The sequence below is a fragment of the Melitaea cinxia genome, chromosome 29 (assembly GCF_905220565.1).
Source record: "Melitaea cinxia chromosome 29, ilMelCinx1.1, whole genome shotgun sequence".
In the NCBI taxonomy this organism is placed as follows: domain Eukaryota; kingdom Metazoa; phylum Arthropoda; class Insecta; order Lepidoptera; family Nymphalidae; genus Melitaea; species Melitaea cinxia.
This window is the reverse complement of record NC_059422.1, coordinates 126983-199071: the sequence shown is the minus strand read 5'-3', so window position 1 is coordinate 199071 and position 72089 is coordinate 126983. Positions and strand designations below refer to the sequence as shown.

Sequence of the window (72089 nt, the reverse complement as noted above, 5' to 3'; positions counted from 1 at the left end):
CCACAATATTATCGAGATATATATTTATTATTAATTTAGTTATTTAAGTATCAATTGAACACAATATATACAAATGCATGATTACAAGCAGCAAAAGAAAACCATAAATGTTTGTACAATGCTACAAGGAATTCGTAAAGCTTACATTTGATCTATATATTAATACGTGAAGCAAAAGCTTTGGATTCCTTTTTACTAAAATTGCGCAGACGGAGGAGTATGATAATTTCGTGCACTTATAGTTTCCATAGAGAAGGCGTGTAGAATGCTAATATTTTTTTATTTATGCATAAAAATGTGTTAAATAAATAGTAAAATCATTACACACACCCATGTATTTAACACACACACACATGCATATTATATTCTTTTATTGATTGTCAAAGTCTGTAGTCAAATTAAAAAATTAAAAAAAGGTTCTTTATTTTCATTATTTTTTTTGTTTTCTTTAATTTAAATTTTTAATTAAGGTCGAATTTCGATCTCTGGACGATAAGTATAATAATTAAATTAAATCAAAAGAGAACTCGTTTGTACAAACAAATAGATTTTGTACTAAATAGTATTTTTATATAGACACGCAATAAAATCAAATGAAAATCTCTAAATAGTATTTTTATATAGACACGCAATACGAACACAAATTTTCACACACACAAACCTTAATTATATTTTAATTTTAGATCCAATTACTTTGAACGGAAATAAACTGTAAATGTGTGGAAATTAAATGTTCTAATCCTTTGTGTGGCAGTAAATGCTTTTCAGGTTCATTTCGTCTTTATCACGTAGGTGTTAGAGCTTAAATTTCATTGTACGGATTTAGGTGAGGCTAGATATCAGTGGGTCAAGTACGATGGTGACGCAAACGGGAATCAGGATACACAGTGATGTGAATTATATCGACGTTTTGGAATATCGATGATTTACAAAAAATAACTTATTTATAAACAAACTAAAGAAATTAATAGTCACTAAATGTTACTATAATATAAATGAATACTTTAATGATAAACTATAAGACCAAATATTTATTTTGATGAAAATATATAGATATATTACTAAAATATTATATTGGACGAGAACAGATAGTTTATATTACAATATATGTATATTACTCTAAGCGATTCCTCCTTTCTACCCAATTATTTCGTGCCCCAGCGGGGTCCATAATAATGCCCTGTATCTTTGAAAATAAGTACACTGTAGATTATGGTTATGAAATAAATAATAGTAGTAAATTCAGAATTTTTGCGCTAGCAATTAAATTCCCAACACATATAATTAAATAAATGCACTTAAAAACCTACCCGGTAGTATAGATGGTACAAAAACATACAAGCTGGATGAGGATTACGCAAAACCGGGATAGCTGGCGCGAACTTGGGAGGCCTATCTCGAGTAGTGGACTGCAATATACTGAACTGACTGACTGACAAAAACATACATAACACAAACACGATTAACCAGATCACACAAAATTTGTTTGACCGACACAAATGTATGTTACTAGCTGACCCATCAAACTTCGTACCGTAGTTTTTCGGGAATGTATCGACATTTTTTTTAATTTTTTTCATTAACTTATACAAACCTTGTCTTGATCATAATGAAAACAAAAGAAACATCCAATTCGGTGCAGTAATTCGAAAATAGTGCGCGTGGAACATTTTGGCAATTCATTTTTATGTAATTATGTAAGTAACTTTGCATCATTATTTACAATTTTATTGTTCACTTAGGATATACATATTATATTTAAACATCACTAAATGAAATTAGGTCGTTTTGTAAAGATACAGCGAGGATGAGGCTGGCGCGTTGGTGGGCGTTATCGACGTTTCGGCACAGCCCTGGGGCAGGAACAGCGCAATTGCAACGTTGCACCGGTCGATCGAGCCCCAGGTGGCATTTACATAACGCGGGTCACTGTACATATACACGAGGTTACTGGATTTCTAGTATTAAAAGGAGATTGGTGTTTTATGTCCCATAAATAGATGATAATAATTTTTTTACATTCGAAAAGAATAACTTTTTATTTGCGGTTGTTGGTTTTTTTTTTGACAAGCCCGTTGGCGTAGTTTGTAGTGCCCTGCTTTGCTCTGCGGGTTGTAGGCCTGAGTCGGAGTGTGATATTTGTATTTATTTTTATATGTACTATTTCTATGCATAACCTTAAACCAAGCATTAATTTGCTTTTTTTTAATTATCAGTCGGAGATTTAGGCTCGATCCCCACTGGAACGGTCGATTTTTGATATGATACGAGTGATAAAAATTTTAGAATTCCTTAATGTGTGGGTGGGTAACACAAAAATAAAAATTGTACAAATTAATTTGCTTACCATAGGAACAGACGATTGTATATATATATTATGAGATATTTATTTCTTTATTATGTTTGTAAAATAATTATAAATGAATGTTAATTAGTGTTTTTTGAACGAATGCGGTATATCTTAAATAGTTAACTATACTTACAAAACTTTCGTAAATAATACAAACTGTCAACATAAAAATGTTCAATTTTTGTTATTCAATGATAAGGAAAGGTGTTATTATTAAGGAAACTGAAGCTAAATGTGTTGTAATATCGTTTTAGAACTTGTTTTACTTAATAAGATTTACTTTATTATCAATCCATTATTTGTTTATGACTTTATGTAGACGAGAAGAAGTTTTAATTAAATACAAGTAATATTTTGTGTAATACTGTAAAGCACTCATTTATCACTATTGAATGTTTATGACGACATCAGATGTATCATCTCAGAACAAAACTCCAAAAAATGTATAATAAAATAGGAATGAGAGAAGTATATATATTGAATTTTAATATGTAAGTAAAAACTGTAATCATATGTATACAATATAACAACAGTTTCCATTGTTTCTGTTTTCAGTCTCCTACTGACGGAGTTCTCCATCATTTTGATATTTTGCCAAAAAAGTTTTAATTACAGTTGTTTCTGGCTCGTTCTCAATGATCTTAAAATTATATTTAACTTGAATTAAACAAAAATAAGCTTTTTATTTTTATTCCACTTTCTTTTTGATTATGTTTTGTTGAAGCATCAAGCTTGTATTAAGTATTATTGCGCCTTTTTTATGTAATTACGTAGCTGTAACTAATTGCTAAAATATTTTATCAGGAACTTCAGACCAAAGTATTAACTATTTGTGTTAATACTAGCTTTTAACCGCGGCTTATCTCGCATTGATTTTTTTTAAATAAAAAGTATCCTATGTGTTTTCTAATACCAACCTGAGTAGGATATATCCTGTTGTGTACAACCTCAGTTTTTAGATGTCATGATGCATCTGATGGCGTGAAACCTGACAACTATTGGTGCAAAGAGTTTATAAAATGTCTATCTATTATTTCACTTAAGGTTTTTAAGTGTAAAAAGATAGAATTCAATGAAATTCTAAGGTTATATATATATATATATATATATATATATATATTATTGGTTTAAATTATGTATATTTATGTTATAATTAAGTATGTAGTATATGTAGCTATACCAGTCGGCTGTTACCTGTAACACAAGCATTAAGTTGCTTACTTCAGGAACAGACGACCGTGTGTGTATTGTGTAAATATTTATTTATTTAAGTATATAACAACTACGTTAAGCAAATATTTGTAGTCTACCAGCTTACTTCTCACAATAAAAGCAAAGTGAGATGTTAGATTATATGTTAAGTTATAATAGTGTAATAATAATATTGAGAATGAACAAATATACTATCCGGGTTTTCAAAGAAAAGTTTGAACTTATGTTCCAATAGCGGGCGTCGATTGTGACAGCTGAACCGCGGATTTATATTTGATTATTCACTTCTTTAAGAGTTGAAGATACAGATATAGAACCAAAACACTCCGATATAATTATTTTAGTACTTCTTACAATTTTGATACTATATTTTATTTATTAGTTGTTTTAGAGTGTAGTAGTTATAATATATAAGATTTTGATCAGGATATTTCATACTTCGCTCTACCTTTTTTTTTTTTTTTTTTTTTTATGTCACGAGGTCGGCAAACAAGCGTACGGCTTACCTGATGGTAAGCGATTACCGCAGCTTATAGACACCTGCAACACCAGAAGCATCGCAAGCGCGTTGCCGACCCAATCCCCAATCCCCCCAGGAGCTCTGGTCACCTTACTCACCAACAGGAACACAATACTGCTTGAAAACAGTATTATTTAGCTGTGGTCTTCTGTAAGGTCGAGGTACTACCCCAGTCGGGCTGCTCCATATTTTGAGCAGGAAATTCCTGCTGTGCCCTACCTCATTTCTTTTAATTATAATTTCAAAATCAGTAACGTGTTTAATTGTAATAATTATACTTCATAAGTAAACATCAATAAAAGTATTTTTCTGTCGACGTACATATGGTTACATCAAATGGTTGGTCACAGGTTGACTTTGAATTCAGCTTTATCACAATAACAATATGCGCTATGTTTGCAGCGCAAATATTTTAACCCATGTATGTGCAGCTGTATCCAGACGTAATTCAATAAATTAATCAATAAAGAAATCTCCTAGCTAATGAAAAATACCGTTGAGCCAAAAACAAAATGTCCGCCTTAATTATAGTAGGTATATTACTCAGTGCAGGATTACATAGTTGATAAAGATGTGTGGACTTAGTGACGCTGTATTTCATGCAACATGTTACTAATTTTGTACTAAAACACAGTTTATATACTATTTTCAAAAGAGTAACTGCGGAGTTTCTTGCCGATTCTTCTCTGCAGAATCTACATTCCGAATCGATGGTAGCTTTACTTTTACAAAAATAATAATCACTTTAAAGTTTTAATTTGTAAAATGTCGATTCGAAAGTGCTCTTGGGGCCTATTTGAATAAAGCTGTTTCTGATTTTGATTTTGATTTTTATATATTAGTGAATTTAAATTAAATAAAAATAAAAATCTTAAGATCTACAGAATGACGCGTATTAGTCCCTTCTCTCTCTTTTTTGTACACTAAAATCATTTTACAAAATTTTATCAAGCATTATTATTATTATATAGACTTATATAGATATTGACTAGCCCGTTGGCGCAGTTTGTAGTGACCCTGCTTTCTGCTCCGAGGGTTGTGGGTTCGATTCCCACCCCGAGTCTGGGTGTAATATACATATTTATTTATATATTTATATATGTATTATTTATAAGTATGTATATCGAAAAAAAAATATGTAGCTATATACCAGTCGGCTGTTACTTATAACACAAGCATTAAGTTGCTTACTTTAGGAACAGACGACCGTGTGTGTATTGTGTAAATATTTATTTATTTATTTATATTATTAATAATTCATTTAAGCTTTAAATAATTAAACAAATTTTAAAAACTAACAAAAGGAAAACTTAACAAACGTACAAACAAATCCAGTTAAGCAATTAAATCAATACCTTTTTTTGGTATCGCAGGGGAACCCATTTACGGGTGATATCCAGGACGCCCGGGTAGGCAGTCCTAGATCGTATGTCGGCTTCAGCACTTGGGGGTGCACTACCGACCAAACCTCTGCGGAAGCCTTCAGCCGCTTTAATTGGAGGGACCCGGATCTGCAGACAACAGGATCCCTCCAGCGACAGGCTGACCTCGGCGAAAAGGCCAGACTTCTCCTCCATGGGAATTAAATCAATACCTACTTTTATGATGAATTTTCTTAATCAGATTATTTGATCTTTAACTTAAGGCGTACATACAGACAAAAATACGCCTCTGCTCTGTAATATGTTTTTTAAATGTTATTAGTATAGATTAGAAATATTAATAATAATAATATGCTGAGTAAGGCATGCGATAATTACAAAACAAACGGACATCGTTGTCGCAATATTTCCACAAACGTCATCAATATTAAACAATATCGTTCTGTGAGTCATAAAGATATTATTTTTGTACGATATTGATTTTAATAAGGTTTATTTTAACCTTTACTTTATCCCAAAAATATATATTACACTAGTTTTTATCTACGACTTCGTTCGCGTGGATGTATACAGTTTTGGGATTTGGGGATTATTGGGGATCTCGACCTTGCAGAAGGTCGGCAGCGCAGTTACGATTATTCTTGTGCTTCCGGTGTCTACAAGCTACTATGGCAAGAACGAAGAAACTAAAAATATTTTGTTATATGTACTGATTGAAAGCCAGTCTCGCTGAACATCTTTGTAACTGATGTAATCTGATACTGATACTCATTGATACTGTCTTAGTATACTCAATTTTCTTTGTCCATTAATCCCATGCTGAATAAATTGCTTTAGCCATTGAAGTTGTAACAAACTCTTAAAATATTCAATACTAGCTGTGCCCACGACTTCGTCCGCGTAGAATTACAAAAAATGGTTCAGTTCTCAGAGTTACACAATAAATAAATTTCAAAAATAAAAGTAGCCTAAGTTACTCCTTATTATATTAGCTATCTGCCAGTGAAAGTCGTGTCAAAATCGCTCCAGCCGTTTTAGAGACGACGCCGCGTTGGCGCAACGGTCACAGATATGGATTGTACCTGTTGCGCTGGCGGTTGCGGGTTCGATCCCCGCACATGACAAACATTTGTATTGGCCATACAAGTGTTTGCTGTGGTTTGGGTGTTTGTGCAGAACCTCGTGGGTCTCTCCACCGTGCCTCGGAGAGCACATTAAGCCGTGGTCCCGGTTATTATCATGTACACTTGATAGCGACCGTTACTCATAGTAGGGAATATATCCGCCACCCCGCATTGGAGCAGCGTGGTGGATTAAGCTCTGATCCTTCTCCTACATGGGGAAAGAGGCCTATTCCCGGTAGTGGGATATTACAGGCTGAAGCGTTTCAGAGATTAGCCGGAACAGACAGACAGATAGACAAACAGACAAACATTGTAAAAAATGTTATTTTGATATATGTACCGTGTATACATCCATATGCGTTTAGTAAAAACGAAAACGAAAGAAGCCGACCGATGGCGGGATAACCAACCAACTGCTGGCTTTGAAATACACAGGCCGAAGACGGGCAGCAGCGTCTTCGGTGCGACGAAGCCAGTCCTGCGGTCACAAACCCGCCTGCCCAACGTGGTGACTATGGGCAAAACACATGAGTTCACGTTATTTTTGGCGTGAACTTGTGGAGGCCTATGTCCAGCAGTGGACTGTATAGGCTGTAATGATGATGATGAAGCGTTTAGTAAAAACGGTTATTTTAATGTTACAAACAGACAATCTAATTTTATTTATTTGTATAGATGAGTATAAAAGTTAATTCAAACCCACGCTCATTCCTCCTACAGTACATATTTGTGCGAGTATCTTTTATCCCAAATAGCATTGTTTTCGTAAACATTGTTCATTCTTCGCTGAAGAACCGCGGACGATGTCCTAATTATATTAAGATAAGTTTAGTAATATTTTTTCGTTACATTTTTTTTCCATTTCTCCTAATTGATTGTTAAATCTTTCAATACAAAGTCTAAAGTAGGCTTAGGTTGGGAACCTTCTGCGAATGCCCCAGAAGGAGAATGACGAGCGGATGAGAGAGAAGGCCGTCGACGATAAAGTTCCTCATTCACCATCGCAAAGGGGATCCTCCGACCAGACGGGTTTTGTGTTTGAAACATTCCTCATTGGTGGTCCACTTCTATTGGTCTTAGTGTGATGATATATAGCCTATAGCCTTCCTGGATAAATGGGCTATCTAACACTGAGAGAATTTTTCAAATCGGACCAGTAGTTCCTGAGATTAGCGCGTTCAAACAAACAAACAAACTCTCCAGCTTAATAATATTAGTACAGATTTACATAGTATTATTTTAAATTAAAGCCTGATCCGAAATTTTCGAGTTACATCTAATAATGCGTATTTACGCATAATATGCGTCATCAAAGATTACTCGAAAACTCTTTCATATACTACTCATTATATCTCGTTCATATTTAAATGTATCTTTTATGTAAAGTAATGTATATCTTTATGTTATTACAAGTATTAGAATGTAGACATTTGTATGTAAGTTTAATACATCTACACCACCTACCCAGTTTAGATAATAAGTTTCCTTTTTATGTCTGGGTTGTCTGGAAGAAATGGCTAATTAGCCATAAGTCCGCCCATTGTACTTCACTGTCTGTAACTATCTTTATGCTTTGTTTGTAATATATTTGTGGTGTACAATAAAGTATAAAATAAAAATAAAATAAAGTAAATGGGATCATATGTTAGGTATTAGCTATTGATTTATACAACAAACAGCAAAATCGATGCATCCCGTAAAAAGTTATAAGGTATAATAACGTAGGGTGACGATAAGACAGTCAAGTAAATACATTACTAGATATAACTCAATAAGTACTTGTCAAACCTCGATTAAATTTAAATGGGACCACATCACAAGCACCATATTTCTATTAAAAGTAGAATCATCGAATTCGGTCCACCCAGTAAAAAGTTCTGGAGTAACATACACAATAAAATAATTTTTAACAAAAAAAACCGACTTTAAAAAGGAAACTAAAAAGTGAAAAATAAATTTAATTAGTACAAAGTAATATATATATATATATATAGTAATATATGTATAGTATATATATATATATATACGGTCGAATTGAGTAACCTCCTCCTTTTTTTGAAGTCGGTTAAAAAAAATTCAAAGTCTTTTGATAGTGTTGATTATGGAATATTTTATGCAACCTTACTTTACAGAATTTATGGAAAAACCCTTAACGTCACCGCTATGTTTCTCACTAATAGAATTGTCTATATTTCTGTAAATAGAACAAAGCCTTGAAATTGTTTTAAAATTAGGCATTCGACAGCGGTCAATGTTAAACACAAGGACATCCATAGTTCACAATCTACATATTAATACGTGAAGCATAAACTTTTTACCCCTTTTTACGAAAATTACGCGGACGGAGTAGTATGAAATTTCGCACACTTTTAGTTTATATAGAGGAGTGCGGAATGCTAATATATTTTGAAAATTATGCATAAAAATATATTAAATCAATGAAAAAAACATTACACACACTACCATGTATTTGACACACAGGCGCATATATACTCTTTGTTGATTGTCAAGTCAGTAGACAAATTGAAAATATTTAAAAAAAGGTTCGTTATTTTCATAATTTTTTGGTTATCTTTAATTTAGTTTTTTAAAGGTTTAGTTTCGACCTCTGGGCGACTGCTTGTAAAGATTTATTGTGGAATTAAAACTATTTATTGCGTGAAAGATAGTATTCAATAAAGAAATTTCAAGCTTGATCTACATTCCAAGTCAGTGATAGCTTCACTTTAAAATTTATATATAAACTAGCTGACCCCGCAAACCTTGTTTTGCCATATATGTTATTAACCTCCATAATTCCCATCCATCCCTTTGTAACTTAAGGGTATGAAAAATAGATGTTGGCCGATTCTCAGACCTACCCGATATGCACAAAAAAATTCATAAAAATCGGTCCAGCCGTTTCGGGGGAGTATGGTAATTACCGTTGTGACACGAGAATCTATACAAATAAATAAAATTGGAGTGTCTGTTCGTAATATTAAAATAACCGCTTTTTACTAAATTCATATGGATGTGTACGGTACGTATATCAAAATAACATTTTTTACCATTTTTGTCTGTTTGTCTGTCTGCCTGTCTGTTTTCTTGTTTCGGTGAATCTTTGAAACGGCTGAACCGATTTTAATGGCACTTTCACTGGCAGAGATAGCTGATGTAATAAGGAATAACTTAAGCTTAGGTTACTTTTAACTTTTTTTATTTTAGATTTTTATTTTATTTTTATAATATAACTGTGCGAACTGAACAATAACTTTTTTGTTAAATTTTACGCGGACGAAGTTGCGGGCAGTAATATATATATATACTAGCTGACCCGGCGAACTTCGTATCGCCTAACACAAACTTTATCGTATGGTATTAAAGTTCAAATTGACTTTTAAGTATTATCACAAACCTTTTGTATGGGAGTAGAGAAAAGTGTTGTTTTTAGACTTTTTCAGGAAAATTAAATTTTTTTTTTTTAGAATTTTTCTCTCCGTAAGAACCATCCTCGTACTTCAAGGAATATTTTAAAAAAAGAATTAGCGAAATCGGTCCAACCGTTCTCGAGTTTTGCGCTTAGCAACACATTCAGCGACTCATTTTTATATTATATATATATATATATATATATATACGTATACATATTATAAAATAAACGTCAAAGTTTATATATATATATATAAACTTTGACGTTTATTTTGATTTAAAGACATATTTAGATAAAAAAAGAGATAAATCTTTCCTTTCTTTGCAATAATATTTAATCAGAGGTTATTGGATTGTGGTCATTTATCACCTAGGCGCTAAAACAAACACAGAAAACCCAGTACAAAACCCCTAGAATGATCCTAATAACATTAGACCTTATCTTCTTGTAATAAGAATGTACGCAGAAAATTTTTATGTAAATAATTAATATATATTTGTAAATATGAACATAAAATAAGAAGACACTGCGACGTCATTATGGATATTTTCTTATAAATATTGGAACAGAATAGACGTGTTACAATTTTTTGGAATTGAAGTTGAAATAATCCAAGTAATATTATCAAAATGGGATCAGTGAAAACTTTGTTTGTGTTATTTGTTATTGTTATTTTCGTTCAGGTATGTTTGATTTTTTTGTGTCTATTCGGTTTAAATTTGACATATAGCTTAAAGACAACCGTTAACCGCAACCTGTTAACCGAAATGTGCTATAAAAATACAGACATATATACGCTTCAGCCTGTAATATCCTACCACTGGGCATAGGCCTCTTTCCCCATGTAGGAGAAGGATCAGAGCTTAATCCACCACGCTGCTGCAATGCGGGTGGTGGATATATTCCCTACTATGAGTATTGGTCGCTATTAGGTGTACATGATATGATCGGTACAGACGGCTTAACGTGCTCTCCGAGGCACGACAGGGAGGCCCACAAGGACTGCACAAACACCCAGACCCACGGAAAACATCTGTATGGCCAATACAAATGTTTGTCATGTGCGGGGATCGAAGCCGCAACCGCCAGCGCAACAGGTACAATCCATGGCTGTGACCGTTGCGCCAACGTGGCGTCATATAAAAATATAATGCGCCACTAAGTTTTACACGGTCGTAAGAGACGCCATGGACAGAGACCGGTGGAGGCAAATCATCCGCTCCAGATGCAACCATGATGCTGACCACGATCCCCAGACATGAGGAACCGACAAGAGAGAGAGAATGCTCATAAAATATACATTTTTGAAGTCAAACTTCACTGAAGGAGGGTAATGTGTTTCGAGTGTATTTATGTATAGAAAATTCTACGTTTTCCACTACAGCCTAAACGGCTTAAAGAATTTTGCCGTTGAGGTGTACTGATTGATAATGGGTACATAATATGGAAATATAATTCAAAATGGCGGATTTTAGATGTCATAATTCAAAAATTAAAATTAAAAAAACTAAACATATCAAATGGAGTATTATATTAAGGGACTTGCTTGGATTAGCATTAGCTGATTTCAAATCTATATATTGTAACCCCTAAATCCAGTGTGGCGCTCGCTAGGGATAAAAATAGACGGTGCGCTGAATACATTGTACGCTAAACTGTAAAACTTGTTTTTTTCTTTTTTAGTGGTTATTTATCGCAGTTGTTTTTTGTTTGTTTTGTTTTTTAAATATATATTTACTCTTCCATTCGGTAAAAGAGATAACAGCACAGGAAGTAATAGTTTATTAATATTTTATTTCAGGTAGTGGCGTCTCACTGGATTGGTGGGTTCGGCTACCCCGCACCCATTTACGGCGGATACGGATTCAGTAAATTTGGCGGATTTGGCGGATTTGGCAGATTTGGCGGATTTGGCGGATTTGGCGGATATGGCGGATTTGGCGGATATGGCTACCGCAGATTTGGAGGATATTACAGACCCCATCCGCCCATCATCGTCGCACCTGCACCGTATCCGTTCTTCGGTTAATTGGTGATATCAGAAAAACTTTAATAATAAGATTATTATAGATTTTTATTAATATTATTATTGTTGAAGTTAAACTTCTTTAAGCACGCTTTACTTGAGTAAGCTGGTGAATGAGGTGAACGGAAGTTGGGAGAGAGATGTAACTTAGATGAAGCTTAAGAAGTTTTACTTCAGTCGAGTGGTCTGAAGCACACTCGTTTTTTATTAATTATTTATTTTTAACAAAGTGATATTGTTGTTATATTGATTAGCTGTTCGTTTCTTTAAGTATATACTTGTTATATTAAAATGTCTTTTATTTATTTATCACAATATGGAATATATTATCATTAGTTCTGATCAATTTCGAGATGGTGATCTCTATTGGAAATAAAATCAATAGTTGGGTCTATCGATATAATAAATATTCATTTATATTTTTATTAACTTTAGTTTATTTATAGAGATGAATGACTAAACATAGCAAAAAATTTGATGAATCTTACGTTGAACTCCTTCAACAAGATCTCAATTATCCTATCTAGACCTGGGGGAATTGGGGATGGGGTAGGCAACGCGCTTGCGATGCTTCTGGTGTTGCAGCCGTCTAAAGCTACGGTAATCTCTTACCATCAGGTGAGCCGTACGCTTGTTTGCCGACCTAGTTATGTAAGAAAAAAAGAATAATGTTAAGGTACAAAATAAAAATCCAAACAGCTGATATGATTTGTATATTTATGACACATATTATACGAAACACACAAAAATTACACAACATTCGAATTTAGCAACGACATAGATAGTATTAAACCTTAAACTCCGACTCGTCAACTATGAAGCGTTAGGCCTTTCCGAGCGTAAAAACAACCAAAATAAGATATCTCATATCTTTAACTGTATTTGGCAGAAAAATATTTTAATATTTAATAATATATCAATATTCCGCTATACATTATAAGAAAATACTTATCAGACTTACGCTATTTATTAATAATATTTTTTTTTCTAGTAATAGGAATATATACTTAAAAAACGTTACACCAATGATATGTCTCCTAGGCACCTATCGAGTATAATATTTAATCAAGAGTAAAAGCGAAGTCTTACATCTAGTTACATATTTAACATCAATATTTAATTCTAAATGCCTCAGCCAGTACGATATGTTTTGTTTCATTAATGAAGACTTTAATAATATCCTAATTATTATAATAGGGTTAAACATTTTAAAACTTTACTATTAATAACACATTAATAACATTCATAATGTAACATTTAATAGTTATAACTATTCTAGACACTCGTGCCGATCTGATTAGAACTTAATGTTTTTTTTTCATATACTACGTTATTTTTTTTTTATAATTTTTAATATCATTCAAGTAGTTTCTATTTGAAAATTATATTTCGTATCGGTGGCCGTTTTTCGAAGCGATTTTTTTCAGTTTTTTTTTTCCAATCATCGATTTGAAATATTGCCATTGATAAATTATTCAAATAACGTAATATTGCAAATTAGTAAAAAAGTCAATTCCTTAAATTCCCAAAAAATATTAAAATTTTCACCAATGACAATATTTCCTATAAATATTATATTTGAGAAAAATCTGTAAATTATTTTATTATGTTGGTAATTCCATCTCTTACACATCTCCTGTAATATTGAATCAATTTACAGATGTCTCTCAAAACTCAAATAAATTTATAATACGAGTAATAAAAAACAAACAATTCCATTGATATTATGTCAATTAACCAATACTCTGTTTAGAAATAATAATAAAAAAAAAAAAACAAAAAAAAATAAGCTAAAAAAATTCAGGTTAACAAAAAAAATATAGAAAAAAAAGCATGCAAATGATAGTATAACAAACCACGCAGCTTTGATTGAAGTTGTAAAATAATATAATTTAATGCATTCTGTAGAGCCCAAGCCTCTTTTCGCCGGCCGTGTGCTGGACTATTTCACGTATTTGATCTGTGGCGACCGGTCCGATGCAAACCAGCGGCTCCTTGAAGTAACCACAGCTCTGTGAAGAAATTATATTCATTAGAAACTTATAATCATTACAGCCTATTACAGTCCACTGCTGGACATAGGCCTCCACAAGTTTACGCCAAAAACAACTTGAACTCATGTGTTATTGTTAGATGTGTTGTTATTAGAAACTTATAATTTTATTGTAATTGTGTGATATTATTATAAAAAAAAGTGTGTGTACTTATGTACGCACGTAAGAACTTATACTTAATTGGCTATCTAACTTCAATTAATTAATTTAACAGAACATTCGAATTTCGAAGTCAGACTTATCGCACGCTTGACTTGGGAGTAAGCTGGTGAATGCGTGACGAGAGCGTTACGAAAAATATCGAGTGAGTAAGATCGGGCGAGGCGAACGGAATTTAAGAGGGAGATATAAGTTAGTGAAGATAGAAAGAGAGAGAGTTACGTACGATTTATTTTTGTGTTACCCACACATTAGGAAATTCTAAACAATTTTTAATATCATATCAAAAATCGACCGTTCCGGCTAGAGCACCGACACGGTCAGTCGGAGATGCGAATCGATCGCCCCCGCCGAAACGGTCGATTTTTGATATGATATTAAAAATTGTTTAGAGAGAGCTTCATTTCGTAAACTACTGTAGGGGCAAGAGAAAGGTGCTAGTGCATATTTTCGTTCTCTCTATATTCCTCTGATACATAAAATTCGATTGTTGCCATCTCTCTCTATCTCTATCGAAACGACTAGACCGATTTTTATGAAATTTTGTGTGCATGTCGGGTAGGTATAAGAATCGGCCAACATCTATTTTAAATATAACGGTAATTGTTTTTAAGAAGTGAACTTTAACCTCGTGGAGCCGACACATGGACTTTTCGAATCAAAATCAAATATTAGGTTCATTCACGTAAGCTTCAAAAGCTTTTTTCACTTATCCTTCACAATTTAAAATTTTATTTGCTTTAATTAATTAATCATAATTAATGTGAAGGTACCATGGATTCGGAATATAAATGCTGCAGAGAAGAATCAAAAAAGGAGGAAGTTACTCAATTCGACCGTATATATTCATATATGTATATATTTTTTTATGTATCTTCGGCGATAACTTCGTCGTTTATGAACCAATTTTGATAATTATTTTATTATTGGAAAGGAGATATCCTAAGTGTGATACCATGATAAGAAAACCACGATCTGATGATGAAATCCCAGAGAAATCGACGGAAACTCTCGAAAATCCGCATAACTTTTTACTGGGTGTACCGATTTTGATGATTTTTAATTTAATCGAAAGCCGCTATTTATCATGTGGTCACATTTAAATTTCATCGAGATCTGATTACAACTTTTGGAGTAACCTTTGATAATGCGTATTTAGTTGACTATTTTTTCGTCTACCTACGTTGTATTACTTGTCGATGTAATTGAAGTCGGTTTTTTTTTCGTTTGTTGTCTATTTAATCAAATCTTGCATGAAATACAGCGCCACGAATCCCACACATCTTTTTCATAAATTAAAATCTCGAAGAAAAAATAAATCGAAGACAATGCTATAGCTATTACATTATTTTTAATATAAATTTTAAATATAATCATTACAACCTATACAGTCCACTGCTGGACATAGGCCTCCACCAAGTTTACACCAAAAATAACGTGAACTCATGTATTTTGCCCATAGTCACCACGCTGGGCAGGCGGGTTGGTGACCGCAAGGCTGGCTTTGTCGCATCGAAGACGCTTTAAACGCCGAGAAACTTTAAATATATATTGTGGCAAATGTAAAATCGGATATGATTAAACTATTGAAGACATTTTGAAACCTCAATCTAACAAGAAACCCAAAAGAAGAAGATACTTCAAAATGTAATCAGTAATCTGATTATTATTTCAAATCCATCCGACAGAGTAATATCAAAGGCTTTATCTAGTTATTAAAAAGTCGGATACAAGACAGCCCAAGATATAAATTGATAGTATAATTACTTAATCATCTTTATAAAACGTACGAAATTGAATTTTCTTTCTAAGAAAAGTAATCTAAAAAGTTCTAAATTATTCTGTTCGAATTAATTGAAAATCATCTTCCCAAGAATTTTATACGGAAAAAAAGTTGGATTATAATTTATTGAGAAATATTTGTGTTTGTTGAGTGTGTTGTTTTATTGGTGACAACAAATCTTTGTTTTTTAACCCCCGACGCAAAAAGAGGGGTGTTATAAGTTTGACGTGTCTGTCTGTGGCTCCGTAGCTTGCGAACGGATGAAGCGATTTTAATTTAATTTTTTTTTGTATGAAAGGTGAGTTCAAAGATTTGTGGAGGGTGAAAGTGCCGTAACCGAATGTAATCTAGTGGCGTCTCAAATGAAAGCGCATCGCGTATACATTACAAAATAATGTGTTCAATAAAAATCGGTTAAGCCCTAATAAATCTCTGGGGGTGGGCAGAAATTGAAGATGGAAATCCGAATGTCAGTAAAATTACCCAAGTACCAAATGACATAGCATCACATGCACTTTACAAAATTAATAATAAAGAAAATGAAAAAAAAAATCGGTTGAGCCGTTTGAAGTTAATTGGGCTAAAAGTGGGGATGGAAAACAGAATGCTCGTGAATGTATCCTAATGTTGTATCAACAACTTAAAAAAATCTACATTATAATAAGTGTACCTATAAAAAATATAAAATAAAAATAAAATTAAAATTAAAAAAAAAAACTCTGTCACAATAACCAGAGGTGCCTTTAAAAAGTAAAAAATAATTAAAGAAACATATATAAACATATAATCACGCCTCTTTCCGGTAGGGGTAGGCAGAGACCACTTCTTTCCACTTGCTACGATCCTTACATACTTCTTCCGCTTCGTCCACTTTCATTATTCCCTTCATACATGCTCTTCGGTTTAAGGTACTCTTGACCTGGCCTTTTTTCAAGACGTCCCTTATTTGGTCTCGGAACGTCCGCCTAGGTCTACCCCTTCCAACCCTTCCATCCACACTCGCCTTATACACTTTTTTCGTCAATCGTTCTTCACTCATTCTCTCGACATGACCAAACCATCTGAGCATACCTTTCTCAATTTTTGTCACTACATCTTCTTTCAGACCACAACGTTTCCGTATCTCACTATTTCTTATTCTGTCTCTCAGTTTAACTCCTTATAATTAAATATCCTTAATAATTAAAGAAACTCAATCTTTAAGTATCTGAGTATGTACGAGTATTAATAATTCTAAAAAAATACATCGCGTTACGGGACCGCTCCGCTTAAAGTAATTAATTATGATTGATTGTTCGATCTTCTACTACTGTACTATAAACTCTTGTAAGTAAAAATTATTGTCTACTTTTTAGTTCGATTAGCTATATAAGCGTGGTTTTTTTAGTTTTTTTTAACTATAATTTATGTTCGTTATTATCAAGACAAGGTTTGAATCATTCTTTGTACCAGTATTAGCCAGAAGGCAACATTACAATTTACTCCCCCATTAGCCCATTACACTTTCTGCCTTTGGCAATTTTTCTTCTATAACGTAAATATTAATTTATAAAAAATTATGTGGTGTCATGGGACTCCAGGTAGGAACGAAGTTTCTTCGGATAGTATAGAAGCAACACAATTTGTAGAAAAAAAAATGTTAAATTTTATATACAGTTTCTGGTTCTTGATTTTTTTTTAATTTTGTTGATTGGTTTTTAATTAAGTACATAAAACTATTTAGGAAATTTAGTATTTTAGAAAATAATAAATACCGTAAAATAAAATAAATCAAACAAAATAATAATAATAATAATAACTCAAACTATTAAGTTAAATAAAAAACATATGTCTTAACTGAGTATGTTTTAACTGAGGTAGGGCACAGCAGGAATTTCTTGTTCAAAATATGGAGCAGCCCGACTGGGGTAGTACCTCGACCTTACAGAAGATCACAGCTAAATAATACTGCTTTCAAGCAGTATTGTGTTCCTGTTGGTGAGTAAGGTGACCAGAGCTCTTGGGGGGGGCATTGGGGATTGGGTCGGCAAGGCGTTTGCTTGTAGTGTTGCAGGCGTATATTAGGCTACGGTTATCGCTTACCATCAGGCGATTCGTACGCTTGTTTGCCGACCTAGGTGCCTAAAAAATATACATTAAATTTCCTACCATACGAATAGACGGCCGTGCGTGTATGTATAGTTCTATAAATTTTGACTCACATATTAATAGAGTCAACAATTGTATTCACGAGCTAAATTACTATTAGATCTTTGCGAAGTCATGACTATCCCACCTTTTCCTTTTTTATTATTTATATTTGTTTGCAGGATAATTAGAATTCTTTTTTTTTTCTTCTTTTCCTTATCTAAGACGTAGTTTACTTTTTTGAATATCGTAACGTAACGTAGTTTACTTTCTATTTCTTCTTTATTACACTTATTTGCGAACATAAGTTAATTTTATATTAAAAAATATATTGTAACGTTAAACATGTTGGCTTTCTATTTAAAAAAAAGTGTATGTCAGTTACGATGCACAGCTGGAGTTTACTCCTTCAGATCAACTGTCTAAATAGGCACAAAAAAGGCTTACTAGTCTTAGAAAAAGAATACCATTGGTAAATAAATTAATCAAATAACGCCATCTATCTATCTAAGGTGGCGTTATTAGAAAACGACGCTACACAATCAATCAGAACCCTATTGGTTTTCGATAGATGGCGATACGAGCAACGTATCGAAGTTATACCTCTTATTTTTTTTTATACCGGGGTCCTGATATGAAAATCGATTCTTAAGGAGTTAAGCTCCAAAAAGAACCAATTTCAATTACATCTACGAGTAATACAACTTAAGTGGACGAAAAAATAGTCAAGTACATATGCGTTATCGAAAATTACTTAAAAGTAGTCATCAGGTCTCAATCAAATTTAAATGAGACCTAATACAAGAATCAGCTATCGATTAAAAAAAATCATCAAAATCGGTCCACGCAGTCAAAAGTCCTGATGTATCATAAAAAAATACAATTGAATTGAGAACCTCCCCCTCTTTTGGGAGTCCGTTTAAAATAAAAAACCTTCCTACGAAAGTGTTACGCAGTCTAGATCATCAACCTACCTTCCTAGGCTTCTGGCGGTGACGACGCTGCATGATGCAGCACAGTCCACGGCTGATATCGCACTCACTGGAGGTGGTGCAGTCCTCGTTGTACTGCTTGTGACCGGCAGAGGGGGGGCGGCAGACGTGCATCTCACCTACAGTATATAGTTAATTGATTCAATTTGTAACATTCCACTCCTAGACCTCTTTTTCCATGTATATGTATATGGGTCACAATATACTATAATTACTAAAAGAAAGAAAAGAAAAAAACAATATGAAAAATAGTCTTGATCAGTGGACTCACGTCAATTTTTTTTTTTAGATATTCTAAGGCTAGCTTTTAAGTTATCTAAAGTTGCAGTGAAGTACCGGTGCATGTTTAAATAAAAAGTATGCAATGACAACAAGCACGGGCATTATAAGCCTGTGGATATATAACTTATATAAAAAATAAATAGTTACTAGAATAATTTCCGTTCAGTGGAGATACCGAATCTTAGGTGTTTAATATGACTATGGTGTGAATGTGAAACAAGCCTGTCCACCTGATGGTAAATAGATACCGTAGCCTATGGATCCTTGCTCCAAAAGGAGCATTGTGCGTTACTGACTTAAGCCACTCACCTGCCCCGGAAGTTTTGGTTATCTTACTCAAAAGAAGTGTGATCTTCATATGTGAAATAATTTTTGAACTTGATCCAATTAGTTTTTCAGCCTATCTATTACAAAATTTCAAAAGATTCAAAGTATCCCTCTTTATAATATTAGTACAGATCAAACACGCAAACAGGAATAACGGTATATCTTCAGCATATCTTCAATCACATATGTATCGGTATATAAACGTTATGTATCATATCTAAGATTTTATTTTTGTGTTACCCACATTAGGAATTCTAAACATTTTTGAATATCATATCAAAAATTGACCGCTCCAGCGGGGTTCGAACCCGCGTCTCCGACGTACCGTGTCGGCGCTCTAGCCAATTAAGCTATGGAACGATACACCCGCTCGAGCGAAATTTTCGATATGATAATTTTAAATTACGGTTTAAGCGAACCGTGGCGCCGTCTATAGTGAGCTCTTTACAGAAACCCGTAACTATTCAAAGTTACATATTACAATGAAAATCTTTGACAGGAGACGACACCGTGCTATTTTTAATATCTAAGATTTTATTTTTGTGTTACCCACATTAGGAATTCTAAACATTTTTGAATATCATATCAAAAATTGACCGCTCCAGCGGGGTTCGGTATCTTAGATATTAAAAATAGCACGGTGTCGTCTCCTGTCAAAGATTTTCATTGTAATATGAAACTTTGAATAGTTACGGGTTTCTGTAAAGAGCTCACTATAGACGGCGCCACGGTTCGCTTAAACCGTAATTTAAAATTATCATATCGAAAATTTCGCTCGAGCGGGTGTATCGTTCCATAGCTTAATTGGCTAGAGCGCCGACACGGTACGTCGGAGACGCGGGTTCGAACCCCGCTGGAGCGGTCAATTTTTGATATGATATTCAAAAAAAACGTTATGTAGCATGTTAATAAAAACGAGAGCGATTTTTACGAGCGACGGAATGTTCTCGAAGCTTGTTATTAAATCGCTTCAGGGAGCATCCCGCATCGATACGATATTGGACACCTTTTAAAACCTATTTCCATTGGGAATTGCGTATATTGAAATAAAATAAAAGCCACCTGTTCACAGAGCCCGTATTCTACAGACATCAGTATTCAATAATAATATTTACAGCCTGATGTTGTAAAAATCAAAATAAAAACCAAGAGTGTCTTTATTCAAGTAGGCACAGGCACAGGCAAATAGGCAAAAAGCGCTATTGAATCGACGAATTTATTTCTTCCAAACTAGTAACTTATGCTACTTCTACAATAAGATATTTTTAAGTTATATGTGGTGGTGGGGGTTGGGATCATATGTAATATATTGATTGAGATAGGCTACAACAGGAAATAGCCAAAAAAATAAAACAGTCAAAATCTTTAGTAGCCTGAATGGAAAAGTACCTTTATTTTGCAGCCTATTTATTACACTGCCTTTAAGTAAAAAAAAAAAAAAAAAAAAGTACGTAGGAATGTAGGAACGTACGTAGGAAGATTAAGCAGAGATGAATCGGCAAGAAACTCCGCTGTTACACTTTGAGAAAGACCGTCAATAGTTATTAATTCAGTTGTGTTGTATGAAACAGCGACACTAAACCAAGCGTTGGCGCAACGGTTGCAGCACTGGTTTGTGGATCATGTGTCTGTGTTCGATCCCCGCACATGACATACATTTGTATCGGCCATGCAGATGTTTGCCGTGGTCTGGGTGTTTGTGCAGAGCCTCGTGGGTCTCCCCGCCGTGCCTCGGAGAGTACGTTCGCCTCGGTCCCGGTTGTTATCATGTCGACCTAATAGCGATCGTTACTCATAGTAGGGAATATATCCGCTACCCTGTATTGGAGCAGAGTGGTGGATTAAGGTCTGATCCTTCTCCTACATGGAAAAAGAGGCCTATACCCAGCAGTGAGATATTACAGGCTGAAGTGTAAGTGTAAACCACATATCTTTGTCATTAATATAATCAGGATTCGAATGCTATGCTACAGGTACAGTGGTGACAAAAATCCCATTAAAAATAAAAATGGATGAAAAATACTGCGCTGTGTTTGGTACACCCTGATGTTGCAGACATCCATACCAATGAACGAACAGTTGTTTATCCCCTTTACTTCAGCATATTACTATTCAGCCTATAAAATATGTGTTTAGTCACAAACCTGGCACAACTTCCTCGCAGACTAATCCCGCATCGCACTGGTTCTCTCTGTTGCACATCTCTCCCAGTTTCCGGCCCGCGAAGGCCGGCAGACAGCGCCCTCCGTCGTCTGGAACAAGGGTTACTTTAGTAAGTTGAAATATAATTTCATCATCATCATTCCAGCCTATTGCAGTCCACTACTGGACATAGGCTTCCACAAGTTCGCGCCAAAAATGCGTGAACTCATGTGTGTTGCCCATAGTCACCACGCTGGGCAGGCGGGTTTGTGACCGCAGGACTGGCTTCGTCGCACCGAAGTGTGGTTCAAAGCCAGCGATTAGGTGGTTATCCCGCCATCGGTCGGCTTCTTAAGTTCCAAGGTGTTTACAGTTATTTAAACAAAAACAATGAATTTATGCTTACATTGCTTAGGAGCGAAACAATAAATGGCCTGTTATTTTTTATTAAAGCATCTATTTTTCAGTTGTTAAACATTAGTTATATTGTTTGTTAAAAAACCATGTGAAAACGTTAAATTAACGTGTGAAATGTTAAAATCATGTGCGAAATGTGAAAATAACATGTGAAAACTACGGAACGGAGCATGAGTAATGTAAGTTGTATCGTTTGTTGATCTTGGAGTCGAGATCGTTTTTATTTTGAAAATAACTTATAAAACGTGAAAATAACGTGTGAAATGTGAAAATAGCGTGTGAAATGTGAGAAAAACGCGTGTAAAATGTGAAAATAACATGTGAAAGCTGCGAAATTATTCTTCTAACCTCAAAACTTTAACCATGGATATCTCAATAACCATGGGGTTTCGAAGTGTGATAGTGGTACCAGGGGTAGCGTTCCCCACCCTCCCCCTCTTCCACCCACGTTCCGGAAATTCGGTTTTACCTAATCTAAAGCTTCACCTAAATATATAATTACGCCCAGACTCAGGGTGGGAATTGAACCCACAACCCCTGGAGCAAAAAACGAGGTCACTACAAACTGCGCCAATGGGCTAGTCATAGATATATCGTGTCCACATAAAATATATAAATTTACTAGCTGACCCCGCAAACGTTGTTTTTCCGTATATTTTATAAATCCCCTTAATTCCCCCCCCCCTCCCCCATAACTTAGGGGTATGAAAAATAGATGTTGTTCGATTCTCAGACCTATCCAATATGCATACAAAATTTCATGAGAATCGGTCAAGCCGTTTCGGAGGAGTTTATCTACAAACACCGCGACACGAGAATTTTATATATTAGTTCTCAGGTTAATAAAAAATATTAGATGATATATTGTTTTCTAATGTTTACGCGAATTTTACTCATTTAATAAAACACTGGACTGCCTGGAGGAGTCCTCCCGTGACCATGGTTGCTGTAAAGTATCTGAAACGTCGGGAATCAAAAGTTAACAATAAACCGCGATAAAATCCGAAAAAAGTGTTTTATTAAATTAGATGATATAATTAGATTTTGATGTTGACGATATTTTGTTTAAAAACAAGTGAACGGAACTTTTTAACAAAAATCAATTAACACAAATTTAATTAAAAATACTAGCGGCTACATTTTGACAGGCAACCTAATCGATATATATTCTCCTAATCATAAAAAATAAAAACATAACTTAACTTTCTTTTATTATTATTGTTTTTTTTTTTTTGTAAATGATATTATTTTTGACTTTCGTTAAGTGTATCACCTTAATTATGTCGAAATAAATGTTTTCGTTTCATTTCATTTCAATAATAATAAAATAAAAAAACTACGTAATCCGTTTCGGTAAAAATCGTGAGTCAGCAGTCAGAGTGTTTGTTACTTGTAATAACACCAGTAATATCGAAAGTGACATTTTATGAAATACATGTATCAGACAAAACATTAATTACTTAATAATATTTTGTTTACAACATTCATGTGTATGTGTATTTGTGTGTGCGTGTGTGTGTGTGTGTGTGTGTGTGTGTGTGTGTGTGTGTGCGTATTCTGTTTCGTCAGTTCATCGTTCAGGCTCCGTTCTTTTTTCCTAATGATGACGAAAGAACAATACATTTTTTTCATTTTACCCAGCGAAGTTATGCGGTACAATACCACGTAGGTCAACGAAAAAATAGTCAAGTAAATGTGCGTTATTCATTTATTTATATTGTCATTCCTGGCATTGGCGCCATGTATTGTGTAGTATTAATAGTAATGATGTTCCGGATACCCGTATCCGTATCCGCGGATATAGGTACGCGGGAAAAATAAGGACTGAATCCGTATCCGCCTCTTTTCTCGTGGATCTTTTCGTCGTTGTATTATTATCCATATAATTGAAGTCTTTTTCATTAGTGAGCAACCATATTTATTCTGGTGTACAGTACAGAATATAATATTATTATAAAATATTAATTACAACTGTATGTACTACCATACCGTGCTCTAACCGTATGTTTCGATGAGATATGGCCACAATACGAAATATCCTGTTCAAAATCTGGAGCAGCCCGACTGGGGTTGTACCTCAACCTTACAAACGATCACAGCTAAATAATACTGCTATCAAGCAGTGTTGTGTTCCTGTTGGTAAGTAAGGTGACCATAGCTTGTGGCAACAAGATTGCGATGCTTCTGGTATCTATGTATATAGCTGCGGTAATCGCTTACCATCAGATGAGTCGTACTAACACTTCTTGTGTGTAGAATTCTAATTATGAATGTCGAGATATTTGCAAAAAAATGGGCAAGTATTATTTATATTATAGTAATATTAGTACCACATATATCTTACACATTAGCCTTAAAACAATCACTCAGGTAGGTCGAGCGTATTAATCAAATAAATTGTCAGATCTAATCAAATGGATTGCTTCATCGCTCCACTATCTGGCGCACCTTTACTAAGTAATTACATCAAAACATCGTGTCGACGACCTTGCTGAAAAATTTGAACTATCAAATAAGTATTTGTCATGGTCATTTTGTGCAAGAATTTTCTTGTTCATAAAAGTTATAAACTCATCGTTATTTTGTCCAGAGAGTTGGACCGTAAACCACCATTGATTGAAATCTTAATTAGTGCCTGGAGTCTTTAATATGTAGAATATATCCATTAGAGTTTCGGTTTTGTAATCGAATGCCAAGGTATGAATCTTTGATTACTGCAGTTCAAGCTATTGCAGCCCACTGCTGGATATCGGCCTCCCCAAGTTCATGTTTGTTTCAAGACATCCCAGTTGTCCGCAATATATCATTCTAACCCTTTAATTTCTAATCATATCTTTGAGAGACACCTCAACCACACTGCGTTTGCCAATGTCTCGCCTCTGTCCAACGCGGTCCCCACTCCAAGACCCGTCTACTCCAACGCCCATCGGTCTTGCGACACAGATGACTAGCCCACTGCCACTTCAACTTGCTAATTCTGTGGGCTATCATCATCACCATCATTTCAGCCGATTACAGTCCACTGTTGGACATAGGCCTCCATAAGTTCACTCCAGAAATGGCGTAAACTCATATGTTTTGCCCATAGTCACCACCCTGGGCAGCCGGATTGGTGACCGCAGGGCTGGCTTTGTCACACCGAAAACGCTGCTGTCCGTCTTCGGCCTGTGTATTTCAAAGCCAGCAGTTGGATGGTTATCCCGCCATCGGTCGGCTTTGTAAGTTCCAAGGTGGTAGTGGAACTGTGTTATCGCTTAGTCGCCTCTTACGACCTCTCTGTGGGCTATGTTGTTCTCTCGCGGATAGTCTCATTTCTAATCCTATCTTTGAGATAAACCCCAAGCATAGCCCGTTCCATTGCACGTTGCGCGACTTTAAAGTTATGGACCAGTCCCTTCGTTAGTGTCCACGCCTCGGCTCCATATTAATACAGGCAGGACGCATTGCTCGAAGACTTTTGTCTTCAATGCGGAATCTTCGAAGTGACTGTCACAACTATAACTACTTCTTATTTTTACTACTTATTAGTTGTTTTGTAATGTTTACCTTTTTATAATTTCACTCATTATAATGACACAACTTTTTCAGATTTTTATCGCGGCTTAATAATTTCAGTCCTTCCGTGGTCATGGTTGCTGTAAAGTATCCGAAACGTCGAGCATCTAAAAAACTTAATAAACTGCGATAAAATCCGAAAAAGTTGTTTTACTTATTAAGCCCTAACAGTAAGGAGGAGATGATGAGAAAACCATTTTGAAACGGTCATAAAGAGACATTATCTTTTTTCTGGAATACATTTATGGAAGGGTCATTTTCAAACAGAAAATAAGGTGGTGTGTCAGCGCTAACACGTGACTGGAGCTTAATGGTAAAACCATTCGAATGTCCTGATAAATATATCAAATTATAATTATTGTAATGTATTGGTACAATGAATGCTGGTATACTGTTAAACTTACATCTAGCTAAATCTAAAAGCGCTGTGAAACATGCACACAGCGTCAATTCTAAGAATCGTTTCAAAGGATCTCACTTCTCCTATTTTTTTATAATATCCTTTTTTTTCTTAAAGAGTACGATACGATACGGAGCAACGCCTTGCTCTCCGAGGCACGGTGGGGAGACCCATATGGACAGACATCAACAACCGCCGGCGTGTAGGTGCCGATACGGTACACGCATCAAAACTAAATTTTAATTTGTAAGATGAAAATTCGAAAGTGCTTTTGAGGCCAATAAAGTTAATTTTGATTTTTGATTATTATTGTATAATAGACCAAATATGAAAACACACAGACACACACAACAAAAGCACAACCACGTTTTCGTCATAGCTTTAACTGAATGTAATATTTGTTTAAAAGCGGTTTCATACTTCATTAACATTACGATATGATTTATTAAAGTTTTAACATTGACCTTTAAACATTAGTTTCATTTTGAAAATATATTACGACTGCTTTTTATATTAAAACTAGCTGACTCGGCAAACGTTGTCTTGCCGCTAAACGCCATTTAAAAATAGGGGTTGGTGGCAGAAGGGAGAAAATTTAGGATTGTATGTATTTTTCAACGCCAAATCATAATAAAATAAAAATAAATAATTTATCTAAAAATTAAAAAAAAAATTGGGGTGGACTACCCTTAACATTTAGGGGGATGAAAAATAGATTGTTCGATTCTCAGACCTACCCAATATGCACACAAAATTTCATGAGAATCGGTCGAGCCGTTTCGGAGGGGTTTAACTACAAACACCACGACACGAGAATTTTATATATTAGATTATATTGTTTAATTTTTGCTTTTAAATCATATTTAATGATGTAGAAAACGAGGTTTTATTTAGGTTCGTTAGAATCGACGGCAGTTTTAACGTTTTCTTTGTTAACATTTTTAAGTTACACGTTTTAAATCCTTGAGATTATTATTTCGTGTTAAGTTAACAACTAACATTATTATTATTAGTGAGCGTTTATAGCAAGAACTGTCATCATACGAGCGAAGACTAAATAGTCGTTAACTTATACTTGTCCAATTTTATTCCCAATTTTCTTAGATTGTCATGTTGTAAGAACCTTCTAGAAAGCATTAGAAATATTTTTTTTAAAAGGCGGAGGGAATTACTAAAGTTGTTCTCAAGTTATAGCGTGACCAAGTGTAATAAACATTCATTTTATACTCAGAGTAACAAATATTTAAAGTACTTAATAAATTTAAACTGAAATTAGTAAATTCAAATTATTATATTTAAGTGCGGCGTCGGCGTTGAATATTTTACCACGCATTTCATAAATCCACTAATTACTTTTCTTCGTGAAAGAATAATTCATTTAACGGAGAGAAAATACGCGATGGAAATGAGATTGTAATAAAATGAATACAAGTAGATAATAAAGTATATTTATAATTCTGGGTTGTGTAATACAGTGGTTTTAGCTGAGGTAGGGCACAGTAGGAAATTTCCTGCTCAATCCAACAGAGGTATTATCTCGACCTTACAGAAGATAACAGCTAAATAATACTCCTTTTAAGCAGCGTTGTGTTCCTGTTGGTGAGTAAGGTGACCTGCAGGGAATTGGGGATAGGGTCGGCAGCACGTTTGCGATGCTTCTGGTGTTGCAGATGTCTATAAGCTACGGTAATTGCTTCATCAGGTGAGCCGTACACTTGTTTGTCGACCTAGTTATACAGAAAAAAAAAAACGAAAAATGCAATGACTCGCATTTATCAATTCTGTATTTTCACAACAGTATGGTGGCAAAAAACGTATAGTTCAATTTGAAACGTATAGTTGAACGGATACCGTAATAACAGCGAAAAGCTTTCAGTATCGGACCATCCTAGTAATTGTCGACGATTTTGGAAGTGCTGGCCTGAAGTTAATCCATTGTAAAAAATCGCACACCGATAATAAAACAAATATTTTACGGCATTGGCAACAAAGAGCCCGTGGATATTGTGAAATGTAATTTAAAAAAAAAAAAAACGGAGACCGTTGCCTAATCTAACTCACTTCAGGAACAAGTTTTTCACAGTCAGTCTGCTCTACATTTGGGCAAGATATATTCTACAGAGCTCTACTCCAAATGCATACACTTACGACTATATATCATTCTTTGATTGTTTTCAATTCATTTTATTTTTGTACCATAAAACTCTAAAAATAATTAGAATCTAAGGAAAATCCAGTCGCGTCCAACTTAAATATTATTAGTTAGAAAACTCAATATTGGGCAGTCGCTGCCGATAGGAAATGAGAAAAGTTTTAATTATATCTTGTCTTTGCGTCTCTGTGTAATAATTTGGCATTTGAAACTCCTGAAGGAAACGAAGAACCATTTCAGCTAAACTTTATTTAACTTATTTTACTGGAAAGATCAGGTAATTCTAAAACGATGTCTGTTGCTGACGGCATTAACTTCAGTTGCGTAGAGAGTTGTACGGTTTCAAGTTTGGATCTTTATTTAACGTTATATCTATAATATAAAAATGATTTGCTGAATGTGTTGCTAAGCGCAAAACTCGAGAACGGTTGGACCGATTTCGCTAAGTCTTTTTTATAAATATTCCTTGAAGTACGAGGATGGTTCTTACGGAGAGAAAAATTCTAAAAAAAAAAAATTAAATTTCCTGAAAAAGTCTAAAAACAACACTTTTCTCTACTCCCGTACAAAAGATTTGTGATAATACTTAAAAGTCACTGTTAGGCGATACGAAGTTCGCCGGGTCAGCTAGTATACATATATAATAGCTGGTTTACTTGATACACTTAATGTGTTTACTTGATGTCTTTTTCACACCTATGCTAATACTACTTAGGAGCCCACCTAATTTGACCACGATTGAGATGAATGTGTAATAAATGGCAGCTGAACATTTTAACTGTCAGTTCGAAGTACCAATACCTGAACGTAGACTTTAATTAAATTAATTGAATGGGTTTGACTAATCGTGGAATTCGCAGAACTGAAAACTATACGATCTATTATTATTTAATGTAAAGCAAGCGCTTTGCCGAACCTACCCCCGATTCTCACCTCCAGGTTCCTAGACTCCACCTTACTCAGCGCTATTTACTACAGAACACAACACTGCTTGAAAGCAGTATTATTTAGCTGTGATCTTCTGTAAGGTCGAGGTACTTAACCAGTCTGGCTGCTTCAGATTTTAAGCAATTTAAAATATTCCTGTTGTGCCCTACTTCATTCATGTATCTAGTTCCACTCTAATCTAAAAAAAATCTTATAAAGAAATTTTATACTAGTTTCCCAAAAACGTTTTTATGCACATTCATTATCTGGTGCCCGTTGGAATAAATGAGAACTAGTAACATTTAATAATAATTACAAATATTAACTTTATTGTGAACGTCCATATTTCGATAACAAGCGAAAGCTATCTAGTTTCCCGATAAAAACAAAATATGAGCCAAAAGAGAAACTTTCTCAGCCATAACGATACATTTTATCAAATTTGTAAGAATTTCAGAAAAGTTCCACTAACATAAGTAGGCAATATTTGTAAAACTCGCCCGAAAATGTTCTGAACTGAGGTAATACACGTAAGTCAAGTTTCATAAAAGCTTTCAAGTCGGCGAAAGTTGAAAGCTCTCCGTCTCTTGACGCTCGAGTTTTTCCGTAAATGGGGTAATGAAGCTTTTCACATTTTGAGAAAAAAATGCTTACAAAATATTGAAAAGTACACTTGGTAAAATGGATTTGGAATTCAAATATGTTATTTCCTAGTTATTTTAGAATTTTATAATTGTATTAAAACACTTTTTTTTTAAAGAGTAACTGTGAAGTTTTTTGCTGGTTCCTCTGCAGATATACTCGCACTAAGCGTTTTGCTTCCTCTTTCTTAATACGCACCGCAAAAATCTGGAATGCCCTTCCGCCTTCCGTTTTTCCAAATAATTACAACTTGGGTATTTTCAAATCAAGAGTGAATAGGCATCTTCTAGGCAAGCGCGCACTATCTTAGACTGCATCTTCACTTACCATCAAGTGAGATCGCGGTCAAGCGCTAGTCTATATATTTAAAAAAAAATATACATTTCAAAATTTTGATTTGTAATATGACGTTTTGAAGGTGCTTTTGAAGCCTTTTTGAATTATGCAATTTTGATTTTGATTTCATATAACTATTTTTCTGCCGAGGCTCCACAGGCATGGCTTGATTTTAGCTCTTCCGTTTCGTTCCGTTAAAATATAGCCTATGTCACTTAGTGATAACTTAATATTTTCTTGGTAAAAGATTTCTTAAAATCAATTTAGAGGTTTTTAAATTTCCCCATTGTAAACATTCAAAAACAATTTTCTTGTCTTTGTTATAAGTAAAAATGAAAAAATTATAATAAAATTATTAATGTACTTTTCGATCGTATATATTTCGATATTTTCACGTAATATAGTTGCTACTATGTTTGCAGGTAAATACCGTTACTAGGGACAAGCTTCTGTCAAAGTATGATAGGAGTGTACAAGAACATTGGTGACATCATGACTTACAATTTATTTTAAAATCTTTAGACATACTCAAGATCGTTGTTCTTTAGTGAATTTGAGTTGAACGTTTTAACATTTTAAGCAATTTTGGAAACAGTTTAATCGAATACCCTTTTTTATATAAACTGGCACAATTCAGTTCAAGTAAAAAGTCATTACACTAAATGCGAAATCTTCTTACGCCTCAAATAGCTTCGTTTGTCTGATGAATAAAATCTACTTTGTTGTCTTCTAGCAATAAGCCACAATAGACCAGAAGGTAGGGCACAGCAGGAATTTCCTGCTCAAAATCTGGAGCAGCCCGACTGGGGTAGTACCTCGACCTTACAGAAGACCACAGCTAAATAATACTTTTTTCAAGCAGTATTGGGTTCCTGTTGGTGAGTAAGGTGACCAGAGCTCCTGGGGATTGGGTCGGCAATGGGCTTGCGATGCTTCTGGTGTTACAGGCGTCTATAAGCTACGGTAATCTCTTACCATCAGGTGAGCCGTACGCTTGTTTGACGACCTAGTGATATATAAAAAAAGGTACCATACACTTGCTTAGAATCTTCTCCCCAATTATACTCTTATTGTCTACTTTTTGCACTCCAACTCCTCAGTAAATTTGTTTTCAGATATCATTTGATGCAGTCCGAACTAACCTCAGACCTATCTTAGTTATCCTATGCATAATTTACTGATTACTCTAATAACATTGACCTAATGTTTCTTAATGTGAAAAATGCGTTGTGTCCTAAAATAACGCATAGCAATAAAATTAAACATGATCGTACTAGTTGGACACCATTATTCTTGTAATGATGTCCAACAAAATGTCTATCCAAAAGTTAGCGTAAACAACGTGTACGGTTTACGCACATTCAGCAATATGATTGTCTTTGCAAACTAATAACCTCCTTTGTTTTAAGTTATTTCTTACGAAATTACTGTTGCTCTGATGCGGATGAGGTCTGTTTAATAGTAATAATAATAAGGCTTAATTTAATTCCATACAAAATTTATAAACCATTATCCCAATTGGCCCAAACCGACGTCTGTACTTCTGCTTATAAATTTTAAAAATAATTTTAAAAAAGTTAATGTTATATCGACTTTCATTGGGTTTGGTGATGACCTCATGACCTTCCTTCACATGTCACCTCTTATTCACCAATAAAAAGACTCAATTTGACTGTATTTTTATGTTTTTAACTTTATCTATACAAATAAATAAAATTGGAGTGTCTGTTTGTTATATTAAAATAGCCGCTTATTACTAAATGCATATGCAACAAAAATAGCATTTTTTACAATTTTTGTCTGTCTGTTTATCTTTTGGTATGTTCCGGCTAAGCTCTGAAACGGCTGGACCAATTTTGACAGGACTTTCACTCGCAGATAGCTGATGTACTCGTTATAATGAGTAACTTAGGCTGAAATACACAGGCCGAAGACGGGCAGCAGCGTCTTCGGTGCGACAAAGCCAGCCCTGCGGTCACCAACCCGCTTGCCAAGCGTGGTGACTATGGGCAAAACACATGAGCTCACGCTATTTTTGGCGTAAAGTTGTGGAGGCCTATGTCCAGCAGTGGACTGCAAAGGCTGTAATGATGATTTAAATTTGAGGAACATCCGAGAGCATAAATCCCTAACAATATGCACAAGAATAATATATTACTTTACTTGTCAATGTACATTATGGTAACAAACACAATTATGGTAACATAATGTGAAATTTTTTATGTGAACGAAACTAGCGACAGCTAAATATAAAGTTTAATTAAATTCAAAATTAATTACATTTTTCCAAGAACAGAGGCAATTTATATTCAAACACGATTTTCTAGAAAAACTTTATAAGTTTTTATAAGAATTTGCAATTGAAATGAGGGAATAATCACTTCTGAAGTATGTCAATATAACATTTGACATTTACCGGAAACGGAAACAGGTAACCTTTAGATGTGGCGTGGTATATTTTTATTTGCAAGTTATTCCCTGGCTAACATTCCTATGTAAAAAACTTTACCGATATAATTCTCTTGAGAATACCTTTCATAGTTGATTAGAAATAAGAAATCTAAGTGACTAGCCCGTTGGCGCAGATTGTAGTAGCCCTGCTTTCTTTTCTGCGGATTGCGGGTTCGATTTCCACCTGAGTCTGGGTGTAATATAATATTTGTATTTATATATTTATATATGTACTATTTTTATGTATGTTTATCAAAAAAAAAAATAGTTGTAACAGTCGGTTGTTACCTGTAACACAAGCAACTTAATGCTTTTTTTTATCGCAGGGGAACCCATTTATGGGTGATATCCAGGATGCCCGGGTAGGCATTCCTAGACTGTATATCGGCTTCAGCAATTAAGTTGCTTACCATAGGAACAGACGACCGTGTGTGTATGTTATATGATATTTATATTTATTTATTTATTAGCTAGCTAAAACTGTGAACTAATGTATTTCTAAAGAATAATTATTTGGAAGGTAAACGATCTCACCTGTCTCCAAACACATGAGACCACGGCAGCAGTCTCCGTTCGTGATGCAGGGCGCGCTGTAGCAGTGCGTGTCATCGGCGTCCTCGATACGGTTTCCCTCCAAAGCCTCCGCGTAGATCTCTTCAGGTTCCACCTGAAAGCATAGGGCATATTATAATTTTTTTCTTTAATACCACAAACATAGCGAACAAGCGTCCAATTAGGTTTGCTGACGACTTGAAAAAGGGCAGAATGTTGCCGCTGGATTCAGAGGGTGCAGGACCAGACGGAATGAACATTGGGGCAGGCCTATGTTCAGCAGTGGGCTTTAATATGCAGATGGATGTATGGAACAAAAACAAGAGTACAGCAAACAACCGTACCAATACTAGGAGCAAAATAATTACAATAATAATAAATGCTTCACACTCAATGGTTGCCACTAAGATTTAGTCTAGTGACGGGGCCCGGAAACACACAATACACAAGCACAAACACCCAAAACACAGCAATAATCTGTATGGCCAATACAAATGGTCATGAGCGGGAATCGAACTCGTGACCGCCAGCGCGACAACTAGCGCTATGATCGCTGCGCCAACGCATCGTCAAATGTCTCAAATATCTTTTTTTAAATTGAAATATCATTTTTATAACTGTTATTTAGATGTAATTTTCTGTAGGCTTAATGTAACTTACCCAGTGGGGATTGATCGTTAATCTGCTACAACAATTGTAACAAAATAGCTAATCAATGGTTGATTTGGTTCAGTTTTGAATATGTTAATTTGTCGAATTAATACCAACTAGATGCCCTGACGGACTTTGTTCTGTCAAAAGTTAATAGTAAAAATTAAATAAATGTAACGTTTTCAGAGTGACCATTTTATTTTTTTTCTAATTTTTTTGCTAGTATCAAAACCTTCCGTGGGCCTTAAGGAACATACAAAAAAATAAATTAGTCGAATTGGTCGAGCCATTCTCGAGTTATGCGTTTAGCAACATTCAATTTTATTTATATAGATATAGTGTCCACCGTCTCTTGTACGTCTTGAAATTGCTTTGTTTGAAAAAAAAAATTAAAGCTAAATTTTTTTCACTTTAGAGCAATAAATAAAAATAATACGAATTTCTTCCAAAATTATGTAAGATTCCTTTACTTCCTACATTATATTTTTCGACGAGAATGAAACAAATTCAAATATTCAAAAGACACATTGAATTGAAAGTCGTCACGGCTCTTAAAACCCGTAATAAAAACACGCCAAAATAAACAGAACTCAAGATACAAAGATATCAAAAGGAATTGAAAGGTAAATAAAATATATTTATTATCATATCAAAAGAATAACCATTTATTATTTGAACGAACTCATTTCCATAGATCTTCCAATTGATCAAGCTTTCAACGAGCGAGTGAACATCTGACGCAAAGGTCACTTGCGATCCATTAGGTTACTGCGCACTGACCTTTGATAAAAGCATCTTGAAAAGGGTTATTTCAGGTTATCTATTTTAGATCTCAACACGCTTTCTATAAAAATATGCTTTAATGCTGAACATACAGAAATTCCATTATATTTTTACCAAGTTCGATATTTCAACAAAGTTGTGATTATTACATAAAGATAATAAACGCTTAAAGTCCCTAGTGAAGCTTAGTGGTACTTGCTATTTATAGTTTCAAACAGAAGAAACAATGGATGTCCTATCCATCCAAAACCATAGGTTAATCAGGTAGCTGATAAATTATTTTGTCACTCCAGATATAGACATAGACAAAATTTGAAAGAGTACCACGACGATAAATAGGACAGATTACAGATTAGGACACAAAATTGATAGCGAGAGAAATAAAAAGAAACGAGAAAATGACACTGAATTCTAACCAGATTTGGAACTATAGATGATGATGATGATGATGATTGGAATTATTTTAAAGTGAGATCTGCAGTGAGTCAAGGAAGAGACTTGAGAAATCCTTCTTTTGAGGCCTTGTCTAAATGTAGAACATTTATAATTCCATGGAACATTTTGGACCTTCTCGCAAATCAGATGAAGTGGGAACTTATAAAACATAGTTTCTGCTAATGAAAGGCAATAAACTTTTGGGTACTATGCCCTTTTATATAATCATCGACAAAATATAGCCACTATGTTAGAACAGTTTTGGTAGACTTTTAGTTCTCGTAGGTATACCTAGGTAAAGCATGACAATAGCCTGGCAGTTGTCTATAGAGCGACGCGTGTCTTTTTACTATGTGCACTTTGGAGTACCTCAATGGGAGTTCCTGCAGAAGATCACAAAGAAAAAACTCTGCTCTCAAGCGGTATTAACAGCGGTGGTAGGGTTGGCAACACGCTTGTGGTGTCCCTGGTATTGCACGTGTCCATATACTACAGTAATTGCTTAGCACGCGAAGAACCGTACATTTTTTTTCCAACCTTCGTCCAGAAAATAGGTGTTCAGTAAATTAAATAGATGCAAAGATATTGTTTGAATTTGTTTTGTTCTATATCGTACCCTGTGCCTAAAAGTCATCTGTAGGAAATCGCCTTTCAATGATAAGCCCACTTTGTACATCTTTGTTTTCATATATACGTATATATTTGTATTCTGGTCTATAATATCATTATTATTACCTGTCCGACCGTTTTGATGTAGTTTTGTGTGCGGCGTGGAGGTGCGTAAACAAGTGTTTTTTTTTTGTAATTAGATTGGTACTCACCTGATCGTTTCTCATAGTAGAAAATATATCCGCCAAAATGCAGTGGAACAACCTGGTGGATGAAGCATCGATCCTTCTCCTACAGGGAGATTACTAAAGAGGTCTTTGCCCAGTTATGGGATGTTACGGGTTAAATATATCAATTATTACCTGTCCATAAGGATAGTGGCGGTAGGGCGAGCGCCCGTAGCCGAGATTAGCGAGCATGTCGGAGCTGAAGCGGTTGAAGAGGCCGCCCCAGGCGTGCGCCGAGCTCAGGCAGGCGACCAACAGAAACGCGATGACGGCCATTTTGTGATCTGTCACCAAAGTACGTGTTACATGAGTTTAGCGAAATTGGTGAAGCAAATTTATAGTAATATTATAAAGCTGAAGAGTTTGTTCGTTTGTTTTTTTTATACATAGACTAGCGCTTGACTGCGATGATGCGATCTCACCTGATGGTAAGTGAAGGTGCAGCCTAAGATAGTGCGCGTTTGCCTAGAAGATGCCTATTCACTCTTGATTTGAAGATACCAAGTTGTAAATAATTGGAGAAACGGAAGCCGGAAGGGCATTCCAACTTTCTGCGGTGCGTATTAAGAACGACGGAGCATAGCACTTAGTGCGAGATCGTGGGATTTCAACCACGTAGCGGTGCAGATTCATGCGATGCCTTGCGGTTGTTTATTTGTTTGAATGTGCAAATCAGGTACAACTAGCTCGAATTGAAAAATTATTTTTCTGTTAGATTATTCAATTACCGAGAAAGATTCTAGCCAATATAATAATGTAGTAAATTTTTTTCCGCAAATAAACGCAGACGAAACCGCGGGGCACAGCAGTAAATAACTAATCATCGTGAGATGTCTATTTATTTACATCCCTCAATAGCCCCTCAGAAGGATTTATTTGGTTGGGTTTTCGTTTTTTATTAACTTACTCAAATGACTTTGTAATACTTCTGAAGCCTATTTGATTTTTTTTTATTTATATGGAGAGATAAGAGATAGAAATAAAAGTATAAAAAGGTAAGTAAACAATTATGTAACATCATAAGTTTATTCGCATCTGTAATTGCTTCTACGAGGATCTAGAAATTTAATTATAAACGGCTCTTTCAAAGAAATGCCTGCCTATTCTGCAATGTTGTAGGCTGTAAATATAGAGGTGGGACTCATAGAGGCGTAGAAGTCATTATAAAAATCAATATACAAGTAGATGAAATTTTTCGCTTGTTACATTATATTAAGTAATAAAAAAGTTCAAATAAAAAACGGTTATTTCGAAAATAAAACGGAATTCTACAAATGGTAAAAAGTAATTAGTAAATGAATTGAATTCGCTTCTGTTTCATTAATAAAGGAGCGTCTCCTGCGAGCGATCAGAACCACGTTATATGACTTCCTGATTCATCAAACGTTGATCACATTAATTGTGTTCTAAAGATCCAGAATTTTCGGGATGTGTTTGGATTGTCTGTTTGTTATTATTGCTTTGTATATGTATTGTTATTGATTGTCTCTATGTGGTTAATTTCCAAAAACGATTAAAAAATAATACTTAAAACTAAAATAATTTAAAATGTTTTAAAAATTGTAATTTAACAATTAACCTACTTCTATATTTACCACAAGTATTATAATTGCTCGCAAACGAAAAAAAAAAACCGACTTCAATTACATCAACAAGTAATACAACGTAAGTAGACAAAGAAATTAACAAACGCACTAGTCGTTATTACGATTTTCGAGGTTTCCCCTCAATTTTTCTGAGACTCGATCATCAAATCCTGGTTTCCTTATCATGGTACTACCCTTGGGGTATCCTTTCTGACAAAAAAAGAATTATCAAAATCGGTTCATAAATGACGAAGATATCCCTGAACGAACATATATATATATAATTTAAAGCTATTATAATACCTTTGAGCTCGTACTGTTTGCATTGTGTGACAAATCGACACTTTTAAACAAAATAACGCGTCAGACATAATATTCTAATAAAATTAGTAACATTGCGTGCTAGAATATAGGTTTAGAAATTCGAAAAATACCCAAAACCGAATCGGAGCACCCCACTGTCCACGTGGTCTTGGTCTGTCCTACCCCTAGAGTGTTTTTTTTGTGCCGCGGAGGCGCGGAGGGAGGGCAGCAACCTTTCGCACGCAAGGGTGGAAGGGCTGCACTTTCCGCAGCGCCGGAGCCAAACGTTCCTCTAACTTTCGAAATTCTTCTTCTAACCTCAAAACTTTAACAATGGATATCTCCATAACCATGGGGTTCTGAGGTGTGACAGTGGTACCAGGGGTAGCGTTCCCCACCCTCTCCCCCCCTTCCCCCCACGGTCCCAAAATTCGGTTTTACCTAATCTAAAGCTTTACCATATATATATATATATATATATATATATATATATATATATATATATATATATATATATATATATATATACGGTCGAATTGAGTAGCCTCCTCCTTTTTTGAAGTCGGTTAAATAGGAGAAAGAATTTGTATTTTTGTAAATTTAGATACTTTTAAACGGATAACTCACAAACTACTGGATTGGAGTAGTTTCACTGGAAAATTTCACTCATTCACTGGAAAATGCTACGTTATCAATGACCGACACAGGCTATATTACAACTTAAGGAAGAGTAGCGGCCAAGATCGTATGATATCAAGCGGGTGAAGCTAAATCGTTTAGCTAGTTTTCAATAATCTTATTTGTAGTTACTAGTGGTCGCTCAGAAATTCGACCATAATTAAAAATTTAAATTAAAGAAAACAAAAAAAAAAAATAAGGAACCTTTTTGTAAATGTTTCAATTCGACTACAGACTTTGACAATCAACAAAAGAGTATAATATGCATGTGTGTATCAAACACAAAGAAGCGTGTGTAATTTTTTTTTTTTTTTTTTACTATTAGTATTCTGCACTATTTCTCTATATGAACTATAAGGGGTTCAAAGTTTATGCTTCACGTATTAATATATAGATAATACTGTAAAGAAATTGAAAGCGTCACAAAATGGCCGCACGATAAAAAGGTACTCCGAGAATCATTTCTGTAACTTACAAAGGCGTTCGCAGCTTTGTGATTCGTAAGTGAATGAAATTATTCATAAAGTGGGGAGCTCAATTTGCATTGAAAGCGACTCTGTGTTCATTAAATTATCTTAAAATAACATTTGAAGTTTCAATGTTTATCTATTACAAAATGAGTGTTTTCTTTTGATACCACCGACCTGCTTTGCCCTCTCTACGGAATCTACACTCCGAGTTGGTGGTATCTTGACTTGGGCTATAATTAATTGATTAGAAACAAATATAATTCTGATTTGTAAAATGATGATTTAAAACTCAACTCACTGAGGTAGGGCACAGCAGGAATTTCCTGCTCAAAATATGGAGCAGCCCTACTGGGGTAGTACCTCGACCTTACAGAAGATCACAGCTAAATAATACTGTTTTCAAGCAGTATTGTGTTCCTGTTGGTGAGTAAGGTGACCAGAGCTCCTGGGGGGATTGGGGATTGGGTCGGCAACGCATTTGCGATGTTTCTGGTGTTGCAGGCGTCTATAAGCTACGGTAATCGCTTACCATCAGGTGAGCCGTACGCTTGTTTACCAACCTAGTGACATAAAAAAAAGTGCTCTTGAAGTCTATTTGAACTAAGCAATTTTTTATTGTTAGTCAACTTCAAATAATTCTCAAGGTTCTCAATTCGACTGTATTTTTTGTGTGTTACTACTTTTTAATGGGTGTAACGACTTTGATTATTCTTTTTTCAAATGAAAGTTGGTGCTTGTTGTTGTCCCATTTTAAATTTTATCGAGATTATTTTGGGTTATGTCGAAAAATGTGTATTCAATTGATTATTTTTTTCGACTACTTACGTTGTAATAATTACTGTTGTAAATTATAGATGTTTTTATTTGGGAACAAGCACCTGTAAAGCAATGATTGATCGATTGATTGGTTTAATTGCTTTTGTTGTGCCAGATACCTGTTATGATTATGGCTTCGCACGGGTATTTAATGGTTTTAGTGAAAGAAGGGGCGCGGCGTGGAGTTGGTCGAATTGCTATAATATTATTAATATTATTAATAATATTATTTCGCGCGTTTTTTATTTGCCATTACTCCTTAGATATCCGTTTAAATTATATGCTGTAATTAATTTGAAATACAAATTCTTTTGAAAAAATTTAAAATAATTGTGTTTGCTCACAAACGAAAAAAAAACCGACTTCAATTTCATCGACGAGTAATACAACGTAGATCAACGAAAAAATAGTCAAGTAACTACGCGTTCTCAAAGATAACTCAAAAAGTAGTTATCAGATCTTGATAAAATTTATATGTGACCACAAGATAAATATCAGCTTTCGATTAAATTAAAAATTATCAAAACTTGTACACCCAGTAAAAAGTTATTGCAGATTTTCGAGAGTTTCCCTCGATTTCTCTAAGATCCCTTCATCAGATCCTGGTTTCCTTATCACGATACCAAACTAGGGATATCCCCTTTCCAACAAAAAAGAATCGGTATATCCAGTAGAAAGTTATGCGGTATAATACAACGTAGGTCGACGAAAAAAGCGTCAAGTAAAAACACATTATTAGATATAACTCGAAAATTTGTTGTTAGATCTCAAATAAATTTAAATGGGACCAATTGACACACACCACCTTTCGATTAAAAAAAGTTGTCAAAATCGGTCCACCCGGTCAAAAGTTCTGATGTAACATACATTTAAAAAAAAATACAGTCGAATTGAGAACCGCCTCCTTTTTTGGAAGTCGGTTAAAAATTGTGAGAAACTCAGTAGATATTCTTTAAAAAAATATATACGTTATTACAAATTTAATCATGTCTTGCATTAGGTACAGCGCCACCAAACCCACACATTATTTCGAACCAAATATGTTGTGACCTGCCCAGCGTGGTGACTATGGGCAAAACACACGAGTTCACGTTATTTTTGGCGTAAACTTGTGGAGGCCTATGTCCAGCAGTGGACTGTATAGGCTGCAATGAATGAATGAATGTTGTGACATATAATCTTTTTACTTTTTATCTTTTTACTTTAAATTTATTAACTGGCAATTGTAAAAACAACCGCTCTGGTGGTGGTGCGTGTAGGGGCGAACAACACCGACGGTGTGCGGACTTGCAGTATGTTTGATTCCCGCTCGGGGCAGATATTTGTATTTTTACCAATATTTATTTTCGTTTTGTTTGTCTGATTTGTGGGGTCTTCCCACCGTGCCTTGGAGAGCACGTAAAGCTGTCGGTCCCGGTTGTTATCATAGCCATCTGATAGCAGCGTCACTCATAGTACGGAATATTAATTAGAATTAAGCTCTGATACCTCTCCTATATGGGGTAAGAGGCGTACCCGGCAGTGGGATATTACAGGCAGAAGCGTACTTCTCCAACCCGGAGAAAATCAAATTGTAAATATCTGTATTTAAATAGGCTTCAAAAGTACATTTGAAAAATTTATTTTACAAATATCTAAGATTTTATTTTTGTGTTACCCACACATTAGGAATTCTAAACATTTTTGAATATCATATCAAAAATTGACCGCTCCAGCGGGGTTCGAACCCGCGTCTCCGACTGACCGTGTCGGCGCTCTAGCCAATCAAGCTATGGAACGATGTACATCGATGTACGATGTGATATTCAAAAATGATCATTTTACAAATTTAAATTTTAATGATTTTAAAAATGAAAGCAACATAACTAAAGGAATATAGATTCTACAGGCAAAAATAGGCAAGAAACGCCGCAGTTACTCTTTTGAAATTAACAATTAAACTGTGTTTTTATATAACATTAGCAATATCTTGCTTGAAATACAGCGTCACTAAGTCCTCACATCATTGTTATCTATGTAATCCTGCACCGAATATGCTTTATCTATGAATTTATTTTTAATACAAACTTTAAATTTATATGTTAAGACAGTTGCAACATCGTTTGTGGGATGTTATTATACATGCAAATATCATAACCCAGAAAAGAAGCGTTATTTAGCGCAGTGGAAAAGTTGTAGATAAACTACTGGTAAGTCTCCGATAGTTTATAAATGGCTTATACACAAGATGAGGTGCAACTTGTAGCTTAAAACAGCATTTCACATAGCTAATATATAAATGTAAAAAATAAATCATATCAAATATGTTTATCTATTGGATACGGTTATATATCAGATAGCTATCTAAAGCTTTATGAGAAATCATTTATTGATCTCTCTCTCTCTGAAACTCGTGATAGAAAATATTTTACTTAAAACACTATTCAAAGTCAATTTTTATCTAGCTGACCACGCAAATGTTGTTTTGCCTTTTTATTAACCCCCTTAATAACCCCCCCTCCCTTATAATTTAGGAGTATGAAAAATAGATGTTGGCCGATTCTCAGACCTACCCGACATGCACACAAAATTTCATAAAAATCGGAGGAGTATTGTAACTAACATTGTGACACGAGAATTTTATATGTAAGATTATCATATGAGCTCAATCGCTTAAAATCAACTCAAATTTTAAAAAAAATCTAACTACAGTAGACTTCACAAGTGCCTATCATCAATCATAATCATGATTTCTAAAAATATCGACAATATGTTGCAAAAATATCGCCACTAAAATATTGTATTACTCTTTAAATTCATTATTAACTCGTAAATATGTATAATATTGTAAAACTTCGAAATAAATGTTCTATAAAAATTAATCGCTTAAGAAAACGTATTTGACGTGTTATTTTTGTGAAATTTTAAAAATATATACTTTAGTTTTAATCACAGCATTTCAAGTCCAACATCAACAATTACTGATATTAACATATTCATCGTAAAAATTATAAGGAATATAAATAATTCATTATCTAAATTACGTTCTTACGTTGTGCAGTCCTTATGGGTCTCCCCACCATGCCTCGGAGAGCACGTCAAGATTTCGTCCCGGTTGTTATCATGTACACCAGATAGCGATCGTTACTCATACTAGGGAATATATCCGCCAGCACGCATTAGAGCAGCGAGATGGATTAAGCTCTGATCCTTCGACACGGGGAAAGAGGCCTATGCCCAACTGTGGGATACTACAGTCTGAAGCTTAAATTACGTTTAATTAAAAAATCTTTCGTGAACATTTTAGATCGAAAATCCCTTAGTTCCTAGTAAATTTAATTTAAATGATTAACTTATGCTGTCAGCATTCTTGCCATAACTCCACTCGGACATGATTTGCACCAAAACTGTAAATATTTAGTTCTTAAGTTGTGAATTGTAAATACGTATAGTGTTTAATAAAAAAAAACCTTAAATACATTTAGATCAAAAGAAATAGATGGTTAATTTAGTCGCTCTTTTAAAATTAATTCATTACAATGGAATCAACAAACCTAATCACCCCTTTCATAATTTCAATGAAGTAAAAGCAAGTAGGAATTAAAAATCAAAATAAAAAAATAAATCTTAGTTAAGTTGGCTTCAAAAGCACTTTTTAATCCTCATTTTACAAATTAAAATTATAATTGTCTTGATTAATTAATTATACTTAAAAAATATTTTATAAACTGATTATGATAAATAATTCAAATGATTGAAATAGATATAACAACTTTAAAATTACCAATTACAGAATATTTCTAGTTCCAAATAAATTTATCAAGTATTTTGAAGTTCTTTTGAAGAAAGCTAAAAACTCAACATTAACTGTTTTTAAATATGTATCTATAAATTGAATGTTTGATACAATTTTGAAAGTGTGTGTATGTTTATGTAGGTCTTACCTGTGCGACGTGCGTTCTGTGCGGGAACCGGGTTTGAACTGGGGATCTATATCTCGGTACTCAGTGCGCATGGGTGGCAAGGGGTGGCTCCATAAGGGCGGTTTTAAAGTTGCGACTTTGGTAGTTTCGTGTGTGGAAACTTACGACAGTTTTGTCCAAACCTCTTTAAAAAAATGTATGAATGGTAGGTAACACAGGGTCAATAGAAACCAAAAAGTTTTATTTTTAGAATTTTTGTCTGTCTTTACCTTTGTGATCGCATAACAAAAAAAAAAAAAAAATGAAATTTAATAGGGTTTCTGAAGTCTGAGGCTGTGTGGTTACAGCAGTATCTTTGCTATAGCCACCTTTTTCTTACCGTAAGTGTCGTAAGAGGTGACTAAGGGATAGCACAGGTCCACTACCACTTTGGAACTTATAAAGCTGATCGATGGAGGGATAACCATCCAACTGCTGGCTTTGAAATACACAGGCCAAAGACGGGCAGCAGTCTCTTAGGTGCGACAAAGCCATCCCTGCGGTTACCAACCCAGCGTCGTGACTATGAGCAACACACGTGAGTTTATGCCATTGTTGGCGCGAACTTGTGGAGGCCTATGTCTAGCAGTAGGCTGCAATAGGCTGAAATGATGATGATGGTGAAATGATGAATAAATTCTATAGGATTATCTTCAGATGGCCATCGCAACATTTGAGATGTTCAAAGTCGTTCAAAGTGGTTCGTCATTTTCATTCATTTATTTAAATTCACCTGGAGTGATTAGGTCATACACTCATACATAAATGTATTAGCTATTAAGGTTAAAACTGTATGTAATATAACAACAACAAAATACTAATAATACAACGTCATCATCATCATTACAGCCTATACAGTCCACTGCTGGACATAGGCCTCCACAAGTTTACGCCAAAAATAGCGTGAACTCATGTGTGTTGCCCATAGTCACCACGCTGGGCAGGCGGGTTGGTGACCGCAGTACTGGCTTTGTCGTACCGAAGACGCTGCTGCCCGTCTTCGGCCTGTGTATTTCAAAACCAGCAGTTGGATGGTTATCCCGCCACCGGTCGGCTTTTTAAGTTCCAAGGTGGTAGTGGAACTGTGTTATCCCTTAGTCGCCTCTTACGACACCCACGGGAAGAGAGGGGGTGGCTATATTCTTGAGTACCGTAGCCACACGGTACACAATACAATGAGCCATGATTATTTTTCCAACTTCTAAAGTTTACCTTTGACTGAACTAGAGCGCTGCAGATTATATACTGCTCAAAATCTGGAAGATAGGAAGTCCATCGACCTTGCATAATTCATAGCTAATAACTGCTTCCAAATATTGTTTTGTTCGTCTGTGACTAAGGATGACTTATGCTCCTGGAGGGATTGGGGGTAGGCAAAGCGCTTGCGATGCTTCTGATAGTGCAGGCATCTATAAGCTACGGTAATCGCTTATGATTATCGATCAGGTGAGCCATATGCTTGTTTTCCGACCTATTATTATAAAAAACCTACTTACAAAAGTCTCAATGAAAAGCGTTCCATGTGAACGCGACCGCGCCACCCCCTAGAACAAACAAGTTGAACGCAATTTCCGCCAGTTGAACTTAAAACTGGTACAAATGTTAGTTATTTCGTTTAAATTTCAATTGTTATTGGAACTGCAGATCGAGTTGCAATTATTCTTTTGATACAAATTTATTTAAAATTTAAAATCTCATTTCATCTGAGATACGTTTTCAAAAATAATTGTTTTTTCAAATATAGTTCTTTGTTTTACTAGATGAATGATTTTATCCAATATTTTGCTGACTAATCTTTTCGTTGTAGCGTGTTATTAAAAAGCCTATCTAGATTAATTATTTAACTTTTTGTTTTCTAATGTTTACGCGAATTTTACTCATTTAATATTAACTTTTTTTTATTTAACTTTTATTTAACTTTTTATTAAAAAATATAGGCTTATTAAGTCCTGATATAAGCAAACTAGGAAGATACAAGCGGGACGTTAAGCAAATGCTTAAATATATGCCTACCTAAAATGATTTTTCGTTTCGTTTACACTAAATTTAGTTTTTTTTTTATCCATTTTTTATCCATTTTTTTTTGTTTATTTAAAAAAAACCATGTTTCACGCAATGTATAGTGCTGTTGTATGTCCTCCCGTGACCATGGTTGCTGTAAAGTATCCGAAACGTCGGGAATCAAAAGTTAACAATAAACCGCGATAAAATCCGAAAAAAGTGTTTTATTAAATATTTAACTTTTTATTAAAAAATATAGGCTTATTAAGTCCTGATATAAGCAAACTAGGAAGATACAAGCGGGACGTTAAGCAAATGCTTAAATATATGCCTACCTAAAATGATTTTTCGTTTCGTTTACACTAAATTTAGTTTTTTTTTATCCATTTTTTATCCATTTTTTTTTTGTTTATTTAAAAAAAACCATGTTTCACGCAATGTATAGTGCTGTTGTATGTATTAGTCAATAGTGGAAACTTTATTGATTTCAGTTATTTTAATTAGTCATAATATAATAATGTAATATAAAATTGTATGTTTCCCAAATAAAAATAAAAATAAAATAAAATAAACAATTCTTCCGCTTTTTTATACTGATTTGATGAGCTCGTTGGCGCAGTGAGCAGTGACACTGCTTTTTGCTCTGGGGCTGTATTTGAATCCCGCCCCAAGTTTAGGTGTAATATAGGTGTAGACATTAATATATGTATATTTATCGAAAAAGAATTGACACACAGTACGATGTCACATGTGTGTGTTGCTCATAGTCACCACGCTGGGCGGCGGGTTGGTGACCGCAGGGCTGGCTTAGTCGCACCGAAGACATGAGTTCACGCATTTTTGGCGCCAACTTGTGGAGGCCTATGTCCAGCAGTGGGCTGCAATAGGCTGGAATGATGATGATGATGATGAGAATGTCACAATGTACCCAATCATTAAGTAAGCAACATCACTTGAAAGTCGTAGATCTTCTGTAAGGTCGAGATACTTCCCCAGTCGGGCTGCTCCGTATTTGGTCAGGCTATTTTCTGGTCTACCTCAATGAAATCTTCAATGTACTACAAACAACGGGGAGTCAGGACGCTAGGGGATGCTATGAGGCTAGTTGCTTTGATTTGATTAGCTTTGTTTACTGCTACAGGATTGTTGGTTCGATCTCCACCCTACTGGATGTATTACATGTATTTTTTATGTGTTATTTATATGTTTTATCGCAACAAAAATATGCAGCTATATCAGCCGTCTGTTACCTATAACACAAGCATGAAGTTGCTTATCTTAAGAAAAGACGATCGCGTGTGTAAAGTAAAATCGACACATCGACAAGTAATACAACGTAGGTAGACGAAAAAATAGTCAAGTAAATACGCGTTATAACCCCAAAAGTAGTTGTTAGATCTGATATAAATTGCAACTGCACGCTTAATATATTTTAGCTATTTCCATAGTGTTATATCTTACGGCCTGTTACTGTGGGGGTAATGCTGCAGATATTGAGACTATATTTATCTTGCAAAAAAGGGCTATTCGCGGCATTTACGATCTTGGAGCTCGAGTCTCCCTACGGGATGTTTTCCAAAAGGTGGACATATTAACGATCGCGTCGCAGTATATTTATAACAATATTATGTATATCCACCAAAATATTCATTGTTTGAAATAAATAGTAATAATCGCATTGTAAACACGAGACGGAATAACAAAATTGTAACTCCAAGTTTCCGACTGCGCAAAGTAAACGTTTCCTTTCTGGGTCATGGTATTCGCATGTATAATAAAATACCACAAACGATTTTGGAATTGTCTCAACATAAATTTAAAGTTTTTATTAAAAAAAAATTAATAGATAAAGCTTATTACTCGGTGCAGGATTACATAGTTGATAAAGATGTGTGGACTTAGTGACGCTGTACTTCATGCAACATGTTTCTAATTTTGCACTAAAATACAGTTTATATATTATTTTCAAAAGAGTAACTACTGAGTTTCTTGCCGATTCTTCTCTGCAGAATCTACATTCCGAATCGATGGTAGCTTCACTTTTACAAAAATAATAATTAATTTTTAAAGTTTTAATTTGTAAAATGACGATTCGAAAATGCTCTTGGAGCCTTTTTGAATAAAGCTATTTTTGATTTTGATTTTTGATTGAAATTTGACCAAACGACAGTCACCACCTTTCGCTTAAATTTTTTTTTATCGAAATCGCTCCACCCAGTCAAAAGTTCTAAAGTAACTATACATAACAAAAAAAAATACACTCGAATTGTGAACCTTCTCCTTTTTTGGAAGGCAGTTAAAAAAGAAATTGTTTCTACCATTCCTCGTATAAATATTTTCAAGTATTTTTTTTAAGAAATTGTTACTTTAATTTTTTTTAGCTTATTTTGATCTCAAAAAGTGTTATTCGTTCTAAAATTGTGAATCGCGGAGCGGTCCAGCTTATTACTAGAGTCTAGGTCACCGCGGGTAGTAAACTGTATCAATAAAATGATACATCGCTCATAAGACGGTATATCGAAGTAGGGTGACCAAGACTTCTATACAGTAATAGAAATATAATAATTTATTTTTTATATGTTTATTGTTATATTATTAGAATGTGGGATTTACTTTGTTTTGCCTTTTTGATGACTCTGTTTTGTTTTAAAATCTCCTCTACCCCAAGGTTGTCTGGAAGAAATCGCTTACCTAGCGATAAGACTTGAAGACAAAAGTCTTCGAGCAATACGTCCTGCCTGTATTAACATACGGAGCCGAGACGTGGACACTGACGAAGGGACGTGGCACGTCCTCCGGCCCGTTGGACCGACGATCTACGTAAAATTGCCGGTGTAGGCTGGATGAGGATTGCGGAAGACCGGGATGTGTGGCGCGAACTTGGGGAGGCCTATGTCCAGCAGTGGACTGCAATAGGCTGAGCTGAATGAGCATTAAGCCTTTGTGTATATTATTATTTTGTAAGTTTTTATTTTTTAAGATACCTATGCACTTTAACTCTAATGCACAATAAAGTATATTTCTTCTTCTTCTGCTGCTAATTTCTATTAAGCAAAGACGTTGTATACTTTATATTATTTATTTTTAATTTATAAGAGTAGGTATCATTCTTAAGATTATATATATTTTAGTGTATTTGTAATTTTATTTCAATAAAACTGACTGAATTTTTCTTCTTAGAAGCCAGCCATAAATCTTATCACACGTCAAGGTAGTCCACGAAGTACGACATTGTATGACAAAGGGTGGGGAGGGATATATTTTTTCGTAAAATGGAAATAAAAATAATGTCGAAACTGTTGAAATTCCTGTGACGTACTTTATACGTATAGCGACTTCAAACAGTCAACTTAAGTTAGTCAATTATTAGAAATAACTAAAAAAGCACTCTTCAGACATCGATCAAATTTAAACGGGACAAGCAACAGCTTTTGATTAAAAAAAGAATCATCAACATCTGTACGGTTAGTAAAAAGTTCTGAAAAAATACATCGTCGAATGGATAACCTCCTTTTTTAAGTCGGTTAATATAACAAATAAAAGCGAATCCTATTTCCAATATCCCGAAATTTCTCATAGTATGGTTTTCGTAATGATGAATGGGCCCTCCCGCCACCCCCTTCCTATTGACGTCACTCATCCGCCATGTTTGTTCACGGACCAACGCCTCATCGATACAACGCTGAATTCTATTATTACATATTAATATGGCGTTTTATTGACCTTAAGAGATAATATTATATGTATATCTATATCTATACATATATATATGTTAATCTAAAATACAATGTAGCTATATACCCGTCGGCTGTTACCTATACCACAAGCATTAAGTTGCTTTTTTATTAGCATTAAGCATTATTAACTTTAAGAACAGACGACCGTGTGTGTATTGTGTGGATATTTATTTACTAGCTGACCCCGCAAACGTTGTTTTGCCATATATCTTCGACTAGCCCGTTGGCGCAGTTTGTAGTGACCCTGCTTTCTGCTCCGAGGGTTGTGGGTTCGATTCCCACCCCGAGTCTGGGTGTAATATAAATATTTATTTATATATTTATATATGTATTATCTATAAGTATGTTTATCGAAAAAAAAAATATGTAGCTATCTGACTGTATTTTTTTTTTTATGTATGTTACATCAGAACTTTTGCCCGTGTGGACCGATTTCGACAAATTTTCTTTTAATTGAAAGGTGGTGTGTGCCAATTGGTCCCATTTAAATTTATTTGAGATCTAACAACTACTTTTCGAGTTATATCTAATAATGCGTTTTTACTTGACGCTTTTTTCGTCGACCTACGTTGTATTATACCGCATAACTTTCTACTGGATGTACCGATTTTGATAATTCTTTTTTTGTTGGAAAGGAAATATCCCAAGTTTAGTACCATGATAAGGATACCAGGATCTGATAATGGGATCCTAGAGAAATCGAGGAAAACTCTTGAAAATCCGCAATAACTTTTTATTAGGTGTACCGATTTTGATAATTCTTTTTTTGTTGGAAAGAAGATATTCTTAGTTTAATACCATGATAAGGAAACCAGGATTTAATGATGGGAACCCAGAGAAATGGAGGGAACTTCTTGAAAATCCGCAATAACTTTTTATTAGGTGTACCGATTTTAATGATTTTTAATTTAATCGAAAGCCGATGTTTATCATGTGGTCACATTTAAATTTCATCGAGATCTGATAACTTCTTTTTGAGTAATCTTTGATAATGCGTTGTTACTTGACTATTTTTTCGTCGATCTACGTTGTATTACTCGTCGATGTAATTGAAGTCGGTTTTTTTGTCGTTTGCGAGCAAACACATTTATTCTTTAGGGTTAAACATTACGTAAACAGCTAAAGTCATGTCAGCGTTCATTTTTATACCATGGGCCTTATATTGTTTCTTAAGGAGAAAATTCTATGACTTGTGTTGTGTTACGTATAACTCCGGTCCCCGAAACATGATTTATAACATACAAATTTAAATATGTTTAACATATACAAACGAAGGGAAGGACAGTGGAGTGGAAGCAGGATCACCCGTGACGGCGCTAAGGCTCAAGCCATTTCTATTAGCGTTGAGTGTAAAACATTTATTTATTTAGGCGTATTTGTATTCAATTTAGAATATGTACTTGAAGATAATAATGTAAATATCTTGTAAGTGAGTCAATAAAAGTCGTAAATAACAATAACAACTTATAATTTATTAAACAACCATTTCGAATTGAATATTGAATTCAGACATTTTCAGATTGATTAAAATTATAGGAGCCGACAGTTCCATGTACTAAGTAAACAGTAAATGATGCGATTTTAATGTCACAATCGTGTCATAAAGGCATTTTAGTGGTCGATAAATGACATAACTATTATCTTTACAGGTTTTATACAATTCTGTAACGCTTGAGCTTAATTCTGTTGATATTTAAATTGTTTAATAAGTCTTAGGTTTAACAAAGTTTCATTAAAATTAAATTGTTTTATTATAATATACAATTTTGTAGCTAAAAGTCCTTGAAAATATGATCTTGTGTACTGGTCCATGGTAGTACTAGAAATATAGCTCTCAAAATATATTCCCATTGTTGTCATGGCTGTAAAAATAAGGTGTAAATGATAAAAACTATCAAATTAGAGTCGAGATCAAAAATGTTTATAATATACTAATTGAACTGACACGCGCGTCCTGTTTGTCATCTGTTTTCTAAAATTTCACAATATTTATGCGTCATTTAGATTTTTTTAATCTTTAAGCTTTTAGAAAATATTTTAAACCGTTACATTAAACAATTTTTATAAAAAAAAATTAGAACTATTTCAAGTTTTAAGCTTAGCTACAAGTATTTTCGCGACAGACAATTATTAGATTTGATGGCTAATTATTTTATTTTAATACTAAACCAATTTTGACCATGTTGGACAGTATACAGGACCATACGTCAGAACATACCCTACTTATAGCACGAGAGATTTCCAAACTCAACAGGATTAAATAAGCAGGTGAAGCAGGGCCTGGACGACGCATACAACCAGCTGGAGAAGACCTGGTAGCAGAGCACCCCCAATACCGACCAGTACATCATCTGTGAGATCAGTGATGGCTGCAACAAGGCTGGTGAGGAGGCCTTGGACGCTGGTGAGTCCGGACGCTGGGGTTTTTGGGTTCGCGCCAATTGCATATTCAGGTAGAGATCTTAAGAAGTTCACAATAGCCAAAGCTTGGGAGTAGAGTTTTAGTAGAGACGTTTCAAGAGCTGATAAGTCCACTGGGATGAGGCAGCTGATGGCTGGTGGGAGGGAGTCGAAGATCGAGAGAAGGGATAGAAGTAGGTTGTACACGTTGTTCAGAAGGGGCAGAAGTATGTTCACGAGCGGGTAAACTGCTGGCAGCTGCACGTGGGACGCTGACACCGAACCCTGAAAAGATATTTTTACAAATTGTAATCATTTTTAAGGTTAAGAAAAGTGTACCTTAAATAAGAAATTTGTTTGAATATAACCCGAAATCTTTCTATTCCTTTAATGGTTGATAAATCAACAATTTGATTGTTGCTTTACAAGCAAAGACTCTCAAAAGGATTATGTGTTTGTAGTCTAAAGACACATGACAGAAACACAAATTCCCAGACCAGGACAAATATCTTTATCTAGACAAACACTTGTCATTTATGCTTGCACACTTGATCAATAACTGCGAGACATGCACCAGTATCCTTTAATTTTTTTTTTTTTTTATATTTTACTATTAATATAATTACTGTATGATTACAATTACTGTACTATTACTATTACCATGCATCACTATTATTTTAGTTTTTTTTTAATATGACCAGCGGAAAAACAACTATATTAACGTACTAGCGACCCGCCCCGGCTTCGCACAGGTGCAATGCTTATACTAAATATACTACAGAATGTCTTTATTTCTAGTGTAAAGCTAGCTTATAGCATGGTTATTAACATAATAACAACAACATTCAAATATGCGTCGTTAGATTACACGTTGTTACAGAATGCGTTGAAGAAATAAAGGTTCACTGCTCGTTTTCGGTAGGTGATAGCATTATAATATGTAGCCTATATGTTGACCCGACTTCTTAATAATATTCGTGTAAAATTTGAAGTAAATCCATGCGGTACTTTTTGAGTTTATCCCGGACATACATACAAACAGACAAACAGACAAAAATTCTAAAAACTGTATTTTTGGCTTCGGTATCGATTGTAGATTACACTCCAAGTATTCTTATAAAAAATATTCAATGTACAGTTTTGACTTTCCTACCATTTTATTATATATATAGATCACTATTACCCTTTTTTGAAAAAAAGGTGTTTTTATCTATATTTTTTAGTCAAATAAACCCTATATATTCAATAGAAAAGTTCACCAACTCACCGCTAGTGCGCAAACAGCCACAACAACCAGAGCGCACGTGAAACCCTTCGACATTTTAATATATTCAACACAAACCCACTAAACCTTCACTAAACGTATATAACTATATACAATAGTGTTATGTACCACTGTTATATATTAACATATTGCGATACGCCTGTTGCCGCGTCTTATCGAACGGTTGAACTAAAATTACCTAATTATGACAAAATTGATTATTTGTCCGTGAAATTAAATTGTAATATTGTTTTTATGAAATTATATAATAAGTGATCTGTTATGTAACTACGACTGACGCCGCGTTGACGCAACGGCGCAAGTTTGTGGCTGTTGCGCTGGCAATTGCGGGTTCGATCCCCGCACATAACATATTTGTATTGGCCATATAGATGTTTGCCGTGGTCTGGATGTTTGTGCAGTCCTTGTGGGACTCCCCGCCGTCCCTCGGGGAGTACGTTAAGCCGTCGGTCCCGGTTGTTATCGTGTACACCTGATAGCAATCGTTACTCGTAGTACGAAGTATATCGACAAACCCGCATTGGAGCAGCGTGGTAGATTAAGTTCTGATCCTTCTCCTACATGTGAAAAGAGGCATATGCCCAGCAATGGGATATTACAGGCCTATGCGTATGTAATATACTAGTTAGTCTCCTTGACTTTGCGTACTTAAAAGTAGGTTTATAAATTAGTTGTAAGTTTCTGTTTAAATTATTTTTGTTGTCTTTCTTGAAATAAGTATATAAAAAATAATCAATGGTCTCCAGTAGGATTTACGTCAGCAACGGGGGTCCGAAAACACAACATAAAAACACAAAAGCTCCTGGGGGAATTGGGAATCGACAGCACGCTTGCGATGCTTCTGGTGTTGCAGAAGTCTATATGCCACGGTAATCGCTTACCGTCAGGTGAGCCATACGCTTGTTTGCCGATCTAGTTATATACAAAAAAAAAAACGAAAACCTAGACTAAGAAAAACCTCTGTATAGCATTTACAAAGGATTCCATGCCAAAATACGTCCTATATATCACCAACATTGTTACTAATTATCCCATGGCTGTTTCTTATTGGCAGACCTAATTTTTCATCATCATCATAATTACAGCCTATACAGTCCACTGCTGGACATAGGCCTCCACAAGTTTACGCCAAAAATAACGTGAACTCATGTGTTTTGCCCATAGTCACCACGCTGGGCAGGCGGGTTGGTGACCGCAGTACTGGCTTTGTTGCACCGAAGACGCTGCTGCCCGTCTTCGGCCTGTGTATTTCAAAACCAGCAGTTGGATGGTTATCCCGTCACTGGTCGGCTTTTTAAGTGCCAAGGTGGACCTAATTTTTATTGTATTTTATTTTTACTATTTAGAACAATCACTACAACATTAATTTAAAAACACGTTAAAATTACATTGTCTACCAATTACGCTTCGTAAGCAAACATTCTTACTATATTTTGAAAATTCAGCTGTTTTAGACTGGATTTGAATTGTCGTACATGGTTTGCATATTTAATAATATTATTTTACATCGAACGAAATTAGATAATTTTCTATAATTTCTGAATGAACGAAATAATGAAACGGATGTTAAACGTTCCACGACCATGCAAAGACCTCTCTTCCATGTGAAAAAAGGATTAGAGCTTAATCTATGTTCCTTTGCGGTGGCAGGTAATTACCCTACATTGCACAACAATTGCTGTCGAGTGTCTTTGATAACATTTGGGACGACAGCTTTACGTTATCTTCGAGTCACGTTGAGGAGGCCCACAAAGACATAACCCTACCACAAACAAATATTTGTACAAATACAAATGCTTGACCCGAACGGAAATACAGCCCAAAGTTGCCATTACTAACTCGCACTCCATTTTTTTTATATATAACTAGGTCAGCAAACAAGCGTACGGCTCACCTGATGGTAAGCGATTACCGTAGCTTATAGACACCTGCAACACCAGAAGCATCGCAAGCGCGTTGCCAACCCTATACCCAAATCACCCAGAGGCCCTGGTCACCTTACTTACCAACAGGAACACAAAACTTCTTGAAAACAGTATTATTTAGCTGTGATCTTCTGTAAGGTCGAGGTACCAGTCGGGCTGCTCCATATTTTGAGGAGAAAATTTTCTCTGTACCCTACCTGAGTTCATTGTTTTTCGGCAGTAAAAACAAAATATTGTCAGTAATAATTACAAAAACCATTATCCAAATTAAACCAATGATAACACTTTACAAAATATTGGAAGTGACATAACCAGAGATAAATACAATTTAACATTTTTTTTTATTAACAAATAACTTACACAAGTGTCAGATAACACTCGTTTATATAAAATGTGCTTGTATTTAGACAAATCACCGCAGTGTTTGACAAATAGCTGTCTGATATTATTTGAATAATAATATTATATCGAAATGAGAGTCCATATTGTGTTGGCCGTTGCTTTGTTTTGTTTGGTTAGTATATTTTTTAATTATTTATAACTTTCTGAACTCTGAAGTAAGTTAAAGCCAAATAATTGTTTTCTGTTATTCAAGCTTTAAATTTTATGAAATTAATAATTGTATTCCTGATAGTATAAAGAGAATACTTGTACTGTCAACAAGTTTTGTTCGAAGAACACATGCTCATCAATAAATCAGGATTAAGAACTCCACTTGTCTGTATTTCTAGCCTGTATGTTCCAGTGTATCAAGACAAATAAAAACTAAATCAGTACACTCGTCGAGTCGAAGTTCAAGTCCACTGCGGACGTAGGCCTACCCCAATGTTCGCAATTCCATCAGGTCCATTACCTTCTGAATCCAGTGCTTCCCGCTGTCTTCTATAGACACGCAGTGCCAAGCACGTTGTCTATGGCTAGAAACCCCTAATCATTACAGCCTATACAGTCCACTGCTGGACATAGGCCTCCACAAGTTTACGCCAAAAATAACGTGAACTCATGTGTTTTGCCCATAGTCACCACGCTGGGCAGGCGGGTTGGTGACCGCAGGGCTGGCTTTGTCGCACCGAAGACGCTGCTGCCCGTCTTCGGCCTGTGTATTAGAAACCCCTAATATTAGGCACTAAAACATCCCGCCCCCTAGCCCTGGCGGCCCCGCATTTCCTGAATACATGAACATTTACTAAAATGCAATTGGGGAGCGTGATAGATTACGAAAATTATTCGAAAACGGGATTTTTACCATGTTTTTAATTATTTTCGCTTTGCCGAGCTCGATATTTCGACATTGACTTCGAATGTCTTGATTACGAGAGTCTCAAGTCGTCGTCGTCAAGCGAAAATAAATAATTAATAATTTTCGAAATACAAGTAACCATGTTAATCTAAAATCGTGATAGATTAAGTTCAAAAAATTTATACAATCATAATTATGAGGAATGATCAAGAGTTTGTCTATTTATAAAAAGATCCCAGTATAATGATGGAAAATTCTTAAATTAGATGTACCAAATAGGATTAGTGCTACTGCTTGGGTTACTCTCGAACCGCCGAAGAAGTTCGAAAAAACTTTCGAAGCGTATAGCTTGAACATTAATTAAAACTATGTTTGCTTTTTAACCGACTTCCAAAAAAAGAGGAGGTTCTCAATTCGATTGTATTTTTTATGTATGTAAGTTCAGAACTTTTCACCGGGTGGACCGATTTCGATAAAAAAAAATTAATCGAAAGGCGTTGCGCGTAATTCGGTCCCATTTCAATTTATTTAATGAAAATAAAATAACACAATTTAATTTATTTCCAGGTAAACACTAGTCAAGCTATGATCCCCGCCTACTCAGTGTCAGCACTGCGGCTGGCCTTTGACGAAATATCCACGGTCTTACCTGTCGCCAACCAGCTCGCCTGCCTCTTGATACCCTTCCTGATAAACCTCATCAATAACCTGAACAATCTCTCCAACATTGTACAGAACCTGACGCCAGCTCTACTGCCATACTTCGGGTGTACCTTGCCACTCCTGTATGCGACCCTGACTGACCTGGCATCAGTTCTATTTCTGTATATAAGTGTCCTGATATCCCTGTTCAGGTCAAATGTCCTGGCAGCTCCAGGTCTCCTGTTAGGGCTCGTGTCTCAAGTCCTAAATCTAGTGTTGGGTCTGTTGACTGGTCTCACAGATGGCACCGGTCTGTTATCTGGTCTGATTAAGTTAATAACGAATGTTGTTGTTGAGTTGGAGAAGTTATTGTTGTAATTGGTTGTATTGTATTTAAGAATAAATTGTTATTATATAATTATTTTTTCTTTTGCATAATTTTTTTCCTTGGAATTTTTTGAGGGAGTTGAATTTGCTTGAATTAATTTCAAATATTTAAGTGGCTTTTTGTTAATACCATTAAAAATGAATTTTTGATCTTTTAATGTATATTATTTTCGAATATAATACAAAAATAATAAATAATTGATCATCAGTAAGTTTGTATTAAGCTGTTACTTTGTAAGGACTAGTATTCCTCTCTACCAAGAGAATTAATTTCACTTAAATATATACGTACGCCTACGTGTAAAAACTTAATTTTGCACATTTTTTTTTTTAATGTCACTAGGTCGGCAAACAAGCGTACGGCTCACCTGATGGTAAGCGATTACCGTAGCTTATAGACACCTGCAACACCAGAAGCATCGCAAGCGCGTTGCCGACCCAATCCCCAATCCACCCAGGAGCTCTGGTCACCTTACTCACCAACAGGAACACAATATTGCTTGAAAACAGTATTATTTAGCTGTGATCTTCTGTAAGGTCGAGGTACTTCCCCAGTCGGGCTGCTCCATATTTTGAGCAGGGAATTCCTGCTGTGCCCTACCTCAGTTAAATTGGTCAGTAAGTAGATTATTTGTATGTACTAAAGTTTCTAAAGTAATTTCCATTACATTATTTAATTTTTTATATAATTTTATTTTTATTTGGATAACATAAAATTTTATAGTACATTATTTTATTATAACTAGCTGTGCCCGCGACTTCGTCCGCGGAGAATTTAACAAAAAAGTTATTGTTCAGTTCGCAGAGTTATAAAATAACTCAATTTCTAGAATAAAAGTGACTGCTTATTACATTAGCTATCTGCCAGTGAAATTCCCCTCAAAACGGGTCTATCCGTTTCAGAGATTACCCGGAGCAAACAGACAGACCGACAAAAATTGTAAAAAATGTTATTTTGGTTCCGTGTATACATCCATATACATTTAGTAAAAGGCGGTTATTTTAATATTACAAAGGGAGTAAGGTCGGCATCGCACTTGCGATGTAATCGCTTACCATCAGGTGAGCCATACGCTTGTTTGCTGACATAGTTGTATAAGCTTCAGCCTGTAATATCCCACGGCATAGGCCTCTTTCCCCATGTATGAGAAGGATCAGCTTAATCTACGACGCTGTTCCAATGTGAGTTCGCGGATATATTCCCTACTATAAGTAACGATCGCTATCAGGTGTACATGATAACAACCGGGACCCACGTTTTAACGTACTCTCCGAGGTACGGTGGGGAGGCCCAAAAGGACTAACAACCAGACCGGAAATAAATATTTGTATAAACAAAAATATCCACTCCGAGCGGGAATCGAACCCGCGGCCGTCGGTGTTTAGGCGCCGCCGACACAGAACATGCACCGTTACACCAGATCGGTCGTCTAAGTTGGACTTAAATCTATTAAAAATGAAAATTTAGTTTATAAAAAATAATTGTGTTTGCTCGCAAACGAAAAAAAAACCCGACTTCAATTATATCGACGAGTAATACAACGTAGATCGACGAAAAAATAGTCAAGTAAATACGCGTTATCAAAGATTACTCAAACAGTAGTTATCAGATCTCAATAAAATTTAAAAGTGTCCACATAATAAACATCAGCTTTCGATTAAATTAAAAATTATCAAAATCGTTACATCCAGTAAAAAGTTATGCGGATTTTCGAGAGTTTCCCTCGATTTCTCTGGGATTCCATCATCAGATCCTGGTTTCCTTATCATGGTACAACTATAGATATCTTCTTTCTAACAAAAAAAGAATTATCAAAATCGGTACATCCAGTAAAAAGTTATGCGGTATAATACAACGTAGGTCGACGAAAAAAGCGTTGAGTAAAAACGCATTATTAGATATAACTCAAAAATTAGTTGTTAGATCTCAAATAAATTTAAATAGAACCAAATGACACACACCACCTTTCGATTAAAGATTTTTTTGTCGAAATCGGTCCACCCATTCAAAAGTTTTGAATTGAGAACCTCCTCCTTTTTTGGAAGTCGGTTAAAAAATAGACAAGAATAATTGGAAAATATTCAGTTGAATTCTAATGAACTGGGTTATGCCTGTAATATTAGATGTAAGAAAATAAATAAATGAATATAGTGTAAAAGTAAAAAGTAAAATTATGTTTTTTTGTTTTAAGTGTTTAATTTAAGCTGCCATTGATCCGGAATATAAATTGTCCAGAGAAGCAAGTCTTTGCTCCCATATGTATATACCCGGGAAAGCTTTGTTTTATATATAGATAAATGAAAATATCAGTATAGTTTTATGTATTGGCCAAGAAATTAAAAAAAAAAAAAAAAAAAAATGCTCAACTATTAAATACTTTTTAATGTAAAAATCTACATTCTGAACCGGTGGTAGCTTCTCGTTCACGAGATTGAAGTCTGCGGGTAATGTTGACGGCATTGGAAGTGTCCATACCAGACTACCCTCCTTTCTCGAACTTTTGCTGCGTAAAATGCTACATCTCAAAGTCTTATGTGTAGGTCTAATTTTTTTAAATATACTTTTATAACTTTATTTCATATTAAGTGAATGTTATAAATACGAAACGGAGAGAGAATCATTGATGAAACGATTTAGTATAAATAAATTTGATATGGGTACTTTTTTTCTGTGTTAACAGAACCTTTGTCTGATGCAGCAAATTTGTTAGTTAATATGATCTTACATCATCAATGATTCTTTCTCCATTTCTTAGACATAGTGAGAATTAGGGTATGATGGGGTTGGCATGTCTGTGTAGACAAAAGTCCCTAAAAAAAATAAAGAATTAATAAAAATCGCTTTATTTGACAACATTTTAAACTATATTCCAGTAAAATAGATATAGTTCTTTGATAACCTTTGTATATAAAATACAGAGCTATCAAAGCGAAGTGAAATGTCAATTAAACGTGTTTTTACGATCACGCCCTCGAGGGCTTAGAACGAAACTTTTACGTGGTCTTCAACACGTCTTACTAAAAGCTTTTCTTCCCTTTAAGCTTTTACCTAATGTCTTAATTTTAATGTCAACACGTTTATTGTTTATTTTTAAAGTTTAGTTCTTTAGAAACAACATATAGACTAGTGTTTTTAGACTTTTAAAAATGATAAAAAGTGGAAAAAATATAGGAGAGTGAAACCGTGCGTACACTTCTACGATAATGAACAAAAGAGTATATATGCGTGTGTGTGTCAATTACATGGAAGTGTGTGTAATATTTTTTTATTGATTTAATAAATTTTCATGCATAATAAAAAAAAATAGCACTGCACTCCTTCTCTATATAAACTACTAGCTTCTGCCCGTGACTTCGTCCGCGTGGAATCCACTCCTATTGATATTAGCGTGATGATATATAACCTATAGCCTCCCTCGATAAATGAGCTATCTAACGCTAAAAGAATTTTTCAGATCAGACCAGTAGTTACTGAAATTAGCGCGTTCAAGTAAACAAACAAAGAAAAAACTTCATCTTTATAACATTAGTATATAACAGATATAATAGTGAAACGATTTATTTATAATTAATATGATAATAATAGTGATAGGGCTATGCTTGGGGTTTCTCTCAAAGATAGGATTAGAAATGAGACTATCCGCGAGAGAACTAAAGTAACTGACATAGCCCTCAGAATTAGCAAGTTAAAGTGGCAGTGAGCTGGTCATCTGTGTCGCAGGACCGATGGCTGTTGGAGTAGACGGGTTCTGGAGTGGAGACCGCGTCTTGGCAAACCCAGTGTGGCACGTCCTTCGGCCCGTTTGACCGACGATCTACGTAAGATTGCCTGTGTAGGCTGGATGAGGATTTTTTTTTTATAAATAAATAAATAAATAAATAAATATCTACACAATACACACACGGTCGTCTGTTCCTAAAGTAAGCAACTTAATGCTTGTGTTATTAGGTAACAGTCGACTGGTATATAGCTACATATATTTTTTTTTTTCGATAAACATACTTATAAATAAAACATATATAAATATATAAATAAATATTTATATTACACCCAGACTCGGGGTGGGAATCGAACCCACAACCCGCAAAGCAGAAAGCAGGGTCACTACAAACTGCGCCAACGGGCTAGTCGAATGCGGGAAACCGGGATGTCTGGCGCGAACTTGGGGAGGCCTATGTCCAGCAGTGGACTGCCATAGGCTGAAGTGATGATGTGATGTGGTGATAATAGTGAAGTGGAATCGGTTTCACGATAATCGTTCAAACGGAGGAGTATTAAATTTCGCACACTTATCTTACGTTTTTGTAGTCGGATTCCTTAAACGTAGATTTTTATTTTATTTTTTTACTTTGTAGTGTCTATAATGTATTGTTTTGTAAACTTGTACTACTGTAGGACTTATTTAGATTAAATTAGGTAGGCTATATAAGGTTTCGTTGTTTTCCACTGATAAAGCCGTACACAAAGTATCGTGTCAATTACATTGTCTAAGTCAACAAAAATGCTCAGAAAATAAAAACTTCTGAGCCAAACTGAATAAAAATTTTACAGGACCAAATGACAACTATTATGCATTGAAAAAAAAAATTATCTCGTAAATCGGTTCAAAAATCTCGGCGTAATCTGCGTACACACATCCTTTTCGAAGTCGGCTAAAAATAAATACATGGCATGTTAGGAGTAACTTCCGGTAGGCTAGCCGTTCAAAAAGCTATACAAAGATAATTCCAGCCGATTCTCCGAGAGTCTAATTTCCGTTCGAATCAGGCCAACGCGAAGAGTAGACGATCGCAATTATTATGTACTAGCTAGCCTGCGACTTCGTCCGCGTGGAACAATACATGATTTTTGCGAAATTTTTACTGTTTACGCAGAACACGCAGTGAAGGCTCTCAAAATGAAAAAAAAAACTGTTTTTGAAACATTCTTCATTGGTGCTCCGCTCCTATTGGTCTTAGCGTTATGATATATAGCCTATAGCCTTCCTTGATAAATGAGCTATCTAATACTGAAACAATTTTCCAAATCTGACCAGTAGTTGCTGCAATTAGCGCATTCAAACAAACAAGCTCTTAAGCTTTATAATATTAGTAGTATAAGTATAAAAGTAGGGCACAGTAGGATCTATCTTGCTCAGAATCTGGACAAGCCCGACCGGGGAAAAACGTCAATCTTACAGAAGATCACAGCAAAATAACACTGCTGTCAAGTAGTTTAATTTAGACAACATAAAAAAATGAGGTTCTCAATTCGAATGTATTTTTAACGTGTTATGATTTGTATGTTGATGATTCTTGTTTATATCAAAAGCTGATGCTTGTCTTGTAGTCTCATTTAAATTTTGTTGTCATTATCTCATTTAAATGGGTTGTCTGGAAGAAATGGCTAATTAGCCATAAGTCCGCCCATTGTACTTCACTGTCTGTAACTATCTTTATGCTTTGTTTGTAATATATTTGTGGTGTACAATAAAGTATAAAATAAATAAATAAATAATAAATTTTATCGAGATCATATGATTACTTTATTGTTTTCTTTTTTAGTTTTTAATATTATAAAATATTATATTTTTAATTATAAATATTTAAAAATAAATAACATTAATAAAAAATCTTCAAATAATATTAACTGAAAATGATAAATAACTCATATTCAATTTTTGTTTTTAGTAATCGCGTATTTACTTGACTATTTTTTCATCTAACCACGTTGTATTACTTGTGATGTAATTGAAGCCGATTTTTATTTCGTTCGCGAGCAAACACAATTACATTTATTTATAATAAATGACTTTAAAAGGTAATGGACAGATTTAAAATATTCTTTCACCAGGAGACAGCTACCTTAACACAGAGAATGGTGAAGCCACGGCGAAAACATAACTAGAAAGTAAATATTTATCGATGTTAATCAAGTGCAAACATTACGCGCCATAAAATAGTCGTAATCACAGATAAAAAATAGTTTTTTAATTGCAATATATTTTTATGTGTACGATTAAATAATATATATTCGTGATCAATCGACGATGAGAAATGATCGACTGATAATAAAAATAGTTATCAGGCTTATAAGGCAGCAAAGACATTGTATGTCACGTACTGCTGTCACTGATTCTGATGTGTCTCCATCTTGTTTTTATTTAAATTAATAACTAAACGATGGTAAATAATGTTTAAATTGCTCTGTATCCTGAACTTTGTGATATTGGTGAGTTGTTCTATAAACTAATTTGTCTGGTGGTACCGTCCGGGCTACATCACTTTTCCTTGAATAGACTCCCAATTAGAGATTGCAATCTGGTATACAGTGCATGTGTATACAATAAAACGGTTATTTTGCTTAAAAATGTAAAAACAAAAATCGGATCCGGTACCAAACTACCAGATCCAGTGGTAGGTATATTACAGTAGGCGTATTACGGTACGCTACTTCATTTTGAAATGGCAGATAACAGTTTCAATTTTTTTTTTCAATTTAGTTCAATCTGGTTCATACTGGTTTCTTGATGATTTTATATATTGGAAACTCAGCTAGGTCAAATTTGAGTTTGTCATCACTCGGGTAGATTAAAAATGACGTAATTACTATTATGTAGTATATATATTTCTTATGGTGAAAGTGTAAGAAGCTAACTCAGTGTTGATCCTTGCAACACGTTTCCTTTTAGTAAATTAACTAATTTATAACCGTTCTCAAACCAATTTCTTATTATTTCGTGTTGCAGGTAACATCTAACCCACTGCAAGGTGCGACATGTGCTCTATCTACATATCAACCTAATTACATTTCTGAAGTACCGTTACCATCAAATTATAATCCTTACCAACAACAGAATAGAGTTCAATATCGATTAGCACCTAAAATCCAAACAGTCCCTTACTCATACAACGGTCAAGTAAATGGATACTATTTAGACAATGGTCTAACAAACACACAGAAAAGCCCTTTAGTAAATACGCTAAGTACGTACAATCAAGATGGACTTAATTTAAATTATTATAATTCAAATGGAAACAAAATACCTAAAGTAATAAATAACTATATAATTGTACCACCGGAATATATAAGCAGCTATCAAGGTGGTAATGGAATACAAAGCCACAATATAAAGAAAAATCATGAATATGTAAAAGTTAATAATCATAAGGAGAATAATGCTAAATGTAAGAGGGAGGAAAATGGTGCAGCAAGAGATATTTACAACAATTTTGAAAATAAACTAATTGATATCAAATGTGATAATAGTTTGTCAAAACAAAGCATTAGAAGAGAAGATAATAAAAATATAAAAACATCAAAAACTGCCGATAATAACAATCAAATATCAAAGTCTTCAAAAAGGAAGAAAAATTTAGATGTTGAAGAAAAAAACAAAATTGATAATATTGAAAAACCCAAAATGAAGATGAAAAGTAGTAAAAAATCAAAAAAGAACAAAAATTCCAACAAGAAATCTAAAAACAAAGAAACAGCTAACTCTATTTCAAAAGATCCTACTAGTGAAGCAGATAAAGTAAAAGATGATAAGAAAACAGCCGATGTTGAAGTATGCTTCGATATAAACGAAGACTGTACTTGTCTTGAAAATCGGAAGCCTCGAAATAATTTCTACGAACCTAAAAAAACTTACCAGCAACAACTTCCCAGAGGCTTTTCTGAGAATATTGCATCTTATTTGAACAATATTATGTCCAATCCGCAATTTAGTCAAAACTACTTAAATTCATTCGGTAATTTCCCTTACAACTTTGATTACTTATATCAAATTCCACAACTAAGCAGTCAATGTTCAAAAGAGTCTAGCAAAAGAGGTAAAAATAGAAGAAAAAATTCAAAATCTAACAAAAATTGTAGAAATAATAGCAAAAATAAAAGTAACACTAGAAAAGAAAACGCAAACAAAAATCAAAATCGCAAAGGTTCATCAAATAAATGTAAAGTAGTTGAATTAGAACCACAATTCATAAATATTGAAGACACTAAGCCAAAAGAAGAAAAAAGGAATTTAGAAGTAAATAATAACAAAACAATAAATGAAAAACAATTAGACAACCGTGAAGAAATTACTTTAGAAGCTCCTCAACTTTTTGGAGATTCTGAATGGGTTCAGCTAAACGCAGATGATGATTCAAGTGATGTATATATTGCGCCAGTAAGTGATGACTATGTACCAGATATACGACCTGAAATTCCAGATGAATATTACCCAGATTTCACGTCAGACAAGACATATTTAAGTAAAGAAGAATATGAATACAACTTTCACGACAGACATTACTACAATTCTGATAATAAAGCAGAAATGAGTATTGAAAGCCGAAGATACGAACACATAGACGGAAGAAATTCTAAACATTTTGATGACGTCACCGATGACGTGATAACTAGACATGATAAAAACAGTAAACAAAATAAAAATCATAAAAGTAACATACTTTCTTCAGAACTTGAATTTCGTACTCCACCGCCACTTTTGTTTCCAGATTTCAAAACTGAAATGATTAATAGAGATAGTTTTACTTCTAGAAGTGAATATCATCAAGTAGATAATGACGAAAACTATAGTGATAGTAGACATCACTATAAGATTCCATTTTATGACCTAAAAGAATCTAAACCCCTAGAACTAGATAATAAAAATCAAGTTGAAACTGTTTTCGCGCATTCGAAAGTTATAAAATATGGCAACACACCAAATAAAGAAGATATATCATCGATTGCTTCAAAAACAACAAGAAACGATGACAAAAATCTATTTTCTACGGATGGAAAGACAACAGTAATTATTGCTAGATCTTTGGGTTATCCAGGGGAATACTAATTAAGTCTAGAAACTTTTTAAAAGATGTAGTCGGATGTATTGTTTATGATACTTAATAAATTATACGAAACAAAATGGCAGGCTTCGTTGCGCTGTAACTTCTAAATATAAGTGTGTTTTTGACTGCAATAAATGAAATTAGTAATTTATAATGTTTAAATGCACTGGTGTGAATGTTAAACATATTTATTTATTTAAATTGTTTATTAAAACGTTGTTTGTTTTCGTTTATCTTTCAAAGATAATTTATGTGGTCAAATTTCATGATGCGATCTTTTTTATATAATAAAATAATTACAAATTTTTTATTTTTTTTTTTATTGGAAAGGCTACACCCCAAAGTTGATCGTCGCCGTAACTTCGCTTGGCATAGGCATGGGAAAGACCAAAGTCCACATTTTTTAAACTTTCTTATTGTATTTTTTATTAGTATTACGGTAATAATTACCATGATATACCTTTTTGAAATCCTTGTATTGAGCCTTTTAATTTGATACCAATATTGTATTCGAAAAAAATTTTTTTTACCAACTACAATGGCTTCGCACAGCAGCCATATTTGATTTTTTAACGTCACTTATCTAAGAATACTAGGCCTCCTAAGATGAATTTAACGATACCTCAATTATGTAAATCCGTTCGGCGGTTCTGGTGATATGAGGTAATAAAGAATATTACATGCACGCGCGAAAAATATAACCCTTCCTTGGCAGTCGGGTAAAAATAATTCAAATGTTGTGCAAAAACTTAAAGTGGAAGCGAGAACCTTTTTTCCCCTAATTGTAGTCTATGCGCCTTCGTGTCAAAGTTATTTAAACGCATGTAAACTAAATTAAAACAAAACAATTTTACGATAAATATATACGAGTATCTAGCGGCCCTCCACAGCTTCGCAAGGTTGCAAAAACTATCATTGTTCGTCTACTATCATTACATTACAGCCTATACAGTCCACTGCTGGACATAGGCCTCCACAAGTTTACGCCAGAAATAACGTGAACTCGTGTGTTTTGCCCATAGTCACCACGCTGGGCAGGCGGGTTGGTGCCCGCAGGGCTGTCTTTGTCGCACCGAAGACGCTGCTGCCCGTCTTCGGCCTGTGTATTTCAAAGCCAGCAGTTGGATGGTTATCGATCGATCAGCTTTATAAGTTCCAAGGTAGTAGTGGAACTGTGCTATCCCTTAGTCGCCTCTTACGACACCCACGGGAAGAAAGGGGGTGGCTATATTCTTTAGTACCGTAGCCACACAGTACACTATATTATGCATGTATTATACTTATAAACCTTCTTCTGGAATCACTCTATTTACTAAAGAAAATTGCTTTAAAATCCGTCGCGTAATTTTAAAGATCTAATCATAGAGACAGCGGGAAGCGACTTTGTTTTATATGTAATTGTAATACTATGCAATGTTAGCATGTAACATACTCTTCGTGGATTCACTTCTTTGCAGTATCGCGTGGTTGTCTTATATATATAATGTACACAAGATGAGGGAACATAAATCAAACTACAAAGTGGTTCACTCATAAGGTTAACAATTGAATTTAAAGTACTGCTACTATTTGACTGATTGGTATAAATCTTATAAATGGTATGTAATATATGTTCGCATATATTTATAATAATAATAAATACTCTTTATTGTACACCACAAAGAAACATTACAAAAAAAGTGATAAGTACGAAGAAAGATGTACAAAGGCACTATATTTTACTAGAAAATAACTAAAACAATAAATAACGAATAACGAATAACGAACAAATAAATAAATAATAAATACAAATAACGAACGATACAATCTGGGTGCCTTCAAGGCCAGAGTGAATAGGCTGTTATTAGGCAGGCATGCTCCACCTTCGACCGCATCGTCACTTAACATCAGGTGAGATTGTGGTCAAATGCCTGACTATTTGACATTAAAAAAAAAAAGCTGTACCTTGCGCGCGTAGCTTTTATTTTTTTAATTTTTTTTTTATTGGCTCATGCACAACACTTTGCTGAAGATCAAATGCATACTTTACGATTCTATTAAGGACATACAGACAAACATTCATTTTTATATATATATAAATATAGATTTAATACCTATCCTTTGTATCCACCTTATATGGTTGTCATTTTTATATTATAAATTTAAAAAAATGTACAGAAATATTCTATGTGTGATTGATGTTAAATGTGGGCTTATCTCTCAAAGAGATCTCTCACAGTTGACCAGCGGATAAGAGAGAGAGTGTCCTAGGATAGATAGTACAAGAAAATAAAAATTAAAAGTGAAATTAATTAGCTAAATAACTAAGACACGTGTTCTTTTTGCTGTAATAATACTTAAAATACTTGTTCATTGATTAATTTATTTCACTCTATACTCGTTCATTCATTGTTTCAAATCACGTTACATCGGTTAGGTAATCGATAACAAATAACTTGAAATCATTAACTTCACAATCCTCATTTCAAAAAAAAAAGCACAAACAGGCTTCTAACTAAGTCTAAAAATTGAGAAAGAAAATAAAATAAAAAAACCGGCCAAGTGCGAGTCGATCTCGCGCACCGAGGGTTCCGTACAAAAGTTATTAAAATATTTTTTGTACATGATGCTCAGAACATAATGTTACTAAAAATTTATGCTTTTCGCAATTTTTCCTTTATTGAAACGAAGTTCCTTACGGCAGGCTTGACATGTGGCTGGGCGATCGAACTGAAAAAAATGTGATACTAAAACCGTAAGAAAAATATATAACGGAAGTGACGTAATATCAGTCACACGACTGTATAATATGACGTTTGTAAAACTAAAATATTACTAATAAACTTTTTTTCTGTATCATAAAACGTTTCATCGTACCATATTTCAGGATTCTAAGTTCACGGGAAGTACCATGTAGGTTTTGATTCCCTTTCGAGTGTCAAAAATTTGCAGCATAAACGGCTGTATCTTCTGATTACGTTGGCTTAGAAGTTTGATTTTTTCACAGCTCTAAGGCACACTAGACCTGAGTATGTGATATAAATTTCAGCGCGTTACCTCGACACGTTACACTTTTTCCTTTTGAGGTACGGAACCTTAAAAAAGTCCAAACTCCACATAATTCTCATAAAAATCACAAAGTTCCCACTAAGCTGAATTCCTCTTTACTTTCCCCGTCTGCTCCCATTACTGAGACTAATCCGAACAATTTGTCTTGTTACTGTGTTCACACGTCAAGGGATAATGAAAATATAGGACCAAGCTCTCAGCTGTAACTATAATAAACTGCTATAATTCGTAATGCAAGATAGCTTACTGTAGAATAGAGATTAAGTGATCATCATAATTTTACGCTTCAGCCTATAATATACCACAGCTGAGCATAGGCCTCTTTCCCCATGTAGCGAGCGCCATTTACTTACTACTGAGCGTAAAAATAGTATTGCTAATTAGATTGCTTTCAATAATTAACACTGCGGCTACGATTTATTAGTATTGATTTACTAAATTTGTTTTTCTCTAGTAAAACCTTTAGGGTATCGACCTTTGACTCACGCTCTACCGATAGATAATTTTAGTATAAACAAGGGGCCATCCGTTAATTACGTCACACGTTAAGGGAGGGATAGGGATCGATTTAATTTATCTAATTGTTATTTAAAATAATTGTGTTTGCTCGCAAACGTAAAAAAACCGACTTCAGTTATATAGACAAGTAATACAACGTAAGTAGACGAAAACATCAGTTATCAGAGATTAATCAAAAAGCAGTTATCAGATCTCAATCAACTTTAAATGGAACCACATGACAAGTATCAGCTTTCGGTTAAAATAATAATCTTCAAAATCGGTACAGCCATTCAAAAGCTATGTGGCATAATACAACGTACGACGAAAAAATAGTCAAGTAAATATGCATTATTAGATATGACTCAAAAAGTATTTGTTAGGTCGCAATTAACTTTAAATTGACGACGCGTTAGCGCAGCGGTAATAGCAGTGGCTGTTGCGCTGGCGGTCGTGGATTCGATTCCCGCTCACGACAGACATTTGTATCGACCATATAGATGTTAGTCGTGGTCTGGGCGTTGTGTTTGTGTATTGTGTGTGTTTCCGGACCCCCGACACAGGAGAACATCCTACTGGGGGATCCGTTAAGTGTGAAGAGTTTATTATTAATTAAATTTAAGTAAGACCTTATAACACGCACCACTTTTTGATTTATCGAATTCGGTCCACCCAGTCAAAAGTTCCGAGGTAACATAGATAAAAAATACAATCGAATTGAGAACCCCTTCCTTTTTTGGAAGTCGGGTAATGAAACAAAAATAATGTCGAAACTGATATTTCAATTTCATAAATAAGAATTATAGATGTAAAATTGGAAAATATGTGACGTCACACGGGGACGGTCTCATAAATTTTACTGACGTAAGGTACAACAGGAAATACCCTGTTCAAAATCTGGAGCAGCCCGACCGGGGAAGAACCTCGACCTTACAGAAGATTACAACTAAATAATACTGTTTTCGAGCAATGTTGTGTTCTTGTTTGCGACTTGTTGCTTGTTGCGAAGTTATTTATAAAAAAAATACTGTTTTAAAAATTGCGTAGGTACAATGTAGTCCTACTACATAATTAATTATAATGCCACTTAAAGACGGTTGCAACATGCGCTTTAGACAACTACGGAATATTACAATAGAAAATTAAAAGTGACTTAACATTACTTAACATTACAAAGAGAACTTTTTAAGTAAAGTTTCCTCACAATTCTTTATTATCATCAAAAACATTTCAAAACTATCAAATCGATAAAAAAAATTCATAGAAACGTGATAAAATGATTCTATACTATTAATTCTCTGTTTGTAAATGAAATAATACATTCAATTAAATACTGATAAGTTTTAATATAAATAAATGTATGTGTTTGACATTAATCATTCAATTTTAAAATTCCAAGCAGTTCTGACATTACAAACAAAATGGCCGCTCGCTTCGTTTTGTTTTCTGTCATTTCGTCGATTGTCATGCAGGTAATAATTTAAAAAATTAACCATTGGCACAACGGAAAGCAATGAAACCAATCAATCAAAAATTTAATGAAAAGTTTCTTATTTTTTTTATAATTAGTTTATTTTTTCCTTTATTGATAACAACTTTATACCGCGGACTTTTTGTATAATTTTTCTGTTACTCTTCTTTATAAAAGTCAAAAATTTATGGACATGGATAGATAGCTAACCATGTAACAAAAACGATTATAAACATACACCAAGTTAACATTACTATATGAAATACGTTTTTGTTTGTGTGTTTTGTGTTTGTGTGACAATTTAAACTCATTTTGGTTTTATTCTGTGCTGATACAAACTTTGTTTTTAAAGAAAAAAAATTATCAATATAAATGAATTAAAAATTAACCGTCGTTAATTCCGAAAAGAATCAAAACGGATTCAAAGAGTAATAGTTTTTTTTTGTATGTGCGAGTACTATTTGTACCAACTTACAAAAATATATCTAATTAGTTAATTTTTTTTTCAGAGCGCGTTGAGTCAATGTGTAAACCGCGTTGTACCTAACTGTGGACAAACGTTAGTCGAAGGGCTCCTCCCTAACCAGCTACTAGTACGAGAACCCGGCCTACCCATCTTACCTACCGTCCCTAACGCGCCCATCTACCCGGGTCCACTACTACCCGGCCCTATCATCCAAGAAGGCTACGGCTACGCCCCTACCGTCATCCAAGACAGCAATGTAGCTAATAGCTTAGCTAATGCTCTACAGCTTTTGGTAGTAAGCAATCTGCTTAGCAGCACACTACCCGGTCCCTACGATCCCTAC

At 34.5% G+C, this 72089-nt stretch overlaps 4 protein-coding genes across 4 annotated transcripts; 2 read left to right on the top strand and 2 right to left on the bottom strand.

The window, feature by feature from the left end:
* Window positions 1–13455: 13455 nt before the first annotated feature.
* Window positions 13456–43841, bottom strand: LOC123667953 (ITG-like peptide). The gene is made up of 6 exons (XM_045601781.1): window positions 43806–43841; window positions 36165–36313; window positions 33307–33439; window positions 21895–22002; window positions 19124–19260; window positions 13456–14038 (listed from the first exon to the last, which is right to left on the bottom strand). The coding sequence occupies exons 2-6, from the start codon at window positions 36303–36305 to the stop codon at window positions 13919–13921; spliced, it is 639 nt and encodes a 212-aa protein (XP_045457737.1). The 5' UTR covers window positions 36306–36313; window positions 43806–43841; the 3' UTR covers window positions 13456–13918.
* A 7976-nt stretch (window positions 43842–51817) lies between these two features.
* Window positions 51818–53282, bottom strand: LOC123667683. Its single transcript, XM_045601524.1, has 2 exons — window positions 53229–53282; window positions 51818–52246 (listed from the first exon to the last, which is right to left on the bottom strand). Exons 1-2 carry the CDS (start codon window positions 53280–53282, stop codon window positions 51818–51820), a joined length of 483 nt encoding a protein of 160 aa, XP_045457480.1.
* Window positions 53283–56984: 3702 nt separating this feature from the next.
* On the top strand, window positions 56985–57502 carry LOC123667965. The gene has a single exon (XM_045601793.1). It carries the CDS (start codon window positions 56997–56999, stop codon window positions 57429–57431), a length of 435 nt encoding a protein of 144 aa, XP_045457749.1. The 5' UTR covers window positions 56985–56996; the 3' UTR covers window positions 57432–57502.
* A 6514-nt stretch (window positions 57503–64016) lies between these two features.
* Window positions 64017–66265, top strand: LOC123667682. The gene is made up of 3 exons (XM_045601523.1): window positions 64017–64021; window positions 64516–65015; window positions 65493–66265. Exons 1-3 carry the CDS (start codon window positions 64017–64019, stop codon window positions 66263–66265), a joined length of 1278 nt encoding a protein of 425 aa, XP_045457479.1.
* The last annotated feature ends 5824 nt before the right edge of the window (window positions 66266–72089 follow it).

Coding starts and splice junctions, on each gene's coding strand:
- LOC123667682 (XM_045601523.1), top strand. Junction 65,016..65,492: donor CTTCGATATAAACGAAGACT/GTACTTGTCTTG, acceptor AAAAACAATTAG/ACAACCGTGAAGAAATTACT.
- LOC123667953 (XM_045601781.1), bottom strand. CDS start 36,305: ATGGCCGTCATCGCGTTTCTGTTGGTCGCCTGCCTGAGCTCGGCGCAC. Junction 19,261..21,894: donor CTGCGAGGAAGTTGTGCCAG/GTTTGTGACTAA, acceptor TATATACTGTAG/GTGAGATGCACGTCTGCCGC. Junction 14,039..19,123: donor ACCGCCAGAAGCCTAGGAAG/GTAGGTTGATGA, acceptor ATTTCTTCACAG/AGCTGTGGTTACTTCAAGGA.
- LOC123667965 (XM_045601793.1), top strand. CDS start 56,997: ATGATCCCCGCCTACTCAGTGTCAGCACTGCGGCTGGCCTTTGACGAA.
- LOC123667683 (XM_045601524.1), bottom strand. CDS start 53,282: ATGTCGAAGGGTTTCACGTGCGCTCTGGTTGTTGTGGCTGTTTGCGCA. Junction 52,247..53,228: donor TGGCTGTTTGCGCACTAGCG/GTGAGTTGGTGA, acceptor ATATCTTTTCAG/GGTTCGGTGTCAGCGTCCCA.